Source organism: Homarus americanus, unplaced genomic scaffold (genome assembly GCF_018991925.1).
Source record: "Homarus americanus isolate GMGI-L3 unplaced genomic scaffold, GMGI_Hamer_2.0 scaffold54443, whole genome shotgun sequence".
In the NCBI taxonomy this organism is placed as follows: domain Eukaryota; kingdom Metazoa; phylum Arthropoda; class Malacostraca; order Decapoda; family Nephropidae; genus Homarus; species Homarus americanus.
This window is the reverse complement of record NW_024750852.1, coordinates 1,696,482-1,768,570: the sequence shown is the minus strand read 5'-3', so window position 1 is coordinate 1,768,570 and position 72,089 is coordinate 1,696,482. Positions and strand designations below refer to the sequence as shown.

The following is a 72,089-nucleotide window of genomic DNA, read 5'->3' as shown; positions in this document are numbered from 1 at the left end:
TGATACCGTATATGATATGATAAGTTAGCCTGTGCTAAGAACTTCAGCACAGACTACTGAAAGCACGTTGTAAGGTAATTTAGCCTATTGTAAGTTGGTGAGCTTCATTTGCTGAAGGAACTGCACAACTTTTCATTACTAATTGGTACATATTTTATGTTTCCATTGTTTACTGGCAGTAAATGGTAAATTTTTTCATGTCTGAAGCTAAAAGTTGCTCCTCGCCCTTCCCATCATGCACGGGTTCAACCTAACAAAACTATTACGCATGTATAGGATGACCCCCAATTTTTTGCCTAAAAATTTGGTCTTAAAAACTCAAACTACACACGAGTATATACGGTACTGTAAATGTAATCTTATATGATAAAGCCAAAACTACTATTTCTCTTGTTAAATATTAGAAACTGCAGAAACTAAAATTGTATACAATTAACAACTATAAAATCCATAAACAATGAATACTGTACAGAGTATTTTTGTAAATGATGTAAGGAACTATACAAAATTTATTGTAACAGTACAAAAAGTAAATTTCCATGAGGAGTGCAGGTAGACCCTGATATTCGAGGATATGATAGGTAGAAATTTGCAGTCACTAGTAATTTTTTGTGCTGTGCTTTATGAGTGAAAACCCTTAATTTACAGGTGGGGGGGAGGGGAATGTGTTTCTATACCCACTTTTAACTAAATTTTTAAATTTTCAATCAGTACAAGTACCCAGTACTCACTTTAGCATTAGAAGTGTAATGTGTCCAGCAGTGTTTGAAAGAGAACGGATTGACTCAAACAGTACGGTCCGGGCTGCAGAGGACTGACTGCTGTGCTGGGATATACAGGGTACTCTCTCTCTCTCTCAACACAGAGCACTATTAAAAAAACTTCAATTTTAACATTAAGTACTGTACTTCATGGAAAAGAGCATGATCTTTTAATTTTTTTAAAAGATAGCTAAATACCCTGGAGTAGTTAAAAAAAAAATGTAGGAGTTTCTCTTAACGCAGAATGATATCAAATACACGAAAATCAGCAATTGTACTTTAGAAATTTTAACAAGCAAAAATAGGCATTTATGGCATTTTGCCTGAACACCTAGGCATCAATTGCATATGTTAATCCTGTTTACTCTTTTAAAGCATAGAGTTTTGTACAGATTATTAATTTCTATTGCTGCCAGTTTTACCTCCTGGCAGAGCAAAACAAGGGTACTTTATTTGAAGATCTTCCATCAAGTGACATTTGTTATTCAGCCTTCAACATTCGACTTTTTCCTGCTCTACTGAGACAGCTTTCATCAAACTTAGCATTAACCCTAAAACTGAGATGTCCCTCATTCGAGGCCACTTATATGTCTGCAGCGTCCCTCATGTCAGAACAGCAATTTTTTAAACTGCGTGCCAATTTTAACCAGTGGTGGGCATGGTTCCGCTAACCGCTAATTAGCGAAGCTAACTTTCTCGTTAGCGGATTAGAATTTTCGCTAACTTTGGAAACCATTAGCAGACCAATTAGCTTCCGCTAAATTTAAGTCCGGTAACAAAATTTATACACGTGTGTTCCTGTCTGTTGTAAGAGTGTGACGCAGCGACGAGTGTCTCCAACAGCCAGTCAGGCACGCTTGGCTGACTGCGTGTTAGTACGTTTAAACGTGACAAAGCATGATTTGTCGACGGCGCACTGCAGCAGCTGAGCAGCATTGTGTAATTCCGCAGTTCTGAGTTCAGTTCACTTACGACGTTGTCACATTACAGACAGTCTAAGCAGTCTTACAGTGTCAGCAACTGCAGCGCAAGTTATCACTTATTGTTATGGAAGGTGAAGATGTTTTTGTTCCGCCTGACGAAGCTGGGCCAGGTGGGCCTGTTGACAGTGTTGAGGTGCCTGCAGTGGCTGTGAGTGAGGCCGCTGAGGCGGAGGCTGCTCAGGTTGAGGGCCAGGAGTCTCAGAGCCCGTGGCCCCACCTGGATGACTACTTTGTCCTTAAGTCAAGGGATAAGAAGAATGCCAACATCTTGTACTAAGACCAACAATAAGTTATATAAAAGTGCACTTCTATAATGTGTATGTGGTTGGTATTGCAAATTTACATGAATAATGCCGATAGGTTGTATGAGAATACAGTCGACCCTCGTTAAAACGGACTAATAGGGGGGGAAGGGTGTCCGTTCTAGCCGATTGTCCGGATTAACTGATTTAGGGGTTAACATTGCATAATAATGCATTATATAGCTATGTGTATGTTTATTTGAGTGCCCCGTCATAGGAGTCCGTTTTCTCTCACTTCAGGACACCTGAGTCGTCCGTTTTCTCTTAATCTTAGAGTTCACCAGAGACTTCGTTATTCCTTAGAAGTGACACAGAATTTGAAATTGCAACTGGGACAATCCCAGAACCAGAAATTTGATACGGACAGTTCAGATTTCGTCTGATTTATCTGAAATCCGGAATAAAGGGGTCCAAACTAACGAGGGTCGACTGTACAAATTAATTATTTGTGAAATTGTATACAGTGTACACCTTGATAAGTTGATTATCATCTGATCTTGACATGATGCTATTTGCTATCTAATATACTATAGGAATAGGCGCGCGCACATGTGTGTGTGTGTGTCTGTCTGTTCTGGGCAGCCGAAACGGCACAACCGTTTTTCATCAAACTTGGTGGAAAAATCGCAAAAAATTAGTAGAGTGGAACAAACCTGGTCCCATGTCGATGGTTTCTTTAGGAAGGCATTAATTAACCATTTTATTTACAATGGAAAACGATTCAAGTCTACGGACTTGGCGCACCCTCATTCGCTGTACGCTAGCCAAGCACGAGCATTCAAACTTTCACTGGGCACGAAGGTGCCCGCGATCACTTGTACAGTAATATAGTTTTTGGATTCGTTTAATACTTTGTCTTTTCGTACAGTAAATAAAGATTATAAAGTGTGTGTTGAAACTTGAATGTAAACTAATGTTTAATTTCATTTGTTCATTTAATTATTTGTGTACACATTGATCATCATCTGATCTTGACATGCTATACCTTTTTGGAAAGCTCTATGTCTAAGCTACAAGACAACATACGAAAATTTCAGCTCTCTAGGTCTGATTTTAAGGGTTTTAGAAGAAAAAAATAAATAAATAAATTCTTATAATAAAAGTTAGCGGTTAGCGTTAGCTTCCGCTAATTTTTTTTAGCTGTTTAGCGTTAGCAAAGTTAACTTTTTAGTTAGCAGATTAGTGGTTAGCGAAGCTAACTTTTTGTTTAGCTGTGCCCACCACTGATTTTAACATTCATAAAGCATGTCATGCCTTAGTAGACTCCCTTTTGCTTACCCACATCTTAGTAGGGCTCTCAGTTGCCTTTGTCATTACACCTTGATGGTGTTTTTGTAAATGATGAGTTTTTTGTTGAATTTCAACCGAGGGGTGAACAACATTCTGCACTATATCAAGGATTAGAGGAAGACTTTGTTGTATTGATCCTACACAGTACATGTTTCTAAGGTACCACTTGCTTATAACCATGAGCAGACTTTATTTGTATAATCATAAATTATTGCTTTGCAGAGGGTTATTTTGTGTGATCTGAGAAATAAGATTTGTTGCATCCACTTTTTAAGAAACCTGGTCTTGATACTGAAAATGTTATAGTCGTCCAGTCTCCAATCTCACTCTTATCAAAGATCATAGAGCATGCTATGCTGGATCAGTTACTTCCTCTGTTCGAGAGAAATGGAATGATTCCTCTACTCCAGTCAGCCTATAGGAAGCACCATTCAATTGAAACGATTTAGTACTATTAAGCACTTGCTCATGGTGTTGCCAACCAATTCTATGCCAATGATAAACCGCCATGAAAATAATAAATTTTGAAAATACTGAGGAGGTAATGAAATCCTTGATGTCTGATATGTATTAAGATTTGGATAGGTAGGAGTAAATTTAAAGCTGAATGATGGCAAAAATGACATTACTCTCATCTGAGGAAATAAGAGGAGTGAAAGCGGAAATAATTTTGGCTCTTTTAAACTGAATTTTGAAGAGCATATAGCTTCAGTAGTTAAAGAGTTACAACTTTCATATTTGAAATCTACTGTATATATTGTTAAACACCTGAATCTTGTGCAGGTGGAAGTCAAGCACAGTGAATAATTCTGTTTTATACACCAATACTAATTTTTGCAGAACTACATATGTACCATTTGTGTTCTGAATGGAAAAAATCTAAGTTTTCTCTTTTTAGTTAACAACATTTTACCTTCTGTAAAACCTTTCAAAGGCACAATAAGAACTGGTTTTCTCTGTCCATTTGGTAATTCTTGCAATGACACCCAAATCCCATGGTAAAGCAGTTCATGTGCAATTTTGGGTATCAATATTTACCCCATCTGTGTAACATCGATTTATTTGATATTCCCCCTTTTTCTAAAGAATAGTTATGCAACCTTTGATTCTCTTCCTCCACCACTGAACATTAACTCTCAATAAATGAATACCGTAAGTTCTACAATGCTTTTTAACCCCTATAACAAGTCTAAGCAAAACACTACTAATTATATTTTTTTTTATGAAAAACATTTTGTGTAAGATACAACTTCAACAATTTGTAGATGAAAATTTTTTTTTTATTGTCATGCACACAAGCAACAACAAAAAAAACTATACTGTACAAGTACTGTAAATAAATGAACTAAAAGTACATTCAGGTTCAATAATAATATCTAAGAGGGTGAACAAATGGAAAACTTGTCAAGATTGGGTATACTGTACTGTAATTTTGTATGCTACTTATTAACTTACGACTTCAAAAATCCTCGAAATTTGGACTTTGTTTTCAGACTTGACGCTGAGACACTATTTTCTGAAACTGATGACCTGTTAAATGGGGAAAATATTACTTTCTTATTATTTATATAATCCTGAATGGATTAGGGAATGGTTACTCAGCAAAAATCACATTAGAAACGTCTGTTAGTAAATGTGCTCTTAGTACCAACCAAATATGCAACAAGGACAACAACCTTGCTTAAGACATCACTGAGCAGATTATGAATGAATCTAGGACAGTGAGAGACTTTTGTGAAGGTTTATCTAATCAGTGCTTGGTAGCATGTTCAAGCACTAGGAGTGTTGACCGAGATTCCCAGTTCTTGATAACACATCACCAATCTATAAAGACACTCCATGGGTTATGAACACCACAAAGTTATAACTGAGGATATCAATATTGTATGCCTGCAGAAGTGTTTCATATCTAATGGTAAGCTCCCACTCAGTCTGCCCAATTATGTGTACTGTACAGTATTATGATCGTAGTTTTACTCACACATGTCTAATGTCTGTTAAGAAATTGGTACCACATGTACCTCTTGTACCAAAAAAGACTACCAAATTCCAATATCATAGGATCACTATCTACCTGGGCAACTCCATACTCAATGTGCTGAACACCTATGCTCCCTCAGATCAACTTCACTGCACAGATCTCCCAGACTTCGTATATACTGAACCCACTGTCCTAATTGGTGACCTGAACACTAGACACAAGAAATTAGGGGACCCCAACACCAATGACAGGAGACTTATCTCATTACTAAGAGCATATGAAGATGTTCAAATCATAATAATGAGCCAACGCATCTATTGCGGGGTTCTAGACAAGAGTATTGGTTTTAATCTATCATACACAACTCACTCTGATGTAGCCAGTGATCACAAACCAATCCAAGCAGGTACAGTGGTCCCTCGGTTAACGAACGCCTCGGTTAACAAAATTTTGGTTAATGAAATACCTTCCATAAGAATCTTCAATTCGGTTAACGAAAAAAAAATTGATCAACAAAATCCTTACGAAAATCACGTTTTGTTGTGAGCATCAGCTGATGGCCCAGTCTGCCAATTCAGTAATCTGTTCTAAGTTTAAATTCGTTTCCAATGGAGTAAATACACCCGTTTCAATAAATTTCATCTTTTTAATATTTTTGAATGTTTTATATTAAAATCAGTAGTCAATTTAACATTAAATATTGATAATATATGCACCAATTACTTAATATCCCATTGAAACAATGGATTCGGTTAACAAACGACCTTCTGGAACGAATGTGTTCGTTAACTGAGGGACCACTGTATACTGTATATGTAGCCAATGCCACTCCCACTGGTGGAAAACTTAAGACATATTGTCAGGTCATAAGCGCAATTGTGTGTGTTGACCTGAAACTTGTCACTGCAACAACTCACATAGTACAGTATTTCTGTATGAATTTAGCTGAAACCTGATAGACATCATCACTATCCAAGACATCATCACTATCAACTGAGTATATGCATGGGCTTTTCTGGGGTGACATGGTCAAGTTGAGATTCATGGCTGAACTGGCAGGTGTGTGGTGGGTTGTCTGAGTGATGTGCTTAAGTTTAGGTAGGTGGAAATCAGGGGTTTAATACCAGAAACTAAAAAGCCAATAAAATAATGATAAAACACTTTTAAGGACATTTGCAACCTATAATTACTATTCATGCAATTCATTAAAGTTCTTTGTAATTTTTATCTGAATTCTTGGGTTTGTAGTTTACACAGTTTATAAAAATTAAATGAAGTAATCTTACTTGCTAACGATTCTTTGGATATCGTCATCGTCAAAATCACCAAAAATAGAGTCACAACAGGAGCGCCCTTCCTTTGGTCCACAACAGTACTTTTGCTCAGGCGAGTCACCTGGCTGGGGACAAGTCATATACGTTGTTTGTCCCCAAACATTCTCTCTGCTGCAGGTCACTGCTAAGCCTGTAAGGCAGATCATTCATGATAAAGTTAAAATAAATTTCAAATCATATTTGTATATTTCTGACCAAATAGCATTATAAACGAAGGGTCATAGAAAAAGACTACTAAATGGTCTTCCTGCCATAAACAAATTAGAGTACAATAAAATTACTTGTTCTATACACATATGAAAGTACTATACATTATAAGCATTTGGTCACATATGAATGCATAAACATACATACTGGGTAAATACTGTAAGTGGTGCTGTTTGCAAAGCACTTATAAAACTCGGTCAATTGAGTAAAAAATGTAATCCAAAGATTAAAAAATACTAAGAACATAATTGTTCTGAAATCTGCAATTATTTCTGCAAAAAAGATCAGACATACAGGCTGTAAATAAAAGGAACTTGAAATACCATTATTTGCATAATTGGATAATATAAAAAAAAAAAAAAAAAAAACTAAGGTGAAACAAAAATGTAATTGACAAATACAAATCCTTAAGTCACCTGCTGATACACTAGACAGTGCCTTAACTATTTTGGCAAATTGACAAAATCATTTCTTTACTACTGTACTGTATCCCAAATGTCTGATTTTAGCATGAATGGATTATTAGCCGTTATATTGCACTGTATTCTCAAGTTTGGCACTTAACATTGCTCAGTGATTTTTTTTTTTAATTTGCCAAAGTACCATAGGCTATGAGGCCATGGTCTATGTCCGGTAACAGAAATGAAGTAAAAAAAGAAGGTAATAATATCAACATTCTGAAACATATTAAATCAAGTGCAGTTTGTTTACATGTGCTAGCTGACTAATGGCATACCAACTAGCAGCCATCCTGCCCATTTTCACATGTTGGTAGCCCTACCCAGTGAATTGAGATCTTACCCATCGTAGTGCCTGAAGCACATTCTTGAACAGCGCCTGCCACCGTGAGCTTGGGGTTCCTAATGACTGAGCACACTGTTGGGTATGTCAACTCTGAATACAGCCTAAGGACCTATGGCTTTGATGGCAGTGCTAGAATGGAACCATGCATTACCTAAACAGTCAGTCAAAGGGAGTCCATCAGAGGAATCTACTCGGCATGGAAGGATACACTAAGGGTGTACCTCCAACTCGGCCCATCTTAAATAACCAACTCGGCCCACCTTGCACACTTCAAACAAGAGCGGACTAGAGGTTCAGGAATGAGTTTGAGATATGTTTTATGTCTCTTTTGGTTAACTGAAATACAAAGAGTGTGAATGAGAGAATACCGAGGGTTCAATTGGTATGACGGACGAATTTTATGAGTTTATGTTAGTAGAACTTGATCAATGAACCATGATTCACATTCATAATGTGTGTGCTTCTCCAGGTGATTTCGAATAGGGTTTAAAATTACTGTATTGGTTCAAGCAATTTGCCTACAATTGATGTTAAAATGATTGGACAGTAGTGAGAGGATAGTGATCTATCTCCCTTCTTGAAAATAGGTACCCGGTATCACATTCGCTATCCTCCAGGATTTTGGCACTACACCCATTTTTAATGACATGTTAAAAAATTTGCTAAGGGCATACTAAGCTCTTCCTTACATTCCTTTAACCCTTAGGAACCGGGTGACGTTCCAGAACGTTCGCCTATTTTCCCGCCATTTATTCTTTTGTATTACTTTTTCATTTATTTATATTTTTTAATTTTTTTGGATTTTTGTTTCTCGATTCATCCCCAGGCGGGGAAGGGGGGTTACTGCCAGCAGCACCCTAACCCAGGGTTTAAGGGTTAATACTCTGGCAAATATCTCATCGGGACATGGTGACTTACAAGGCTTAAGTTTGTCTATTTGCTTACTAACATCGTTACAAGTCACTACTATCTCGCTTAATCTCTTTTCTTCACTATCTTGTTATATAGTCGGTGTCTGGATACCTGTCATCATGTTTAAATTTTCGGCGATGAAAACTGTTGAAAAATACCTGTTCAGATTATTACTCATTTCTCCGTCGTTATCAGTAAGCTCGCCGGTATTAGTCCAATCTTGTCTCGAGTTTTCGTTTGATATATTTGAAAGAATCCCTTGGGGGTTTAACTTTGCCTCCCATGCTACCTTCAGTTCATTACTATTCTTCTTTGCTTTTCTTATATCGGCCTTAACCCTACTGGCCAATACCTTATACAGTGGTCCCTCGGTTAACGAATTACCTTCCATAAGATTCTTCAATTCGGTTAACGAACAAAAATTTGATTAATGAAATCCTTACGAAAATCACGTTTTGTTGTGAGCATCAGTTGGGCAGCTGATGGCCCAGTCTGCCTGTAAACGCCTTAGTTAAGGACGTTCAGGTGACGGGCAAGTCGAAGGGAATGATTGAAACCAGTCTTTTGACGCATTCAATATTTATTGATGTGGTCAAAACCTGCAGACAACAAGGCGTTCATTAATATTACATGGTGATCTATCTGATACATAATTAGTTAGTCTCACACAATTTATCTTAATTATAATTGATTATTGAGCATAATGACATGATACAAAGTTCATAACTCTATTAATCTTAGCTACACTTCATTCCGCATTGTCTTATTGCTCCAGATAAGGCAGGAACGAGTGGGCATAATTAGTCCACAATATTTCAGTACTGAGGGGTATGTCATCAATTTGGCTGTACTTACAAGTGCGGGTCAATGCGAACCAGTATGGTGCTCCAAGGGAAGATAGTTCTGTGTAAATTGTTCCAGTACAAAACTCAGCCAGGATTGGGAGTTGTTGTTCACTGCTAGCAGAGTGTTGATCCTCACAGCATCACTTGAGGGGGCAGTGTCCTAGAGTCCAGGTGGCCACGCCGCCTTTTAAACCATACATTAGCAGAGTCATGATCTCTTCTCCGTAAACACCGCTCACCCCTTAATCTTTGTTCGGGTAAGGCAGCAAAAACGTCAGCACTGACACTAGTGTTGACGCCAGTAGCGATGAGAGTCCCGGTGGTAAAGAGTCCAGGTGGCCACGCCGCCGTAAACACTGCCCACCCCCTAATCTTTGTTTGGGTAAGGCAGCAAAACGTCAGCACTGACACTAGTGCTGACGCCAGCGGTGAAAACACTCCCGGCGGTAAACACCCCCCCCCCACATCTGTCGAGGTAAAGGTCGCGTGGTGGGGGGGGGGGGCTCACTCGAGAGGGCGATCTGTGTCATGAGATCCATGACACCCTCTCAGCGCTCACGCCAGTGGTGATGACACTCCCGGTGGTAAACACTGCCCCTCCAGTCGCTACATCTGGTGTGGTAACAGGCCGCGTGTGGGGTGGGGGAGGCACATGGTTGTTGACATCAACGATAAAGCCAGCGGCGATAACACTGCCAATTCAGTAATATGTTCCATGTTTACATTCTTTTCCAATGGAGTAAATATCAATAAAGTTGTGTTTTCTAATAGTTTTGCCTGTTTTATATTAAAATTATTAGTCATTTTAACATTTATTTAACATATTGATAATATATGCAGTACAGGGAACTAGTTAGTTGTGCACCCATCAGATGCGTGATTCGCTCACAAGGCATCAGTTGAGACTTTGAAACGGTGGAGAGCACCTATTTTGTTGGTGTCTTGAATATTTTTGCATTTTTCATTGAAATTATTGGTCATTCTGAACTTTAGTTATCATATTGATAACATATAGTGCAGTGCAGTGTTGATTTAAAGAAAATAATCTTGAATTACACATAGTGAACTTAAAATTTTATTGGTGAAATGACGCATCAAGCATGAGTCTCCTGAAAGGTGATAAATTCTCCTCCATCCCCACTTCCTTCTCTTCTCCCTTCTTCTCCACCCCCATTTCTAATTCCCATCATCATCAACCAGGAGCCTTCTACAAACACACCTCAAAGTAAGTGAACTTTACTGCAATTTTTTTTTACTTTGTATGTACTTTTCGGTGAGCTGGAACCAATTACCCAAAATCCCATTGAAACAATGGATTCGGTTAAAGACATTTTTGGTTAACGAACGACCTTCTGGAACGAATTGTGTTCATTAACCGAGGGACCAGTGTACAGTAATATCCCCGTTACCCGGAACAATCGGTGCAGAACACTTCCAGGAATGAGAGATTTTCACGAAACGAGACGACTCTTTCAAAGTCGGAAAAAACCCTTCATCCCGGAATTTCCCGGGTAACGGAAAAACAGTTCCCGGAAATTGCCCATTACATCATCTCTCGAACCCGGAAAAATAACCCTCATCCCTGGAATTTCCTGGGTAATGGAAAACTTTTCTTAGAATTTCCAGAAAATGTGCCTGATTTTCATCTCTCAAACCCGGAAAAAATCCCCAATCCAGGGAATTTTCCGGGTATAGGGGATATTGGGATTTTTTTTTCAGAATTTTCCGGAAAATGTGCCCCTCGGAATATCTTTCCCAAAGCTGGAATTTTATGGAAAATTCCGAAAGTAAACTAATAGCACACTTACACACATGCAAACAGTACAGTATACAGCTCCTCCCCAACTTACGACCACCCACACGTACTACCTGCCTCAGTCGTACCAAAATTGTCAAATTACGTATTTTCGAGTCCCAACGTCAGTACACAGACAAAATTTTTGTTTGTAATTCACTTTAAAATGGCTGGCAAGCTTAAAAGTGAGAGTCCTCGTCAGTGGCGTGTCGTGAGAAAATGCTAGGGTAAGCAAATGACGCTTTCTTACTTGTAAAGTCACGAGATCTAAAAGAATTCTTCAGTAGATCACATACAGTCTGTATGTGATCTACTAAAGAATTCTTTTAGATCTCGTGACTTTACAAGTAAGAAAGCGTCATTTGCTTACCCTAGCATTTTTCTCACGACACGCCACTGGTCCTCGTGATGCTGAGTAGAAAAAGAGACACCCATTTTAGATTTTTTATGTATTATTTAAGCATTTTCGACTTATGACCTGGATTTGGGTCCCTTACCCCGTTGTAAGTCGGGGAGGAGCTGTGTGTGTGTGTGTGTATATATATATATATATATATATATATATATATATATATATATATATATATATATATATATATATATATATATATATATATATATATATATATATATATATATATATATATATATACACATACAGTGGTAGCGGAAAGTTTGGGCGCAAAATTACAGGCGCCCAAACTTTCCGCTATTATCAAAACATACGATAAATACCAATTTCCGCCCAAACCTTTCGCTATATTTCAATGCTAGGGTTTGTACCACTATTTAGGCGAGACAATACGCACCACATGGCAACTCTGATTAGTCGCTTCAGTGAGCACGTGGGTGCAGTGTGTAAACTTCTCTCACACGGACTAGTCGTTTTTTTGCGTTTTGTTCTGTGTTTGTGCCTCAATATCTCTGTAATGGGAAGTGGTACAGAGCTGGGAAGAGACACAATTGTTGCTATTATAACCCTCTATAAGGAGGGTTATAAGTGTAAAGATATAGCCACTCGTGTGGGAATAGGAGTGCGCCAAGTTCAAAAGTGGATCAAGAAATTTAGAGACGGCGGAGGTGAGGATATTCCTACCCCCAAGCCTCGCTCTGGTAGGCCAAGGAAAACACAAAATCATACTTCCAAGGTTATAAAGAGGCAGTTGGATAAAAATCCAATACTCACAGCTCGAAAACTGAAGGAAAATAACCCTGCACTGCTCCAGGACGTGTCTGTAAGATGTATTACTGATCATTTACTCAAAGATTTACAATATGGCAGTTGTTGTGCTAAAGTTCTTCCCCTCTTAAGTGCAAAAAATGTACGGGATTGCATTGCTTTTAGTAAGAAATATAAGGATTGGACCCTAGAAGACTGGGAACAAGTCTTGTGGAGTGATGAGTCAACGTTTGTGGTGTCGTCTGGCTGCAGGTCCAAGCGTGTCAGGCGTCCCAAAGGATCGGACCCAAATGACCCCCGCTACACAGCTAAAGTTGTAAAGCATGCTCCAAGTGTTATGGTGTGGGGATGCTTTGCATTTGGTGGAGTTGGCAATTTAGTATTTTTTGAAAAAAATGAGTGTAAATCAGCACAGTTATTTCGAGTTATTGTGTGATAACCTGCCTGAAAGCTTTGAAAAGTGTAACGCTAGCTGGTTTATGCAAGATGGAGCTCCTGCTCACACAGCTCGATCTATTATCCAGTGGTTAGAGGACTGTGGTGTAGATTACTTCAAAAAGTGGCCTGGGAATTCACCAGACCTAAATCCCATAGAGCACGTGTGGCATATCATTAAAAAAGAGCTTCAGGATCGTGACGCTTCGACAGTAGCGAAGCTAAAAATAGAAATACAGGATATTTGGGATAATATCATTCCCCAACACGTAGAAAAACTGGCAAGATGCATCCCACAACGTTTGGAGAAGGTCATCAAGCTTAGAGGAAAATTGCTTGGCAAATAAGGTACGTCATGAGCCCTTTAAATGTCTATTTAAATGTCACAATTGTTTACATTCGTCTTGCACCCAAACTTTCCGCTACCACTGTATATATAGAGCTCCTCCCCGACTTACGACGGGGTTAGGGACCCAAATCCAGGTCGTAAGTCGAAAATGCTTAAATAATACATAGAAAATCTAAAATGGGTGTCTCTTTTTCTTCTCAGCACCACAAACCTCTCACTTTTAAGCTTGCCAGCCATTTTAAAGTGAATTACAAACGAAAATGTTGTCAATACACAGCGCAATCACTGACGTTGGGACTCAAATACATAATTTGACAAATTTTTGGTACATGTCCGGGTGTTCGTCAGTCAAGTAGGTCGTAAGTCGGGGAGTTGCTGTGTGTACATGACGGTAATGGATAATAGGGTCACAATCGAATTTAATTGATTTTAAGTAGTTTTCAGTCTTCGTCTGTGAGATGTTATCACGAAGGTGTAATGTTGAATCATGTCATCCAGTCGTGACCATTGAGGTATCGATTTTATCACAAAATTTTTTTTCAACCAATCACATTTGATTTTTCTCAAAGGAAGCAGCCTGGGTATGATTTTAATTTAATTGACCAGTTTCACAATGGCCGTGGTGGAGGTTGGTTGTCGTTTGTGCTCCTACAATTATTTTAAGTTTATTGCAGAGTTTTACGAGAAAGACGATTATTCTATCCAATTCTTACGTATCCCTGGTCCTTCCACTACTAACTAAGGTATTGTACTTTCGGACATGGCGCACCTCAAAGTTTTTAACTACTGAAACATTTAGGGTAGCTTAAGCTAAGCTTACCGGGGGTCCACCCCTGGCTAGGAGTTAGGTTAGGTTTTGTTAGGCCAGAGGACTCTTTCTCCCCCACCCAAATACCCTGATTTCCCAGGCTCTCCCCCATTATTGTTTGGAGGGGGAGGGGGGAATAGCAATTTCTGCCAAAAATAAAGGTCAGATTCGTTTAAAACACACCAAAATACACTGGAAAAACATATTGGTCAACCCCTAGGGATTCATGTTCTAAAGTATATATATATATATATATATATATATATATAACTACAAATGTTAGGTAGCGTTTATTTTAAAAATATCCGTTTTTAAACCTATTTCCACAAACTACAACAGTGTCCACTATAATAGAACAATGAAAAATCGGCGTTTTTAAAAATTGTTTTCAATAAATTTCGCCCGCGGGTTAGTCCTATATAATTACCGCAACAAAAAATACCCAATATTGAATTATGTCCTGTACTATAAATTGACCAATTCACTTAACCAATGGTTTTCAGGGACTTAACCCGATGAAAATAAATGAACATGATAACCTTATGTATGTTCAAGACGCAAGTCTACATGACCTCCGTATCCCGCTCTTAATCAGATACATCCTCTGAAACTTCATGGGAGGACTCCAGGTGGTCTGAAAGCCATCTTCTGGTCAAAACACACATCACGGTCAGCCCAGGGATTGATTACCATTTTTAAACTGTTTTTGTCTCATCTGTGTTTGGCTTTTAACAGCTTTCTTGGTGTGTCACTGGTTACCGTTGTTTGGATACCTGTAGTTTACTGTCTATATAACTGTTGAAACAAAGTGAATTTGTATGACCTTACTGTCTATGAATGCAGTTGCTCAAAACATGAATGCCGACGCTAATTAATACTCTTCCAATTTTTACTCTGTTCATTCAGATCTATTAGTTTTCATCGCAGAAGAACCTTCCCGTGATCCGTGACTCAACCCCTTCAGGAAATAACCCACAACCTTTTGTGTGTTGGCCTTGAGCCGCCACACCTTAACACCCACACTGCATTTTTGCAGTAAATAGCAATAATATAACTTCGGTTAACCACTGCACCCACAATATAAAACGTCAAACACAAGACTACACAAACTGAATGCAATAAAAAGTTAATAACACACATTATCAAGGACAAGTAAGCATTTCTAATACAAAAACAAACACTTCTAGAGTTTCTAATATAGCTGGATATTACTTTCCATTGTGCATGATGCTGCAAAGAATTGCAGTGGCGAGGATATTCCTTAAATGTCGATCCATCTTGTGCTATTACTTATTTTTCAGCCAACAAGTGACAGGAACAGTCAACAAGACCCACACTTATACAGGACTGTGGATGACTGGCCGCGCCTGTGCTGTGACCGCCGTCTGCTGCTCACCGACCTGTTCGTGTTACCACTCATGAAAAAACCCAGATTGCACCCTATATCTTTCCATATCAATACATTTTTTCAAGGTTTGTGAAAATGATACATGCAACATTAAAATATACAGTAATATTTTATTATAGATTCAGGATAGTAAAATACAACCGTCAAACAAAAGAATGAACAAAAGAAAATTGACCAACTCGATCGTTGGGAGACGAATCTAAAGTTCTATTTCTGAGTAAATCAATCACCATCTATCAATCTGTTATCTGAATGAATACATAAAACACTTCTTTTAAAGTAAAAGAGGGCAGAATGATTGCAAAAAAGTTTGCATCACAGTATTTTTATATCCACTGACTGAATCTGCTGCTTGTATAGTGTTTCTATCACTACACTGTATGTTTTCTTGTTTTAACCTCTGCTGGTTATTCTCGGTATATCTTTAGTGACATTATCCTTGTTTCACTTGTTTGTATACTAAGTACAATTTTGTCAATTTGTACTTGTGAAGGTTTTTCCGGTCCGTTCTGTTCTCGTACACTTCCAGTTGAACTGTTTACGTTACTCATTAGGGGTGAAATTGGCGATTCGTGGACACAGATTTGCCAAATCACTTGGCAACCTCAACCAGTCCGAGTAACGTCCTCACAAGGAGCACAACTCAAGGTTGAAGAAGGTAAGCTTTCTCGGAGTGGGAAATGTGAACTCTGGAATATCCTGGAGTGTTGTGATGGCAACGAGTGTGAGCTTGTAGTGGATTTCTCCCCTACAAACGCTGTTTGTCGCTGGATAGCCGACCCCGCGAATTCCACAGTGCATGCCTCGCGGTCTAGGTCAACCAGCGCCGCCTAACATAGCGGAGGTCAACTATTAAGCCACGCCTACCTCCGCTATATAAGACCTGACCTCGTGGTGACCTCTCTCTTCTTCTAGCTACAGCCGCACCAAGCAACACCACCTCCTCCGCCGCTCCCTGGCGGTCCTCGTTCCCGCCGGCGAGCATGGCGACCCACAAGCTGGTCCTCCTCTGAGCAACCTCACCAACTAGCTCTCTACATCACGCTTGTAACCACGCTGCCACTTCCCAGCACCAAGCTGCACTGTACATCCAATACAATATGTATACAGAGAGCACATTGTGAGTTTCCTTTCTCCATCCCGTCCTGAGTGTGAACCAAACATCACGTACCCCACAAACTCTTTCAAGACCAGACTTGACCAACATTGGAGCAAGTTAAGATTTCAGATTTGCCCCCGAGGGGGCTAGTTTATTGGGCACCCCCTTACATCCTGTGCAAGGTGAAGCGCAGAAGCGTTTACAGCGCCCAACAGGGAAGTATGAAAAGTTCATACTTGCCTTTATGACTCGTACATTAAGGGCGTAAAAGCCTGAAGGGTCATAGGTTTTGTCAAGTTACATAAAGTGAGAGAATGATGAGTGTGTGGGGGGAAAGTTCCCGGTACATTTTATCTGTTTATGGCAAAGAGTGGCAGGTCCCTAATAATGTCAAATGCCAGGCCTGTGACTAGGAGGAGGGATATCTGGTCTGGGAGGGAAGAGGTGTTGGTAACGGCTGGGGACCTATAGGAGGAGGTCATAGGGCAAGTGAGGATGTAGTGAGAGAGGGTGTGAGAGTCGGGTTGGCCACAAAGTTTACAAACAGTGCGGTGAGGCTCAGGGTTGCCAATGTACTCCCATAGGTACCTGTACCCTAGGCGCAGTCTCATGTATATAAGCTGTTGAGATCGAGTCAGGGATTGATATTCTTTGTAGTGGCGGTTGTCGTCACCGGTTACAGCGTCATAGTGGCATAGTGTGATGCTACCCCGTTGTTTCAGGTGTATCCAATTTTCTTTGAATGCCTCTCGTTGTGTGGCGTGTATGCGAGATTTGAGATGATTCAGGGAGAGGGCGAGAGTGGCTTCAATATCTTCTTCTTGTGTAGCTTCTTTGGCAAGCCGATCAACAGTGTCACAGGCAGTTATTCCTATATGTGACGGGATCCAAAGAAACTTGACACGGATGTCATCAGTTTGTTCTAGCCCGGCAACGGCGGCTAGGGTGTGTTGGGCGGCAGGGGAGGAGGGGGAGGGAAATTTGAGCCTCGCTAGCGCAGAAGTGCTGTCACCGATTATAAGGAGGTTCCGGCGTTCAGTGCGAGCATAGGTCGCCCCCTCATGAATGCCCGCGAGGATGGCTATGCTTTCAGCATCAGTGGAGGAGGCCCAGTCGTGGACCCTTATTTTCATGCAGGCCTGGCGCTCAGGAATCCATGCAGCTGCCCCAGCGCTGCCCAGCGTGGTAACAGACCCATCACAGTAGACGAGGATAGGAGGGTGGGAGGTCTTTAGAGAGGAAGCGACATCATTAATCTGCTCAAGGCAGTTAAGTTTGAGCATATACCTCAGTTGGGTGGATTTACGACCAGGGAAGGTGTGGACGACAACATCAACACACGGGGAGGTCCACGGCGGTAGAGGCGGATGAGTGTACTCGGGAGGGAGAGAGGTCGAGGGGGTGTAGAGGTGATAACGCAGGATGTCAGCAGCAGTGTGGACGGGCCAGAGTTGAGAGGGAGGGGGGAAAGTAATGGGGACAGGCCGGCGCAGGAGGGTGTTAAGATGTGAGTTCAGTGAGCGCGACAGGGGAGTCGGTTGCTCACTGCGAAGAAGTTTAACACCAAGGATGGCATTGAGAGCAGTAATTCGATCGCAGACGGGAAGCAGGATTAGTTCGCGCTGCATGACTTCTATTCTGGTGGTCATAGGGCAGCCGAGGATGAGTCTCATCGCTCTGTTTTGGATTTTCTCTATGCTTTGTTTCTCGCGCTGGGAGGCAACTACAAGGACAGGAGAGGCATAATCTATGACAGCTCTGACGATGGCAATGTACATGAGACGTAGGACCCTGACAGAGGCTCCTTTGAGGCCGTGAGTGAGGGACTGGAGGGGCCTCGTTCGTTGGCGGCACTGGAAGATGACGTGGGCGGCGACAGCGGAGGTCGTGGCTCTGGTAGTGGCTCGCACAGGTAGACCAAGGTACCTGTAGGTGCGTACTTGATCGATGTCTTGTCCTTGCAGAATCAGTGGTGTCTGACGCCGGAAGCGTGAGATGAACTTGGTTTTAGTGTGTGAGATGACTAGCCCGAGTGTTTGACAGGTCCGGGCGAACGTGGAGAGTATAGGTTGTTCATGTTGCACTGTAGTAATTTGGAGGAGAATATCATCAGCGTAGCTTATGATGTGACCGTCTAGGGCGCGCTCAGCAAAGATGACGTTGAGGCGGCAGATGGAGTTCATGAGAACATTGAAGAGTGTAGGGCTGAGTACACCTCCCTGAGGCGTGCCAAGATCAAGGTCCCTGATCTTAGAGTAGTGGCCCTGAAAACGGACACGGGCCTGTCGATGGGAGAGGTAGTCAGTGTGGTGTGATGAAATCCTAGACAAGGTTCTTCAAACTCCAATAGCACGAGCAGTAGATATATTCAATAAGTGTACAAGACTTGGCAGGATAACCAACCGGTACAGGAACAGGAGTCAGCACAAGGAACTCCTCGTCGTAGGCAGGCCGAAGCCGATCTGAGGGAAATTAGCTAGCTAGGCAAGGAGAGTTGCTAGACATTACTAGGACAATAAATGAGGTCTTCTAATTACTCGACTAGCGCGGTACAGACATAGTATATCGGGACATAGTAAGTGAACATAGGCATTAGACATAAGCATAGATATCAAACATGCTATAATAATATGTAGTAATACAGACATGTGAATAAATGGTACAATGAATGGTAACAGAGTCTTGGCGTCAGGCGTGTTCACATATCTTGGTATTTACATATCTATACAGTCAGCAATCCACGTGAGGAGTTTGCCCTTCACATCCATGTGAGTGAGGCCCTCAAGGATCACTTCACTGTTGGCTTTATCAAAAGCACCCTTGAAGTCGACGAAGAGGGAGGTTTTGGCGGAGGTGTTTGCCATGTAGTGAGCGATGCAGTGAGCAGTACTCTTTCCGGGGCGAAAACCATAGAGGTCAGGGTGCAGGTGGGCTTCAATTTTCCATTGGAGGCGGTGGTGTCATGATCGTGATAACGGCTAACCTGAAAACCTTAAGGATTCATATTACGCTCAAACGTCCACAAAACCTTCTGAGTCCCCCAGTGGAAACGTCCCCTGTTTTCTCTGTTTCCCCGCCTTTGTTTAGAGGGAACTTTGAATATAATCCACGGATTTAGTAGCAGACGCTGTATGTTGGGACCTGTTGCCATCCAACCCTTTGTAATCAATTTAATTTTGCTTTTGATAGCTGAGTCAGAGCATTGTTAGTGAAGATAATAGTAGGGAATGAAACTGAGATCATAGTCTCAGTTTCAGCGTCAGAGTGTACAGTAAATTAATTCATCGGAATAGAAGTAGGTGGGCTCCCTGGTCTGTTTTGAGTGAGGGCCCCTCGGGCATTTCTACCGTTAGTGAGTGCCCGTCCCTTCATCCATACAGGTATGCCATTCCACGCTGTGTTGTAATTCGCCCTTCTTTAAGTGATTTGACCCAATTAATAGTTGATTGTGCAAGTGTTACAGTAACGTAGTTGATATGCTCTGAGTGAAGTCATATTTACGTCTTTAACGTCCCCTGAAACGTGATGTTGTTGTCACCGTTAGTGAGTGCCCGTCCCTTCATCCATACAGGTCCCTAACGCAGCCTAGGCCGTGTCTGTAGAGTGGATGTTGTATCCACTATGTCTGGGGAGATGTCCGAGGTCCAGTAGGATCAGTTACCTTCGTGAGACCCGGCCGTCAGACACTTCAGACTACCTACAGCCCCCATAGCTGGCTCGTCTGGCCCTAACGCTCGGCCTGCGAGGTGACCCCGGATCACCAAACCACACACCACTACCAGCCCCCATCATTGGTGGATGAGTGTCTAACTCAGTAGGGCTATTTGTGTGGTGGAATTAATCCACTGGGATCTCCAGAGTTCGTCGGAAAGTACTCCATGGTGGCTGGACCCCATGGCTGTTGCTTGAGTATCACCCCTGACGACTGAGTGTTGTAGTGGCAGTTGCCCTGGTCTTTATGGTGCTAAGTGACTATAAGAGTTGTGTGTTATTGAGTATGTCCACCCAGTAGGGTTGGAAGTGTTATTGAGTATGTCCACCCAGTAGTGGTGTGAGTATGTTGAGCCTGAGGGCCTAGTACTAGATTTCGTCTGTTGGTACAAATAAATTCTTTCTCCTAATTTCATATTCATGTTTAAATAAATTTTGTATTTGTATAATTGTGTCTATTATTTACCTACAGTATTTAACGTTATTTCTTCCCTATTGCTTGATACTATCATTACATCTACCCACGAGCCTCCTCTCGTCACGCTACCAATGGTAATAAGTATGAGAGTAAAAGGAATTGTTACTGGCACACAGAGGCCCTCATAAATGGTGGCAGTAGTGGTCCTCATAAATGGTGGCAGCCCAGGCCCTCATAGTGGAATATCATGCGCTCCATCATCTTTGAGAAGCAAGTGATGAGGGATATTGGACGATATTCATCTTGCTTGCCTGGTTTAGGGACTGGGATGGTGGTGGCAGTCTTCCATAAGTGAGGCAGCTGACCAGTATCAAAAGAGAGGTTAAATAGACAGAGGAGGGGGTGGAGCAGGTTAAGAGAATCAGATAATTTCAGGAGTCAGTGCATGCCCAGTACTTGCCAACTGCATAACAGAGACGTGACCGACTGCCCAAATGGTTAACGAGCCGATCAGTGATGAAGAGGATAAGAGTAAAACTCATGTGATACGCCTTACTGCTGGACCAGCAGTAAGGAGGCATGCAGTACGGTATAGTATGGTTATGAGGGTGATAAAAGTTCTGTTTGATATTACGGCTCGATATTTTTTTCAAAGTTCGGTACGGTACAAAAGTACGATTAATTTTTCGTACTTTTATCGTACCATTTCCAACCAAGCCACTCCACTGAATTGTTGGTCACGAAAGACTAATACGAAAAGGGGAGGCTCATGGCATTAAAGGTGATATTCTAAAATGGATTAGGGCGTGGTTACAGGACAGGAAACAGCGAGTGAGCATTAACTGCAATATGGGATGTACGACGCCATTTACGATGACCTTGCCCTGGTCTTTTTTCAGGAATATCGCCTTTAACACATGCAATTCTGCACTTTTCAAAGCTTTGAAGGAGTCTCGAAACAAGTTTCCTGGTGGGAATTATTAGCTAGTGCTGTACTCAAAATATCGAAACTTCGAGATCTCTCCAGAGCTTCAAAAGGGAGGTATTCCTGAAACAAGATCAGGGCAAGAAGGTCATCGTAAATGGCGTCGTACACCCCATGACTATTCTTCCAATTGGCCCAAATCCGATTGGAGTTGTGGGGGTATGAGATATTGGTTCACACTCAGGATGGGATGGAGAAAGGAAACTCACAAAGTGCTCACTGTATAAATATTGTATTGGATGTACAATGCAGCTTGATGCTGGATAGGTAGCATGGTAATAAGCGCTGAGTAGAGAGAGCTGGGTGGTGAGGGTGCCCAGAGTGAGGGCACGCGGCTTGAGGGACGCCAAGGTCGCTGGCGGGAGCGGCAGCCGCAAGGCTGGCGCGGAGGAGGAGGTGTTGCTTGCAGGTGGCACTGTGCAAAAAGAGGAGTGGTCACAGCGGTGGTCAGGCCTTATGAGGCGGGGGTAGGCGTGGGTAGATAGCTGACCCCCGCTCCGTGGGCGGCGCTGGAGGCGTAGGCTGGGGAATTCGAGAAGGTTCGTTGCTTGTAGGGGAGGAATCCACTACAATACTCCCCTTCCCCTCCGGGCGCGGCAGGAGGCTGGAGGTTGGCAGAGTTGCGTGCCACATGTGAGGCAGAACGGGCGGTGAATGCCACATGTGGGACATAACGGCGAGGGCGTGGATGAGCCGGCCGCTCGGGGGGAGGGGGCAACTCTGTCTAGATACACGAGATCTGTGGGAGAAAAGAGGGAGAAGGTGTGTTGTGGAGGCGATGAATGTTGTGCTTCCCTCGCGACAGGTACAGAGTCGTCAGATGTGCCTGGTGGGGTGTGTGGGCCTGGGTCAGGAGCAGGGGCTGCGTCAGGAAGTGTGTCCATGACAGCAGGAGGGTGCATGACAGCAGCAGGGTCCACAACAGCAGCAGGGTGCAGGACAGTAGCAGGGGGTACCTGAGGGAGAAAAGAGGGGTGTGTGGGTCTGCACTCAGGCCCATGCGCCTGAGTGCGGACCCACACACCCCTCCTTTCTCCCTCAGGTACTTCCTGCTAATGTCCTGCACCCTGCTGCTGTCGTGGACCCAGCTGCTGTCACGAGCCCTCATCCGCTTCTGCTAACGCAGCCCCTGCTCCTGACCCAGGCCCACACACCCCAGCAGGTGCATTTGACGACTCTGTACCTGCCGTGAGGGAAGCACAACATTCATCGCCTCCACACACCCTTTTTCTCCCTCTCTACTCCCACAGATATTGTGTATCTAGACAGTTGTCTCCAGCGACCGGCTCATCCACGCCATCGCCGTTGTCTCACATGAGGCACGCACCGCCCGTTCTGCCTCGCATGTGCTATGCAACCCTGCAGACAACAAGTCTCCTACACCGCCTGGAGGGAAGGAGGGAGTATTGTAGTGGATATCTCCCCTACAAACGCTGTTTGTCGCTGCATAGCCGACCCCGCGAATTCCACAGTGTGTGCCTCGTGGTCTAGGTCAACCAGCGCCGCCCACGGAGCGGGGGTCAACTACTAAGCCACGCCAACCCCCGCTATTTAAGACCTGACCTCGTGGTGATCTCTCTTTTTCTACCTACACCAACCAGCCAGCAACACCTCCGCCTGCCTGGCGGTCCTCGCTCCCGCCAGCGAGCATGGCGACCCACAAGCTGTCCTCCTCTGCGCATCCTCACCAACCAGCTCTCTCTACATCACGCTTGTAACCATGCTGCCTTCCCAGCACCAAGCTGCATTGTACATCCAATACAACATGTATACAGAGAGCACATTGTGAGTTTCCTTTCTCCAACCCATCCTGAGAGCGAACACAAAAATCCCATAACCCCACAGGCTTGTAGTGGAATTCTCCCCTACAAACGCTGTTTGTCGCCGCCTAGCCGACCCCACCAATTCCCCAGTGTATGCCTCGTGGTCTAGGTCAACCAGCGCCGCCATACACCACGGAGCGGGGGTCAACTGCTAAGCCACGCCTACCCCCGCTATTTAAGACCTGACCTCGTGGTGATCTGTCTCTCTTCTCTACCTACAGCCGCAGCCAGCAACACCTCCTCTCGCTGCCTGGCGGCCCTCGCTCCTCCGCCTGCCTGGCGGTCCTCTCTCCCGCTGGCGAGCATGGCGACCCACAAGCTGTCCTTCTCTGAGCGTCCTCACCAACCAGCTCTCTCTACATCACGCTTGTAACCATGCTGCCTTCCCAGCACCAAGCTGCATTGTACATCCAATACAACATGTATATAGAGAGCACATTGTGAGTTTCCTTTCTCCATCCCATCCTGAGTGTGAACCAAACAATCTCATACCCCACAAATGGTGACTCCCGGAGATTCGCACTCACACAGGATGGAGGAGAAACTGATCACGCTCCCAGTCTTCAAGCAACATGGAAGACTGGCTTATCCACACAGAAGCAGCTTTCATCGGCTCTACAGCTACTGTCTCTACACCGCAGGTTAGACACCCTAGAGCAGCACTGTTTCTCCTAGCAGACACCAGCTCCTTTTCCTGCCCCCAAGCACCACGTCCTACCGACCCCAGCACACCCGTCCTGCCTCAGACGCCGACCCCGGCCCAGCAGTAACCCCTGCCGCCCCTGATGCGGCCTCTGTTCCTGAGTGCGGACCCACACACCCCTCTTTTCTCCCTCAGGTACTCCCTGCTAATGTCCTGCACCCTGCTGCTGTCGTGGACCCAGCTGCTGTCACGAGCCCTCATCCGTTTCTGCTGACGCAGCCCCTGCTCCTGACCCAGGCCCACACACCCCAGCAGGCGCATCTGACGACTCGGTACCTGCCGTGAGGGAAGCACAAAATTCATCGCCTCCACACACCCTTATTCTCCCTCTCTACTCCCACAGATATTGTGTATCTAGACAGTTGTCCCCAGCGACCGGCTCATCCACGCCATCGCCGTTGTCTCACATGAGGCACGCACCGCCCGTTCTGCCTCACATGTGCTATGCAACTCTGCAGACAACAAGTCTCCTACACAGCCTGGAGGGAAGGGGGAGTATTGTAGTGGAATTCTCCCCTACAAACGCTGTTTGTCGCCGCCTAGCCGACCCCACCAATTCCCCAGTGTATGCCTCGTGGTCTAGGTCAACCAGCGCCGCCATACACCACGGAGCGGGGGTCAACTGCTAAGCCACGCCTACTCCCGCTATTTAAGACCTGACCTCGTGGTGATCTGTCTCTCTTACTACCTACAGCCGCAGCCAGCAACACCTCCTCCTCCTCCGCCTGCCTGGCGGTCCTCTCTCCCGCTGGCGAGCATGGCGACCCACAAGCTGTCCTTCTCTGAGCGTCCTCACCAACCAGCTCTCTCTACATCACGCTTGTAACCATGCTGCCTTCCCAGCACCAAGCTGCATTGTACATCCAATACAACATGTATTTAGAGAGCACATTGTGAGTTTCCTTTCTCCATCCCATCCTGAGTGTGAACCAAACATCTCATACCCCACAGGCTACTCAGCGACAAGCGTTTGTAGGGGAGGAATCCACTACAATCCTCCCCATACTGGCCAGATATTTTGTAAATAACATTGATTCTGTGTTAAAGGAATATCCTTCCTTCCTTAGGCTTTAGTAAGCCCCTTTATAATATTTATACTGTATATACTTGTCACACTTGCCAGATGCTTCTGGTGTCATTGTACAGGGGTACCTAGTGACAGCACTAGGATCCCACTTCCTCTATCAAGGAATAAACAATTGAAATTGAATTGATTTTGAATACATACGCTTTGGTTTAGTGAGGGTTGATAATGAAAACATGTTAATGTTAGATGGATGTTGTTTATTTATCAAATGTATTCTGTTTACACTGGTGTTATAGAAGAGTCACCATTTGTGTATCCCCTAATAAGGCCTCAATCCTTTTATTTCATCCTGAATTTTAAGTCAAAACCTGTTTTCCAAAATCAAAGAGGAAAATTTAATCAATGCAATTTATAAAAGTTTTTGTCTAAAAAGTGTACAATAAAAAAGTTCCAAACATAGTAGTGATTAAAATTCGTGAGTTGAACGATAAATATCTCTGGAATGCATCCATATTGACACCATGTAACTGTTAACAAAATAACTTGAGACGTTATGTTTTTTTTTTACTTAAACGTATATATAAGAAAACGAAAGAAAAAATACGTGTGATTATTTGAATTTATTCTGTACATTATAAAAAAAAACCTATTAGAGAAAATCCTGATTTCGCGAGGCCCCATACAGTGCTGAGTCATTGTGTTGTAGGAGTAGTCATTCACCGGCTGGGTCTTCACTACGTCAAGCAGGGAGTTCTGAAGGTGTTTACCGAGTTATATTTTATGGCATTCTCCCGTGGATGTATATATGGCAATATTAGTTCTGCTTTATTTGTCTGTATTTGTAAGTGATATATACAAATTTGATTACTATTGAGAATTAAGACAAGGCACACAGGGTGATCTGGCATATTGGGAGGTGTTGCTGTCTTAGACTTAGTTATGTATATAAATTGTGTTATTTATATGGGTAACAGGTAATAGTTTGAGAGGGTCGCGCCCAAAATACCCATAATTTGAATTTTCCCAGAGAAGGGAAGTATTTTACGTAGGAAATCATGGGAGGCAGGTGTCAATTTATAGAGGACCTAATTTTATATTGGAATTTGTTTTTATTGCTAATCATAAGTTCAGACGGTATTTGTTAACTTTAGTCCTATAATTCTTTATGATAAATCTGGCAACATGTGTGAAATATATAGAAAATTCCAAGACAATTTTCTTTATGATATTTCCGTCGTTAGGTAAGCATGCATATTTTAGTGATGAAAAATGGTTTTCCTATGTTTTTGCTGTGTTTTGAATGAATTTGACCTTCAAAACGGCAAATCACTCGTTTTTTAATTTCCCCCCACCCCAAACCCCCGGTTCCCATAGATCCCCCATTATTGTTGGTGGGAGAGGGGGGGTCATAACTTAAAATTGTTTGATTTGCGACACTTTTGAAAGTCAAATTCATTCAAAACACAGCAAAGTACATAGGAAAAATATATTTTGAGTCGCTAGAAGATTATAGGGTAATTTTTCGTTAAACACCAATCACCTTTTTACAATTTTTTTTGTTACACTGGCAGTGACTTCACCCACCTTGCTAAGGAACACAGTGTTATTGGGGGGTCCAGTTAAGTAGGACACGGCCTGTTAGGTTAGGTTAGTACGTAGACTTAGTTTATTTTAAATGTTTTTTCCCATGAAAAATGTTTTTTTTTTTGCTAGTTTTCTTGGTATTTTCCATGATTCTGGCATTTATTTTTGGTGAAAATCACTCGTTTTTAGCCCCCCAACCCCACACCCAAAACCCCCAACGTGGCCACCTACATATTGTTGGGGTGGAAGAGGGGTGGGAATAATGATTTGCCCCATAGATAAATGTCAATCGTCTAAAACTGCAAGAAAACTAGCAAAAAAAAAAAATTTACATGTGAAAAATTACCGATTATAGGACTAAAAGTAACATTTACCGTTCAGATACAAACAAGACGGTAAAATTGTAGTTTTGGTCATGTTCCTATTTGGAAATATTGTAGGTCGGAATTGTTGAAAACCTTCGGAAAAAACATAATTTCAACTCGACCTAAATTTAAAATCATAAAATTCGCTGCATGACCGAAATGATAATAATACCAACAAGATGATTTGGTATTTTAGTTTCGGTCATCTGAGGAATCTTAGGAATTTAACCCCTACCAGAAAGGAGGGGCCTGTGAGGCTGAAGCCCCTCTCAGTCAGATTATACCGTATATAGTTCCTGGTTTCTGTGGCTAGGTTAGGTTTGGTACTCTTTACTCATAACTGAGAAATTGGGAATTAAAACTCAGAAAACTAGTAGAAAAATTCTAAGCAGTATTTTATGTCATAAGTTCAGACAAAAACGAAAAAAAAATTTGACGTTTTTCTTGTATTTTACCTAAAACCAAGGTATCGTGAGAAGAAAAAAAACTAAGCTTTTGTTGTATTTCTTGCCACCAACCAAATTTCGTTTTTTTTTTTTAAGATTCATTTTAGTTACACCACGGAACTGTATATTTCCATTTATATACGTTAATATTCGTCTTTCACCCATTCCTCTTATTGTTTTTAACTACCTTAAATATGTTATTTTTTTTAAATTATGAGTCAATATTTAAGAGTAATGTTTCTTGTGCAAAATCTTAGGTTTTATATATTTACTCTCAAACATTAGGTATCTGCCATCGTCGGTGTATGTTGTCATCTGCGCTGTTTGTTTACGACTAACCCGTTCGGTTTGAGCGTACTCTCACATCCACAAAAAATAAAAAATTACACCAAGACACTTCAAGAATACAGTGATCCCTCGGTTAACAAATGCCTCGGTCAACGAAATTTCGGTTAGCGAATTACCTTCCATAAGAATCTTCAATTCGGTTCACGAATTCCTTACGAATTCTTCTCAACATGTTTTCGCTTGCTCACCAGCTGGAATATTAGTCCGCCAATTCATTAATCAGTTCTAGGGCTTAAATTCGTTCCCATTTGAGTAAATATCAAGAAGGTTGTACTATTCAATAATTTTAAAAGTTTTATTTTAAAATTTTTAGTTATTTTAACAATTATTGAACATAATTGAAGTACAGAAAACTAGTAACGAAATTTTCGGTTAACGAACGACCTTCTGGAACGAATTGTGTTCGTTAACCGAGGGACCACTGTATAAAAATAAGTACTTTCTGTTTAATATGGGAGGAGGGGTGTCCACCCTATGGCGAGGAAGATAGATCAGGCTAGGTAGATTTTTTTCTGAAAAAAATGCTCATTTCCAATGGAAATGAAGGTCGGATTCATTTGTAACAATACAAAATACACTAAGAAAACTATTTTTGTTAATAGTTTCTGTGATGTAACCAAAAAAGAATCTTTACCGGTTTTTCTTTGCAAACAGTAGTTTAGACAATGGAAGAATTGACGGTCGGAATTTTTTCATAAGATGGCAGGTCAATGGGCAAAGAAACTGCTTTAATTCAGTACGGTAATGATAATTTTAAATAAATTAGGCCAAAAGGTGGAAAAAAAAAGTTAGTTACTAAAAAATCACATGACTGCGAAAAGCTCTGTGATTGGTTGTGACGTCACTGAGTAGTGCTAGTCGCAGAGCGGGAGCCTTGAGGCAGCCAGCTGTGATATACGAGGTCTGTTCGCAAAGAAAACAAACTTTTTAAATAGCGCGCCAACGAGCCGGTGCAGCATGCTCGTGATGGGAACGCTGTGTAGCGGTGACCTTGACCTTTAGTTTAACACTAGCCGCATTACGCCATGTCAATTAGTCATCTAGCTACACACGCTAGAGTGAACGTGTGTTTAGTGCACTTAGCGATTTGTTGCAAGTTGAACAATGAAGGATCTTGAAGAGCAACGTGTTTGCGTGAAATTCTGTTTCAGATTGGGAAAAACTTTTAAGGAGACTTATCAAATGTTGCAACAGGCTTATGGGGAGGATTGTTTGAGCCGTATGCAATGTCACGTGTGGTACCAGCGTTTCAAAAGGGGAAGAACATCCACCGAAGACGATCCCAAGTGTGGATGTCAGAGTCGCTCAAATGTACAGGTGATGTTGACTGTCTTTTTTGATTGGAAGGGCGTCGTTCATCATGAGTTTGTTTCACGTGGTCAGACAGTCAAAAAAGAGTTTTACTTGGAGGTCCATAAGCGTTTGAGGCAGTGCGAAGGAAGAGGCCTGAGTCGTGGACAAACAAGACCTGGATGCTGCACCATGACAATGCGCTTGCTCACGCGTCGCTCATTATCCGTTGGCGAAGCACGAGACGACTGTCGTCCCCCCAGCTGCCCTACTCTCCGGATTTAGCCCCTGCGGACTTTTTTTTTTTTGTTCCCAAAGTTGAAATCCACCCTGAAAGGTCGCCGATTTCAGACGATAGAAAAGATAGAAGAAAATTCGCTACGAGACCTGCGTACCATCCCTCAAAACACGTTCCAGGACACGTTCCAGAACTGGAAAAAACGTTGGGAGCAGTGTATCAACAGTGGAGGGGAGTACTTTGAAGGAGACAAGTCTGATTAAGTTGTAAGTAAAGCAATAAATTAGTTTTTTTAAAAAGTTTGGTTTCTTTTTGGACAGACCTCGTATGTGTTGTTACCAGCAGAAATATAGGACTTGTGTCATGGTTTTGGGTGTATCGGTGGTAGTAGTAGATTATATTATATAAAGATAATAATATGTCGTATTTCTTATTTCTTACCGTAGAGTTCGATACCTTCACACTGATTACTTACAGGAGATTATGATGTATCTACATAGAAGTTCACTCCACCACTCGACATTCCATGATTTATACTTGATAAGTGATGATTTAATGAATTCCATTAATTTCCAACATCTGTCTCGGTTATTGGTTATACCTTGTCATAACCAATCAGTCACTACTTTTAGTAATAAGATAGGATCACAGATACGGGCAGATAATTGCACTTACATTTATTTGTCAAGCTTCCATACAATGATTTACAATTTGCATGGGTATATGATTCACTTACGTTCACTCTGTAATAAAATTAATCTTCTAAAAGAGAATTTTCAACTTGGGAACACATGTGATTACTCTACTATGGGTATGACTTCACAGAGCCTTAATTCTTCATGTGATACATTTATTGTCAGCCTGGATTGCCTTTGTTGCAACCAGGCTTCCGCACAAGAACTTCTTTCCACGGCCATAACAACAAAAAGTACTCTTGGGTTACCACACATAGTCTCGCGTCACTGACAGTCACTGTAGACGGGTGTCGTGCAGGAGAACTCTGTAAGCGTGAATTAATTAACCATTTACTGTAGGTTTGATAGGCCAGCCTGGATTGCTTTTGTCGCAACCAGGCACCCACACGTGATATTTCCACGGGGATAACAAACCTAGGTTAACACGCTTAGTCTCGTGTCGACGACGGTTCACAGGACTGAGTGGCGGTGGAGGACTCTGTGTGGTGTGGTGTCCCGCCCCCTTTCAGGAGGGAGAGGATGGAGACGACGTCTTAACTAACCCGTGGCTCGGGATACTACTTAAAATGAGGTTTTTGGGTGTGAAATGATGAACAGTACAATACTGTTTCACTGCCCACCCCCTAAAGGCTGGCTAACATACACTAATTGAAAAATATATGTCCCAGTTATGCCTCGCCGGGTGTCTTATCTCTAGTGAAACAAACTTTGGCGTTGGTTGCGTGGGTAAGCCTAATGCAACCCATGACAACTTGTGACCATACACAATGTTGATATACACGGGCATACCTTATTTTTAGGTTAAAATATATTACTGCTCAAGTATCATCGTGTGTATTTTTACTTGCTGGGTGCAAAAATGATGTAAAGGACCGATAACTTCAACATGGAAGTTTCATCACTGTTCTCTGTTTCATGTCTGGAGAATGTAAGTTTTCATCACTGATGTCTATATTTAATGTTATGGAAGGACTTGGGACGACCATGGCCAGATGACAGATGTACAGCTCCTCCTCGACTTACGACCTACTCGACTTTAGTCCACCCGCACTTATGACCTGCCTCAGTCGTACCAAAATTTGGTCAAATTAACGTATTTTCGAGTCCCAAAGTCAGTACACAGACAAAATTTTCATCTGTAATTCACTTTAAAATGGCTGGCAAGCTTAAAAGTGAGTGTTTTGTGGTGCTGAGAAGAAAAAGAGACCCCATTTTCGATTTTCTATGTATGATTTAAGCATTTCCGACTTACGACCATTTCGACTTACGACCTGGATGTCGGTCCCTAACCCCGTCATAAGTCGGGGAGTAGCTGTAATTTAACGTGCTTCATAGCTGGATGGCTGAGTTCTTGATAATACTCTATCATAATGGCATCTACTTTTGGTGAATTTCTTTCATTTGCCATGATGAACCCTGGAAGTAGTTGTCCAACCTTCTCAGCTGATTGGCTCAGTAAATAAATATTATTTGATAATTAATTGCTTTATTGACTATATATAAATATTACTAAGCACATTAAGTAATTCAATCGATATTAGCTGACCATACTACAAATTTCATAGCATAACATTCCAAACAATATTGGTATTATTTTGGTTTTTGGTCATATGGGGAACCTTGAGATTCTAACTGTGGGATTAAGTACTTTAAACAATAAGACAAATTATCGCTACGAGATTTCTGTCAAAACATTTTTAATCGCATAAGAAAATACAGGTCATATGTTAGGTTAGGGTATAGGGAGTTATAAGGTTAGATTAACATACATCGGTAAGGGGGGTGGGGGCGGGGGGAACTCAAAACTAATGATTTCCAATAGAAATGAAGGTATAAATCGTTCATAATACATCGCAAACCACCAGGAAAAAAAAGTCTGCATGTCTAAGCACAGGGATGACCAAAACTTAAAATTTACCCAATACAGTGGGGTATGCTATAACGAATCTAATTGGTTCTAGAACCTTGTTCGTTATAGCATTCGTTCGTTATAGGATTAATCCGTTCCAGGCCCCCCAAATACAACCACTTAACACTGAAAAATATAATATAAAATTGTAAAAATTGTAAAAAAGTGCATAAATATGCATCTAAACCCCTGAAATAAAGAATATCGTTAATACTTGTAGTACAGAAACAATAAATTAGTAAAAAAAAAAAAAAAAATTTTTTTTAATAATGTTCGTTGTAGGAGTTTCGTTCGTTATAGCATTCTCAATTTTATAGGTAAAACCGTTCGTTATAGGAATATTCGTAGTAGGATCCGTTCGTTAAAGCATACCCCACTGTATCTGTATAGCCTATCTTGAATCTAAGCTTCCAAATACTTATGGTACTTCAGGTAAAGTTTTACCCATTAATTAATATAAATGATAATATATCCCAGTGGTTCATTCGTGAATCATCAAAACAATAACAGCACTATGTTGTCATGTTTACCTAGCATCAGGCATTCTCAAAACAAAGTCCAGACAATGCCATTACTTCTCAATTGACTCGTATCTCCATCCATGCATCTTCTGCAGGGTAGGTGGTGATGTCATTGCAAATGGCGGCCCTGTTACTGGAGAAATAAACTTATCTTAACTATTATATAGACTGTATCACTCTACGAACATGGCAGAGTGTATTTCTTGTGTTTACCCAGAACTGTCAACTTGTTCATTTTAAGACTTTTCTTCCATGACATTTCCCTCGCAAACGACCTAGAACCGAGATATGTAATATGTTCGAGATTCGGGGGGGGGGGGTAGCGCAGAGCCCCCCCTGGTTAGGAAGTTAGGTAGGTTTGGTTGGTTAGGATAATTTAATTAGAAATAGGTGGTTGATAGCACTATCCAAACCTACCTAACTTCCTAATCGTATGTGACACATTGATGTTTATTGGTACAGCAGCCAAATGCACATACTTGGTGGGCGAACTATACTGTACGTACAATGATAGTTACTAAGATGACCTTCTTTCTAACTAAGCCTAGCTTAACCTAACCATTAATGACAGTCTGTCAATGTGGCTGCTGTACCTACAGTATATCCAGTGTGAATTTTTGTGTACGGCTGCCGTACCTATACTGTACTGTATCCACTACGAAATAAATAAAAGGCTGTGGATATTTGTCTGGTTGTCAGTTAAGTAGGTTTTTTTGGTAATGTGTATGAAAACCGCACTATCACCAGAAGGAGTACATATAGTTTGATTTTGTTCATTTTTCCGTTGTAGCTGATCTCAAGGCAGGGAAAGTGAGAAAAATGTAGATCAGTAAATTTGGAACTTAAATTAATGTTACTGGCATGCTTCATGACCATAACAGATCTACGTACTGTAGCCATAAAACCCATTATCACTTGGCTGACCAGAAATTGCCTATTACATACATCATCTCTCAAACCCAGAGAGATAGGGCATATCGAGCTATGAAACTATCTCCTCCTATTACCCACACCTCTTTCACCGCTGTCCTGACTAATTCTTCCTCTAGTAAATCCTTTTGGTCCTTAACTAAAAACATCTGTAACAACTTCTGCACTCCTTCTTTTCCTCCCCTCTTCTGACCCGATAACTCTATAGCCAACTCTCCCCCTGACAAAGCCAACCTCTTTGGCACCTTATTCTCCTCTAATTCCACCTTAGGCGATTCCCACTCTATCCCTCCTACCCATGCACCTCCTACTGAACCTATGTACTTTCCTATAATCTCCACTCGCAGGGTTGCCGGTGTGTTATCCAGGTTGGATGCGAGTAAGGCGCATGGACCGTACGGAATACCCCCTCGTGTTTTGAGGGAGGTGTGCTTGCTCGCCTCTTCCTCAAAACCCAAACTTTTCCTTCTTCTTGGAAGCATGCCTTGGTTCAGCCCATCCCGAAGAAGGGTGACCATTCTAATCCCTCTAACTATCGCCTCCTTGCCCTAACTTCATTCCTCTCTATGATTTTCAAAACTATCTTGAACTCCCATTTTCTCCGTCACCTTGAATGCTTTTCTCTTTTGTCGGATTACCAGTATGGCTTTCGCCAGGCGAGATCTACAGGTGATCTGCTCTCCTATTGCACCCATCTTTGGTCACCCTCTCTTAGGGATTATGGGGAAACTTTTGTCGTGGCCCTCGACATCTCCAAAGTATTTGACAGGGTATGGCACAAGTCTTTGCTATCTAAACTTCCCTCTTTTGGTTTCTCTCCCCCACTTTGTTTTCTCATCTCTAGCTTCCTTGAGAACCGATCCATGGCAGTTGTTGTCGAGGGATCGATCTTTCGCTCTTTCTCTACCAGTAGTGGTGTCCCACAGGGTTCTGTTCTTTCACCTACTCTCTTCCTTCTTTTTATCAATGATTTACTTCACACTACAACTAATTCTATCCATTTTTACGCTGATGATTCTACTCTTCACTCTACTTCAAATTTTCCCCTTCCTCCTAACTCGCAAACTAGATCGGTTTCTAGAACTGAAATCTTTACTTCTATCAATGCGGATCTGTGCAGCATCTCTGAATGGGGAGGTAGAAACTTGGTTAAGTTTAATAGTAATAAAACTCAATATTTACCAATTACTTTGTAAATTAGACGATCTCCCACCAATAACATTTCAGGACGCTATCATCCTGCCAAATTCTGAAATAAATTTGTTAGGCCTCACCATTTCCTCCAATATGTCCTGGAAATCACACATCCTTAGTATAGCTAAAGCTTCCTCCCAAAAGTTGGGAATGCTGTACAGATGCCATAGCTATTTCACTCCTGAGCAGTTGCTCCAAGTATATAAGGGATTCATTCGTCCTAACTTGGAAATACTGCTCACATATCTGGGGTGGCTCTTCTTCTGTCCAACTATTAGATAGGGTGGAATCAAAGGCATTTCGTCTTATTTACTCTCCTCCTTTAGTCGACAATCTCTCTTCCCTTTCTCTTCGCCGCAATGTTGCTTCACTCTCTCTCTTTTACAGGTACTGTACTTTAACGAGCAAAGTTCGGTGGATTTGGCATCCTGTGTACCGCCGGCAAGGCCGTGGGCTCGTAACACACGTCTTGCCCGTGGTGCCCACCGTTTCTCTGTGGATGTCGGTCACATGAAAATAGCCTGTTATAGTACCTCCTTCTTTCCTCACACAGCCAAACTGTGGAATGTTCTGCCTTCTTCTGTGTTTCCATAATTATACAATCTGTCTCACTTTAAAAAGCTGGTTTTCCGGCATCTTCGTGGTGTAGACTAACACAATATAACCCTTTTGTTCTCCATTTTCAATTTCTTTCTGTTCTTTTTTTTTCGCCTCCAGGCCTCGTTGTGGGTCGTTTGACTTGTGCCCGGGTGGGCTAATTCCCGTAAAAAAAAAAAAAAATAATAAAAAAAACATAGGCTATGACAGTTTTCTTATGGTTTAATTACCTGGTATGTTGCTTATACTGTACTGTATATACTATAACAAACTCAAGTAAAAATTAACCTCAAGAAAGCAACAACACAGAAGCAAATCAACTTGATAATTACATACCCTAAATATTAGAACATGGCATATGTATTAAGGCTTTTTACAATATTTTATAAGATATACCCTGTACTCAGTAATCTTGTTAGTGATAAATGTTTTTGCTCCCACAGGAATTACAGAATATCAAAGGATGAATAAATGTGTGTTCACACATTTTTTTTGTACAAAAACAGCTCTCTTATATAAAGCTTCACAGTTCCATATCGGTGTTTGGGGGGGAAATTGCCCTTTGAATTTTTTTAATTCACCAGCAAGATCAAATCTGCTGTGCTCAAAAAACTGTTGGAAGCCTGATGAGTTGATGAATACTCCCTTTACATCACTTCACATACCCCTCAGAACTTTCTGCAGGTTAGTTGTACATAACTACATGGTTCAGAAAATAATGCCCTCTTAAGTTTCTCTTTAGTATAGATGGCAATTTACTCCTGCAGGGTATTTCTTTAATTTTGTATTGGATTTTGTAATTCAGACAAAATTCACCTTAGAGTTAAATTGTTCTAGTTTTTATTTAACCCCTTCCCTTATTATCCCGAGTATACGAGGGGTGCTATGCTATTCGAATATTACTAACCCGAAAAAACTCGTATGAGTTTGCGAGCCCGTTTTCTATGAATCTCGAGTAATTAGTAGCGAATAGTTCTCATTTCCCGCAATAGATGCCAGCACAATCTTTGTTTAAAGAGCAGACAAAAATATTTCCTAGCGGCTGAGAGGCCGTTTTATTCAACCCCCCATTATGACTAGTAATGATGAATATAACAGTGATGATTATGAAGACATGGAGGAATCGGCAAGTGATACAAGTGATGAAGACATTTCTTCTGAAGAGTAGGAAACGACCGATGAAAAAAGTCTACCCGACGGCAGGGGTTGGAAGATGGTGAATGAATTGACGCCTGTCATCTCTCCTTCCCCACCGCCATTTGATTTTACTGCAAATAATGGTATCATTTATTCTTTTGATAAAGAGGAAAGTATTTTACAGTATTTTGAGTTTCATAGATGATTATATTGTAGATATTATAGTTGTAGAGACTAACAGAAATGCACAAAATAAATTGAGAGAAGCATTGGCAAGAAATAAAAGCAAGTGGCGGTCAACAACTAGAAATGAAATTAAGAGTTTTCTTGGCCATTACAATCTTGCAGAGTATTGTAAAAAAATACCTGATTTACAACTCTATTGGTAAAAAACTATCCTTATTTTTGAGAACTATATTTGTACATGTATAAAGTAAAAAAAAATAATTCATTTCAATTACTGTACCAATTATTCTTATGATTTTCTTAATAACTTCATATTTCCAAGAATACTCGAGATAATAATTATGGTGTATTACAATGTAATAACTCCTAAAAAATAAATGTATCTTGAAATATTTTGTATATCCGTTTGTCCTTATATACACAATAGAAAACTGGCATAAAAAATATATATTTTTTATACATACTGTACACTGGGAAAAAAATAGGTAAGGGAAGGGGTTAATGGCTGCTTGAGGATTCGTAGTTACTGTACTTCATTTAATCAGTTCAAGAGAGTAGCCTGTAACATTAATTTTAATTTATTAAATTCCTAAGGAAAAAATAGTTTTGCACTTTAATCTTAAAATATACTGAAAAGATGTGGATTTACTTTGATAAATGAGCCATTATTGTTTTGAACTGAAAGAAGATGGCCATTCTGAGGGAAGGAGGCCAGTGGCCTCTGTAGGATCCCTCCATACATTAGATTTATTTTGAACCTGAAGCATTTTGGATATATTTTAAAGTTTGGTGAGAACTTGTTACTGTAATTAGCCTTCAATAGGAGGCTTTGGAATATGATCCTAGGATAAAACGATCATAGAAAAAGAGACTTAGTCTACACCATTGTTAATCATTGACCCTCTTCACTGCAGAACTTTAAGCTTTAGTCATTAGAATTTTCCATTAATATTTTGGTGATTAACTTCCTCCATTCCTTCATATATTAAAGGTCAAAAGTAGTACAGTAGTGTATAGACTTTTAATGAAGTCTGTTTGTTCGTGTATCAATGAACACGTTATTTTAATGTACTGTATGTAGATGTTTCAACAGCCAGGCCCTTATAAGCATCATTCAGTCCTAATTTTTGCACTAGATAATATTTGTAAGAATTAGGTTATGTAATTCTTTGATATTGTGGCTGTCTTATACTAAATAAAATGCAACTCTCAATGGTCATAGTCATTATAGGCAATTGGAAAGAAAGCTATTTTGTGTGCCAAACATGTTCAGTATAATTACGTACACCAAGTGATTTTTTAAATTTTAGTTGTATAAGGTCTATTTTGGGAACAAATACACTGGTATATATTATAAAGTTGTACTGTGGTAGTTGTTCATGTAGACTTGCAGTAATTATAATGGAACCTTAGTACTGTACAGAGTTATTCAACGCTGTTTATAATATAAATTGGTGTTGATATTTACGAACGCTTCATTACAATATAATTACCAACGTGTCAGTGACTTCACATTTATTTGTCCTTTAGCTATATGTATACAGTATGTCTGTGTTACATGTTGCTGTTCTCTGTATTTTTTTTTTTTACGGGGATTAGCACACCCGGCCACAGGTCACAATTTGAAGTTTTAATGTTAATGTACAGTTAAATAGGAAAATAAATGGTTTGTTTTTAAGTACTGTATTGCATACACTCCTTTTACCTTAGAGAGTATTATAGCACTCGGGGCATGTCTCTGTGGGAATGGTAATCGAGTCCCTTTTTTTCTATATGACCAAGTCCTTTTCAACCACAGGATTTTTTCAGAAACCTAACCCCCGTGGTTGGAGAAGACTGTACTATACAGTATATAAAATGTTAGATACATTAGCTCAAGTTTCCATAGTTTAATGGATTATTTATTTGTGTATTTGATTTGACCTTGTGTGCATTTTTATCTAATTCTGACCATCTGTTTTCCTTACCTGCAGGTCATCCAGCATGGGTTCTCAACATGAACTACCTTTAGACACACCTATACTGTACCTGAAGAGTGAAGAAGCATTTGCTGGCCTCACAGCCCGTGAGCGGCGCTATGCACATCATTTGTCCAGAGCATCATGGTGGGGTGGTCTTATAGTGTTGTGCCAGACCTCTCCTGAGAGCCCTACAATATTCAATTTATTGACTCGACTTTTTCGGTCACAGCCTATTGATACCCTAAAAGAAGTGGCTGTAGGAAGAACAGGTTTCACAGATGATGAGTTTAAATCCCTCATCATCTATTATTCTGGTCTTGTGTACAATATGGGGAACTATTTAGGTTTTGGTGACAGAAAGTTTATACCTAGTGTAAGTCGGGAGAAATTGGAAGCTCTGATAAAGGCCTCTAAGGCTTATCTTGAGGCACCAGATGTGATTGATGGTTATGTAAACCAAGCTTTGGGTGCGATGTACAATTTGGATGAGAATAAAAGGTTTCTTGGAATGCCCACTAGTGGTGTCACAATGTATTTCTCACCAAATTGTACACAAGAGGATGCAGATCTAGCTAAGGAGTACATGGCATCAAAGAATATTGAAGCCTGGAATAACCGCTTGCTAAAGTATGAAGAAAATGGTCAAACTATATATGACATACGTTTAGCGTCTATTGAGGAGGGACATGCTGATGGAATCACTGTTGATATTGATGAATTTCAGGGTCACAAGTTCCGTGTGAGTAGAGGGGACTACTCTTTCTTTCTGAAGAAAATGACTGAAGAACTCCAGTTGGCCAAAGATTATACTGCTAATGATGGTGAAATTCAGATGCTTGACAAATACATTGAGAGTTTTACCAAGGGATCAGTGCAGGCTCACAAAGAAGGATCTACTTTTTGGGTGAAAAACAAATCTCCAGCAGTAGAAACCTACATGGGCTTTATCGAGGTGTACAGGGACCCAGTAAACCAACGGGCAGAATTTGAATCATTTGTTGCAGTTGTAAACAGAGAACAGTCTCGTAAGTTTGATACTCTCGTAGCACGAGCTGAGAAGGAGTTCTTACCTCTCCTACCATGGGGTAAAGATTTTGAAGAAGATGTATTTATGAGACCTGATTTTTCTTCTTTAGATATTTTAACTTTTGCATCTTCTGGACTCCCTATAGGCATTAATATCCCAAATTACAAAGATGTCAAAGAAGAACAAGGCTTTAAAAATGTGAGCTTGACAAATGTCATGGCTGCCCGTACTGGTATAAAAGGGGGTCCTTTCCTGTCTGAGGACGATCACACTTTGCGTGAAAAGCATGGGGCTTTGGGCCTTGAAATCCAAGTTGGCCTACATGAACTGTTGGGACATGGTTGTGGCAAATTCCTTCGTCGCAAAGATGATGGATCTCTTAACTTTGATCCTACAAAAATAAAAAATCCATTCACAGGGGGTGAAGCATTGTTTTATGAAAAGGGGGAAAATTATAATTCATGTTTCACAAACCTTGCTAGTGCCTATGAAGAATGTAGAGCAGAGACTGTAGCATTGTATTTGGGACTTGTTAATGATATTTTGGATGTATTTGGAGTTGCAGCGGAGGACCGTGAGGATCTGAAGTATGTTTCATGGTTAGACATGATGTATGCAGGTCTTAGAGGCTTAGAAATGTATCAACCAAGCCAAGGCAAGTGGGGTCAGGCTCATTCCCAGGCACGATATGTAATTTTAAGAGTAGCGCTGGAAGCTGGTGAAGGGTTAGTTAATATCACCGAGTCAGCTGGCAGTGATGGCCTTCCTGATTTACTTCTTACTCTTGACAAGACCAAAATTCATACGGTTGGCCACCAGGCTATGGGTGAGTTTTTGCGAAAGCTTCAGATTTATCGTTCAATGGGCGATTCAGAATCAGGCCGATCCATGTTTGAAAAATATTCAGAAGTGCCATCAGATGGACCATTCCCATTTAGCAAGTGGCATGAGATAGTAGTGAGGAAACGAAGACCTCGCATGGTTTTAGCCATGCCTAACACCCGTGTGGTAGGAGAGGATGTTGAATTAGTGTCATATCCCGAGACAGTTGACTGTGTAGTAAAGTCCTGGGTTGATCGATTCTCCTCGGAGGAGTGTGAGGCTTTGGAGTCTGCTTTGTCAACCTTTGTTAGAGGCTGTACTAAATAATTTGGCCCGTACAACTTGCTATACAGTATCATTTCTTTTCCTATTACTAATATAAAATAATTGTAGCTGTTCATTAACTGGTTATTTAGAATGTTCATGCAATTCGGTGTTGTGTAGTAATTGGTATTTAACACGAAATTTTGTATTTTTGTATACCTACTGCAGTTTTACTTTGGAGGGTGTTGAAATTCCATGTTCCTATATAATTTTAGATTTTTTCACATGTACTGTAATTCTTTTTTTCTCATCTAGATGTACCAACAATATTTAGATGGGACATAATAATGATTAAGGTAACTTGTGTTTTTGATGACCATTTAATAAATTTGTATGAAAACAAATAAAATCTTTCTTTACCCCATGACTAAATGAAGGAGCCAAGAATTATGAAAGTGGGCCACTCAACAAGAAAGGGTGGCATTTCCAGATGTAGCTGGTAGTAGAGTATCAGTAGTAAAGAAATAATTAGTACTGAAAATCTTGTTCTTTTATATTAGTGGAAGGTACAGTATAAGTTTTTCATTACAAAACTCATTTATCCTTTTCATTCTATGGGCTATTGTCCCTGAGAATGAGTGGGACACTTTATTTTTATTTTGTAATACTGTATCTAGATGACAAGAGTACCAAATGATGCTTTAGTTTTAATTTATCATTAGTGGAAAGTAGATTGATTACCTTGGGGAGTTGTGACCCTGCCTTACTAGATGTTTTCACCCTGTGCATTGGCATTAGGAAGATGTATTTTCTGGGCTGGTGCCCTGGGTTTGCTGTGGTGAGGGGATATCCCATTCTAGTTTTACCCAACAGTTGTCATCAGTTAATTACAACTAGCCCACACACTCTTGGGAAATAGCTACAAGACAATAATGATGGGATTCTGATATTTGTGTTTATCATACAAACTACTATAATTTGGTCTCGACTGACCTTTATGCACCCCATGATCCTTTGTTCACCCATTGATCCTCCTCGTTTGTCACTTGAGCCTTCTTGTTTACCACTTAATCCTTCCTGTATACCATTGTTCGTTCTTGTGCACCCCTTGATTCGTCTTGCGCACTCCATGATCTTCCTTGTGCACCGCCTGATCTTCCTTATACACTCCACAATCCCCTCTGTGCACCTTATGATCCTTTTTGTGCACTCCATTATCCTCTTCATGCACCCTATGATCTTCCTTGTGCACTCCATGATCCACTTAGTGCACCACATGATCTTCTGTACCTCTTGATCCTCTGTGTATCCCATTATCTATTATGTATATTTTTTGTTCAATGACTGGAACCTGTGTGAATACTGACTTAATAGATATTATGGTATTGATGCAGTTTTATGCCGATTATCGCCTGGGGCACCCCTATTCCACCCAGCTATGAATAGGTAGTACCTAAGTTTACAGCAAAGGCAGTAAGGATGGTCGAAAGCATTATTACTACTGTACTAATAAAATACAATAGTTTTATATTATTATTATTACACACCTGGGTAAGGGGTTTGAATTAGCAATTTATCACACAGGTCAATAATACCATGTGCAGTAATTCAACACGTTCTGATTCCTGAAAGGCTGGCATATTCATTTAGGGCTCTAAGAGACCACAAGTAAAAAAAAGTATAAGTAAATAGAGTGAGTACGTATCATCATATTACAGCCATTTGAGTGGTCGCAAAGATGGATGAGTCGGCTGTTTATACATGACCACGCATAAAGTGTTCCCGAGTCATCACTAAACGTTGCTGATAGTGGATGTGTGAGAACACAGTAAAGTATATAAAGTATTTCCCAACAAAGCTAAATTTTTGTCCATACTGTATTTAAATTCAGGGGTCCAGTGTTGACATGGTACAGTACTGAATTTAGGCCCATGAACACCAAGGAGTAGACTCCCTTGCACGTGACGTCATGCATCACACGATTTGTGACGGGCAATCGTGTTAGCTGGTACCGTAATTATTTTTTTTCAGTTTTAAACTGTTCTAACCATTCAAAAAGAGCAAAACTAGAAATTTCTAATATAAATCAGCTGTTAGTATTCATTTTGTTGGAAAAATCTGAGAAATGAATCTTAGAAACGACGAGAAAAGTGACTGGCCAAAATTCGAAGAGAAGACCTTGTAGCGTAGTGTATGTGGCAGCTGTGGCCAGTTGTCAAATTTCTCTTTGTTAGGCTCACATACATACGTACATGTAGGAGATCTCGCACTAGGAGGTGAGAAGGGAAACTCACAATGTACGATGCAGTGCTAGGGAATTGCTGTGTGGTGAGGAGCTTGTTGAGAGGAGGTTTTGTCTGTTTGAGAGCCCCTTCGAATCGAATCGATGGGTGTGTAGTGGATACTCTCCCCTACAATTGCCGACTGATCACCTGCTGTTCACTTACCAGCCAAGCAGCGAAGAGTTCAGCAAACCAGGCCTCTCGCGCGAACTGCACGGTGATTGGCGCCGCACATTTCACACCTCACTTCCCTGATCCTGACCAACCGTATAAATACGAGTAGGCCTGGCTGCAGAGCTCATTCTAGTCTACTCTCCAGAACCCGCAAGACCTCCCAACAAGCTCCTCACCAATCAGCTCCCTCAGCAAGCTCCTCACTCAACAAGACCTTTGAGCAAGCTTCTCACCACACGGCAACTCCTCAGCACTGCACTGTACATACAATATATATACAGAAAACGCATTGTGAGTTTCTTTTCTTACATCCATCCTGAGTGTGAGATATCTTGCATGTATGTATGTATGTATGTGAGCCCATACAAAGAGAAATAGACAAAGAGATCTTGAGAATTGGCCACATACAATACGCTACAATTGGTGACCCCTGGAGCTGTGAACACCATGCTCTCTGCTGCTATACCCCTGGAGCTGTGAACATCACGCTTTCTGCTGCCGTAACCCTGGAGCTGTGAACATCACGCTTTCTGCTGCCATACCCCTGGAGCTGTGAACATTACGCTTTCTACTGCCGTACCCCTGGAGCTGTGAGGACCGCCCTGTCTGTTGCCATTGTGGGCCAACTGACCTGACTGGACCACCCACCACTACAGCGCCGACAACATGTCACGACCGTTAGGTTTATCGCACATTAGTTTGTTCTCCCCACTGGTGGTGTGAGTGACCTCACATCACAGCTGGAGAGCAGCTATAGCGCGATATTCCAGACGTGGTTTGAGCTCTTTGCCTACTTCTACTATTTTTTCTTTTGTTTTTTGCTCTGGCCTAAGGACCTGCACCCTCAAAAGTGTGTTCATCCTGCAGTCCCCCCTGCAACTGTTCACCTCCCTCCCAGGAGATTGTGAATCACGGAAGGGGGTCGGAGCAAGCACCCATCCCTCATCCTTACCTAACAGGTGTGACGCACTCTCGCAACAATGGACGACAAACAGATTTCTCTACCAACCTTCAACCACAACATCGAGGACTGGTTAATTCATGTGGAGGCAGCCCTCACCGGCTCAGCAGCTAAGGACGAGGAAAAGTACGTCGCCCGGCTCTGTTCCTTGCCCACGGAAGTCGCCACGCAAGTCTCAGAGACCATTACCAACCCTCCAGCTGACAACAAATTCGCTGCCCTGCGGGATGCTCTGAAGATGCGATTCCAGCGGCCCCACACCAGTCTCCTGCAAAACCTAACCTGTCTCTCCCTCAGCAACTCAACGCCTGCATGTCTCTGGGACGAGATGTGTAGACTGAACTCCCGGCACACGGACAGGCTTCCCGACACTGTCCTGCGCCAGCTTCACGCACAGAAGCTCCCCACACAAGTTCGCCTCGCCCTGTCCACAGTGGACTACTCTACGACACCGGCTACCTACGTAACCTCGGCAGACAGAATATTCTATGAGTACACTGCTGCGCGCCTCGCCGCCGAGAATAACCCAATGGCCACACCATTACTTACCTCCGATCTTGTCAACCGGATCAACGCTCCTCAGTCGAGCAACACCTCACAAGACATCAGGGATCTGCTGCAGTCTCTACACTGCAGGATGGACACCCTTGAGCATCTCTGCTCCTCCACGCCTGCTGGTGGGCCTGTTCCAGCCCCACGCACTGCGTCCTACAAACCCCGACGTCTTCGTCCTGCCCCGGACACCGCCGCCAGCTCCCAGCACAGTGGACCTACCCTCTGCTGGTACCACCAACGCCTTGGTGCCAATGCTAGACATTGTGAGCCCCCCCTGCAACTACTCGGGAAACAGCGTCAACGGGGATTGGTAGATGCCACAGCCTCCGTCACTTCAGGCGTCTCACTGCTGCATATCACCTACCACATCTCCAGCAGGAAATTTCTTGTTGACACGGGTATCAGTCAGCATCATCCCTCCCTCACCGCAAGACACATCAAAGCAACCCTCTTATGACCTGTTTGCTGCCAACGATAGCCCCATTGCCTCCTACGGCGTACACATCCTCGCCTTAGACCTCGGTCTTCCCAAGACTCTGCGCTGGTCATTCGTGGTTGCAGACGTCTCTCAACCCATCCTTGGCTTCGACTTCCTCACCTTCTACAAGCTCGTCGTCGACCCAACTCACCTCTGCCTCATCCATGAGCCTACAGCACGTACTATCTGGGGTACATGTGCTGCAGACACCGACACTATCACCTGCCTCTCGCCGTCCAACGAGTTTTCCCCCTTTCTCGAGAAGTTCAAGGAACTTTTCTCACCCCGAGTCTCTCCACCACCACCTACGTCGGGAATTTTCCACCACATCGAGACCAAAGGACCTACAGTCTTCTCACGCCCTCGCCGCCTATGCCTTGAGCTCCTGAATGCAGCCAAGGCGGAATTCAACAGACTACTGCAAGACGGCATCATTCGTCCTTCAAAGAGTCCCTGGGCATCGCCTCTTCACATGGTTCTTAAGCCATCATCTGGCAATTGGAGGGTGTGTGGCGACTACAGAGCTCTGAACCTCGTCCCTAAACCTGACAGGTACCCTATTCCGCATGCCCAGGACTTCCACCACAAACTTCATGGCAAGACAATCTTCTCGAAGATCGCCTTGGAGCGTGCCTTTCACCAGATCCCTGAAGCACCTGCAGATACCCAGAAGACAGCCATCACCACTCCGTTCAGACTCTTCGAGTATACTTTCATGAGCTTTGGCCTACGCAATGCAGCACAGACTTTCCAGAGGTACATGGACCATATGCTTCGCGACCTTGATTTTGTCACCGTCTATATAGACGCATCCTCGTTGCATCTTTGACGCCGGCCGAGCATCATCACCACCTATAACTCCTCCTCCAATGCCTGCAGAACAACAACATGAAACTTCACCCTGCTAAGTGCATCTTCGGAGCCCCATCCATCGATTTCTTCGGTCACAGAGTCTCGCCTAGCGGCATCCAACCCCTACCACAGAAGATAACTGCCATCAGGGAGTTCCCCAAACCTGAAACGGCGAAGAAACTCCGAGAATTCCTGGGTTTAGTCAACTACTACCACCGCTTCATTGCCAATGCTGCCACCGTCCTAGTTCCCCTCTACGACCTTCTCAAGGGACTCCCAAAGAAGTCTTACAAGCCTCTCGTGTGGACTCAAGAGGCTGTTACGGCATTCACCGCTATCAAACAGCACATCACACGCCTTACCCTCCTAGCCCACCCCGCTCCTAACGCCTGGACCACTCTCACAACAGACGCTTCTTCTACTGCAGTGGGCGCTGTCTTACAGCAGGAGATCAACGGAATTCTCATGCCCGTTGCATTCTTCTCACAACGGCTTCAACCACCCCACCTCAAGTACAGCGCCTTCGATAGAGAACTCCTGGCCGTATACATGGCTGTCAAGCATTTCCAGCACTTCCCCGAGGCCCGTCATTTCACCATCTTCACTGATCACAAGCCCATCGTCCACGCCTTTTCAGCCTCCCAGTCACATACACCTCGTGTCCTACGCCACTTGGAATACATCTCGGAGTTCTCCAGCGACGTCCAACACATTAAAGGCAGCCACAACGAGATCGCCGACGCCCTCTCTCGTATATCCAACATTCTTCCCTAATCTCCACCCATTGATTACGGGCAGCTCGCCACGGCTCAAGAGAATCACGAAGACCTGGCAGCATACAAGACATCTCCCTCAGGCCTCCCACTCCAAGAACTCCCAATTCCCGGCACGAACATCAAATTGTGGTGTGACGTATCCTGTGGGCAGCCTAGACCGTTCGTGCCTCACGTCCACCGCTGCGCTGTTTTCGACCGCATCCATGGTCTCAGCCACCCTGGTGTGCGGGCCTCCCAGTGCCTCATGCAACGTGTCGTCTGGCCCGGCATCAAGACTGATACTAAGAAACGGGCTGCCCAGTGCCTGGCCTGTCAGTCATCCAAAATACATCGTCACACACAGATCCCCTTAGAAACCTTCCCTATACCCAAAGGACGTTTTCAAGTAGTGCACCTCGACATAGTGGGACCTCTTCCATCATCCTGCGGTAGCACCTACATCTTCACCTGCATCGACCATTTCACCAGGTGGACAGAAGCTATTCCCATGCCCAATGCTACAGCAGAGTCTGCCGTCCACGCCTCTATGTCCAGTTTGGGTTTCCCGCTTTGGCCCCCCCCACCGTTATCACCGATCGAGGAGCCCAGTTTGAGTCACAAATCTGGCACAGCCTCCTACAGTTCCTCGGCACGTCTAGGCAACGCACTACCGCATACCACCCTCAATCCAACGGCATGGTAGAGCGGTTTCACCGGCAGCTGAAGGACGCACTCAAGGCACAGCACGACCCTTACAGCTGGACGGCAGCTGGACGGATGCGCTACCCTAAATGCTCCTCGGCATCCGTGCTTCACACATGGAGGATATGGACTGTAGTCCTGCAGATCTCACCCTAGGCGAGCCCCTTCGCCTACCCGGGGATTTTTCACTCCCTCCTGACCTCCACCAAACCACTCCTGCCGTTCGTCACGACTTACTCCAAAAGCTACAACAAGCAGTTTCTGCATTCAGAGCTACTGCTTCACGCCAGCCTCCTCAGCGCCCTGAACACATCCCTCCTGCACTACTAACAGCCGAGTATGTTTTCGTCAGGCATGATGCTCACTGCAATCCACTACAACGTCCCTACGATGGACCCTTCCAGATTGTTATCCGTTCAGCGAAGTTCCTGACGATTATCCAGAATGGCAGACACGACACCGTCAGCATAGACTGAATCAAACCTTACCCGTTGGGTCCCCAGCCCAGCAGCACCACCAACAAACTACGTCTGCACCAGTTTACCCGCAGTTACCACTGGCAGCAACACCACGCCCACGACATTTCTGGGCACCCTCTTTTCACCCTGGACCCTGCTGCTGTTGTAGAACCTGCTCCTATCATAGACCCTCCTCCTGTCATAGAACCTGCACCTGTCATGGACCCTCCTCCTGTTGCAGATCCCTCCTCCCGTCATAGAACCTGTTCCTGTCATGGACTCTCCTCCTGACGTCGCCCCTGACCCAGTCATCCCAGCCAGCGACCATGAGGACGCTGCCCCTGCAGCGACAGAAGCACAACAACCATTGCCTGTACAACCTCCTCTAATCCAAAACTCTCCTTCTCCCCCTGATTCTCCCACAGGTTCTGTGTCACTAGACGGAGTTGTCATCTGCAGCGGCCGAGTCGTATGTACACCTGCCCGGTATGTATCATGTGTGGGACGCAACCCGGCCAACATCCAGTCTCCCGCTGCGCTGGGAGGGGAGGGGGAGTATTGTAGTGGATCCTCTCCCCTACAATTCCCAACTGAGCTCTGGTCGCGCGCCTACCAGCCAATCAGTGTACAGCCAGCTATGCTGAGAGACTAGGTCTATGCAGTGGACGTAGGGGCACGATCGCCGACTTAGTCTCGACCTTCAACTTCCAGCTCAGGATCAGAGAGTTTCACACCTTACGCTTCCTCTCCCTTGATTGGCTCTCGTGCTACGAGCGCCTCAAATCCCGAGGTTTCTAAATCACATAAATACGGGTCCGGCTGGCTGGGGAGGTCACAGCCAGCCTTCGCTGTGAACGGACCTCTCCTCAGACCCCTCACCGCCAAAGCAGCCAGCATTCTTTCTACTGTTGACGACCGGACTACAACTCGACCCCTCTGTCTACCACTGGACTTCCCAGAAATCCTGTTTGGGGCAACGCCCCTTGGGGGCCTCCGCCTTTGGAAATGACCACGACTGCCACCGGACTACCTCACGAACGTTCAGGACTGTCAACCCTAGTTAGCCCTCCCCACGGGTAGAGTGAGTGACCCACACTCCTGCTGGAGGGCAGCTACTGATTGGCAGTACTGACGTGGTTTGAGGTCTTTCTCTCTTACTGAAATCCTTCCTTACTTACCCTGGCCGAGGCACCTGCTTATATTTAAGTATTCGTGCTAGAGCCCCTCCAGTGGAGCACACAGTAGGTGGGATTGTGTGTGTCCGTTGGAGGTCGGGGGAACACAGGCCAATCCGGCAGTGGAAAAACAGTGATAGTGCAGTTACACCACTGTCCGGGGGTCGCCTATAGGCACACTAAGAAGGGTCTTGAATAACCTTCTTTATCACCCACAATTTATACATGCTAGGAAGACACAAACAAATAAACCATGGCTACCAAGGTTAGACTCAAGATCATTACAAGAGAACAGCCCCTTCACGTTCTCAGATAACTGAAACAGCGTATGGTACACTCAATGTACCCTTCACAAGGATTTTCTCATCGAACGATGGATACACTGCAATATGCAGGGACTACAGGGACGCAGATACCATTCTGAGCCCTGAGGGAATGCACGCCTTTGGAGACATAGGACTCCAGGTCATCGTGCCACCAGAGGTTAAAGCAAAAAGATCAGTATTTGTACGTGGACTTTACTACGAATTTGGAAAGCACACAGCACAAGAAATAAAAGAAGAACTAGAAATAAAAAACAACTGGTTAAAAGTCGAAGACGTAGTAAAAATAAAGCAATACACACATTGCTTAAAGCTGAGATTCACTGATACTTCAATGGCAGACAAGGCCCTGGAATCTGGAATCTTAGGGTTCAACATGTCAGTACTCCCTAAACAACTAGAAAGGGAGAAATACGTTAATATTCTCACCTGCTTTATCTGCTATGCACATGAATCTCATGCAACAAAAGATTGTCCTCAAAAGGAACTTAAAATATGCTTTGAATGCGCAGAAAAAGGCCATACTTTCCGGGACTACAAGGATCAAGCCAAAGCATGTATAAACTGTAAAAATCGGAAGGAGCCAGGATATAAGACCCACAGAACCCTAGCAGTGGCCTGTCCATACAAAAAGAAAATAATAAATGAAAAAGTAGCAAAGGAATAACAACAACAAGAACAGAAGGAGAATACAACATATGCTGCTATTGCAAAGAAAGTAGTTGAAGAAACAACACAACCACAGAATACCACCAAAATTGTACTGAGCGAAATACGAGATTACAGAGTGCTCATCTGCCTATTATATTCTCATATAATGAATATAGGGAACCCAGGCACGTTCGAAATGGAAATGAACAAAATGCTTGGAAGAAACAATCTCCCAACAATGAGTTTCCCAGCCAACCCAGCTTCTGGGTCTGTGCCACAAGCGTCCCGCTTAACCAACCCAGATGCACCACAGGAGACAGACAACGCAGAAGAAATAGGAGCAGCAGAGCAAACACCAGCCGCAACAGTACACGAAACAAACGAAGCTGACAAGGCAAAGTCACAAATTATTGAAAAATCCACCCAAAGTACAGTAGAGAGGCAGGACCTTCAAAATAACATCCAAAGAGAGACAGGAGCCATAAGGAAAAAAGTCACAACAGCAACCACGGATACCCAGGGCGAGGAAACGCTTGTAGTGTACTGTTTGTGGCCAGTTGTCAATTCTCTTTAGTTGTCTATTATCTCTTTGTATGGGCACACAAACGTACGTACATGTAGATACCTTCACTCAGGAATGAGGTTGGATAGAAACTCACGATGTGCTTCCTGTATATATTGTTGTACAGTGCAGTACTTAGGAGTGACTAGGTGAGGAGCTGAGAGAGATGTTGCTGGTCCAGTAGCTGAGTGTAGGATGATCTCCCTGGGCAGGCGTAGCCGTATTTATACAAATTACCAGGATCAGGATCTGGGCTGCGCGTAGCGAGCGGACCAATCACAGCGGCTCAAGCGTAAGGTGTGAAACGCTCTGATCCTGAACTGGAGGTTGATGGTCGAGACTAGGTCGGCGATCGTACCCCTACGTCCTCTGCATAGACCTAGTCTCTCGGCGTAGCTGGCTGTACGCTGATTGGCTGGTCGGAGTGCGGCCGGAGCTCAGTTGGGAGTTGTAGGGGAGAGTAGCCACTACAATACTCCCCCTCCCCTCCCGGCGCGGCGGGAGGCTGGATGTTGTCCGGGTTGTGTCCCACACATAACACATACCGGGCAGGTGTATGTACGACTCGGCCGCTACGTGTAACAACTCCCTCCAGTGACACAAAACCTGTGGGAGAATTAGGAGGAGAAAGAGGGTTTGGGATTAGAGGAGGTTGTACAAGCAGTGGTTGTTGTGCTCCTGCTGCTGCAGGGGCTGCGTCAGGAGGAGGGTCCATGGCAGGAGCAGGTTCTACGATAGGTGCAGGTTGTATGTCAGGAGGAGGGTCCATGGCAGGAGCAGGTTCTATGTTAGGAGGGAGGTCTAATGCAGGTTCAGGTTCTATGACAGGAGGAGGGTCTATGATAGGTACAGGTTCTATGATAGGTGCAGGTTCTATGTCAGGAGGAGGGTCCATGGCAGGAGCAGGTTCTATGATATGAGGAAGGTCTATGCCAGGAGCAGGTTCTACAGCAGGAACAGGGTTTACTTGAGGGTGAAAAGAGGGTGCCCAGAAATGTCGTGGGCGTGGTGTTGCTGCCGGTGGTAACTGCGGGTAGACTGGTGCAGGCGTAGTTTGTTGATGGTGCTGCTGGACTGGGGGCCCAAAGGGTAAGGTGGCCGGTTTGACTCGGTCTATGCTGACGGTGTCATGTCTGCCATTCCGGATAATCGTCAGGAACTTTGCTGAACGGGTAACCACCTGGAAGGGTCCATCGTAGGGACGTTGTAATGGGTTGCGATGAGCATCACGCCTGACGAAAACATACTCGGCTGTGAGTAGTGCAGGAGGGATGTATTCAGGGCGCCGAGGAGGCTGGCGTGGAGTAGTAGCTCTGAATGCAGAAACTGCTTGTCGTAGTTTTTGGAGTAAGTCGTGACGAGCGGCTGGAGTGGTTTGGTGAGGGTTAGGAGGGAGTGAGAAATCCCCAGGTAGCCGAAGGGGCTCGCCTAGTGTAAGATCTGCTGGGCTACAGTCCATATCCTCCTTGTGTGACGCACGGATGCCGAGGAGCACTAAGGGAAGCGCATCAGTCCAGCTGTAAGGGTCGTGCTGTGCCTTGAGTGCGTCCTTTAGCTGCCGGTGAAAACGCTCTACCATGCCGTTGGCTTGAGGGTGGTATGCTGTAGTGCGTTGTCTAGACGTGCCGAGGAACTGTAGGAGGTGCTGCCAGAGTTGTGACTCAAACTGGACTCCTCGGTCAGTGATTACGGTTGCGGGGGGGCCGAAACGGGAAACCCAACCGGACATGAAGGCGCGGGCAGTAGTCTCTGCTGTAGCATTGGGCATGGGAATTGCTTCTGTCCACCTGGTGAAACGGTCGATGCAGGTGAAGATGTAGGTGCTGCCGTAGGATGATGGAAGAGGTCCCACGATGTCGAGGTGTACTACTTGAAAACGTCCTTTGGGAATAGGGAAAGTATGTAAGGGGGCCCGTATGTGACGATGTACTTTGGAGGATTGGCAGGCCAAGCACTGGGCAGCCCATTTCTTAGTATCGGACTTGATGCCGGGCCAGACGACACGTTGAGTGAGGAGGCGCTGGGAGGCCCGCCCACCCGGGTGGCTGAGACCATGGATGCGGTCGAACACCGCGCGGCGGTGGACATGAGGCACGAACGGTCTAGGATGCCCACAGGATATGTCGCACCACAATTTTGTCTTTGTGCCAGGAACAGGGAGTTCTTGGAGTGTGAGGCTTGAGGGGGATGACTTGTATTTTGCCAGATCTTCGTCCTTCTCTTGAGCCGCGGCTAGCTGCCCATAGTCAATGGGTGGAGATGAGGGAAGAATGTTGGATACGCAACGAGAGAGGGCGTCGGCGATCTCGTTGTGGCTGCCTCTAATGTGTTGGACGTCACTGGAGAACTCTGAGATGTAAGCCAAGTGGCGCAGGACACGAGGTGTATGTGACTGGGAAGCTGAAGCGAAGGCGTGGACGAGGGGCTTGTGATCAGTGAAGATGGTGAACTGACGGGCCTCGAGGAAGTGCTGGAAATGTTTGACAGCCAGGTATATGGCCAGGAGTTCTCGATCAAAGGCGCTGTACTTGAGGTGTGGTGGTTGAAGCCGTTGTGAGAAGAAAGCAACGGGCATGAGAATTCCGTTGATCTCCTGCTGTAAGACGGCGCCCACTGCAGTAGAAGAAGCGTCTGTTGTGAGAGTGGTCCGGGCGTTAGGTGCGGGGTGGGCCAGGAGGGTGAGGCGTGTAATGTGCTGTTTGACAGTTGTGAATGCCGTGGCAGCCTCTTGAGTCCACACGAGAGGCTTGTGAGACTTCTTTGGGCGTCCCTTGAGAAGGTCGTGTAGGGGGGCTAGGACGGTGGCAGCTTTGTCAATGAAGCGGTGGTAGTAGTTGACTAAACCCAGGAATTCTCTGAGTTTCTTCACCGTTTCAGGTTTGGGGAACTCCCTAATCGCGGTTATCTTCTGTGGTAGGGGTTGTATGCCACTGGGCGAGACTCTGTGACCGAGGAAATCGATGGCCGAGGTTCCAAAGACGCACTTAGCAGGATGAACTTTCATGTTGTTGTTCTGCAGGCGTTGGAGAAGGAGTTGTAGGTGGTGGTGGTGCTCGGCAGGCGTCGAAGATGCAACGAGGATGTCGTCAATGTAGACAGTGACAAAGTCGAGGTCGCGAAGCATATGGTCCATGTACCTCTGGAAAGTCTGTGCTGCATTGCGTAAGCCAAAACTCATGAAAGTGTACTCAAAGAGTCCAAACGGGGTGGTGATGGCTGTCTTCTGGGTATCTGCCGGTGCTACTGGGATCTGGTGGAAGGCACGCTCCAAGTCGATCTTCGAGAAGATAGTCTTGCCATGAAGTTTGTGGTGAAAGTCCTGGACATGCGGAATAGGGTACCTGTCAGGTTTGGTGACGAAATTCAGGGCTCTGTAGTCGCCACACACCCTCCACTCGCCGGGCGTTTGCTTAGGAACCATGTGAAGAGGCGATGCCCAGGGACTCCTTGAAGGGCGAATGATGCCATCTTGCAGTAGTTTGTTGAATTCTACTTTGGCTGTGCACAGGAGCTCAGGGCGCAGGCGGCGAGGGCGTGAAAAGACTGGTGGTCCTTTGGTTTCGATGTGGTGGAAAATTCCCGACGTAGGTGGTGGGGGTAGGGAGACTCGGGGTGAGAAAAGCTCCTTGAATTCGTTGAGTAGGGAGGAGAACTCGTTGGAAGGCGCAAGACAGGTGATAGTGTCGGTGTGTCTGGCACGAGAACCCTGGATCTTGCGTGCTGTAGGCTCATGGATGAGGCATAGATGACTTGGTTTGACGCCGAGCTTGTGGAAGGTGAGGAAGTCGAAACCAAGGATGGGTTGAGACACGTCTGCTATCACGAATAACCAACTCAGAGTCTTGGGCAGGCCGAGGTCTAAAGCGAGGGTGAGTACGCCGTAGGAGGCGATGGGGGTACCGTTGGCAGCGAACAGGTCATAAGAAGGTTGCTTTGACTTGTCTTGTAGTGAGGGAGGGATGAGGCTTACCGATGAACCTGTGTCGATGAGGAACTTCTTGCCAGAGGTGCGGTCGGTGACGTACAGTAATGAGACGCCTGAAGGGACGGGGGCTGAGGCGTCTACCAGCCTCCGGTGTTGCCGTTTCCCGAATAGGTGCAATAGGGCTCACAGTTTCGAGCATTGCGGCCGAAAGTCTGGTGATACCAGCAGAGGGTATGGTTGTTGTGCTGGGGGCTGGCTGCTGTGTGTCGGAAGTTGTAGGGTGTGATGCGTGAGTCAGGAACTGGCACAGCAGCGGGTAAGGAGGAGCAGAACTGCTCAATGGTGTCCATCCTGCGGTTCAAGGTTTGTAACAGGTCCTTGATATCTTGTGAGGTATTGCTCGGCTGAGGTGTGTTGACCCGGCTTGCAAGTTCGGTGGGAGGTACTGGTGTGACCGAGGCAGCAAGGGGTGCAGAAGTGCACTGGTTGAAAATTCTGTCTGCCGCAGTTGCATATAGCTCAGGTGTCGTAGAGTAATCTACTGCGGACAGGATGTTGCTTACTTCTGTGGGTAGCTTTTGTGCGTGAAGCTGGCGCAGGATAGAGTCAGGAAGTCTGTCTGTGTACCGGGAGTTCACCCTGCACATCTCTTCCCAGAGATGTCCCGGAGTTGAGTTTCCCAGGGAGATGGAAGATAGGTTCTGCAGGATATCGGAGCGGGTCCGTTGGTAATGTGTTCTTAAGGCATTCCGCAGAGTGGCGAATTTGTTGTTCTCTGGAGGGTTGGAGATGATCTGTGAGACTTGTGTGGCGACTTCAGTGGGCAAGGAGCAGAGCAGGGCGCCGTACTTCTGCTCGTCTGTAGCTGTAGAGCCGATGAGAGCTGCTTCGACATGAACTAACCAGTCCTCTACGTTGTGGTTGAAGGTTGGTAGAGAGATCCGTCCGTCCATTCTTGCGGGAGAATATCGCACCTGTTAGGGAAGGATGAGGGATGGGTGCTTGTTCCGACCCCCTTCCGTCTTCACAATCTCCTGGGAGGGAGGTGAACACTTACGGGGGGGACCTCGGGACGAATACACTTTTTTAGGGTGCAGGTCCTTTGGCCAGAACTAAAAAAACAAAAGAAAAATAGGAGAATAGGCAAAAGAGCTCAAACCACGCTTGGAATATCGCACAATAGTTGCTCTCCAACTGTGATGTGGGTCACTCACAACGCCAGTGGGGAGAACAGACTAATGCGTTATAAACCTTACGATCGTGAGATGGTGTCGTTGTGGAGTAGTGGGTGGTGCAGGGAGGCGGTTGGCCTAGGCTGGCAGCAGGCAGGACGATCTTCTCAGCTCAAGTAGTAAGGCAGCAGAAAGGAGTGTGGTGTTCACGGCTCCGGGGGTCACCAATGTAGTGTACTGTTTGTGGCCAGTTGTCAATTCTCTTTAGTTGTCTATTATCTCTTTGTATGGGCACACAAACGTACGTACATGTAGATACCTTCACTCAGGAATGAGGTTGGATAGAAACTCACGATGTGCTTCCTGTATATATTGTTGTACAGTGCAGTACTTAGGAGTGACTAGGTGAGGAGCTGAGAGAGATGTTGCTGGTCCAGTAGCTGAGTGTAGGATGATCTCCCTGGGCAGGCGTAGCCGTATTTATACAATTTACCAGGATCAGGATCTGGGCTGCGCGTAGCGAGCGGACCAATCACAGCGGCTCAAGCGTAAGGTGTGAAACGCTCTGATCCTGAACTGGAGGTTGATGGTCGAGACTAGGTCGGCGATCGTACCCCTACGTCCTCTGCATAGACCTAGTCTCTCGGCGTAGCTGGCTGTACGCTGATTGGCTGGTCGGAGTGCGGCCGGAGCTCAGTTGGGAGTTGTAGGGGAGAGTAGCCACTACACGCTCCTGACTTTAGAATATGCAGACGACTGTGATATACAGATTCACTGGTGTGACAAAATATTTATCCCTAGTGAATGCAAAACGATGCCAGACATTATACAAGCCATAACGAAACAAGAACTAAAATGGACCTACTCTAACGAAAAATACTCTGAAGCACTAGTGGAAGTTTACCTGATAAACCAAAGAATTAAAATAAGGAGACACAACTTCAAAAAAGAAGAACAATGGAAATTCCAAAGAATCCGTAACGGACTGGATCCGGACAAGAGATCGCCACCCGCGCAACAAACAAGAAACAAAAAATCAAAACACAATGAATAACGACAAACATAGAAGACTTACGATCATACAACACAAAGTCCGCAACTGGGAAACAAATAAAAACAACCTTGCAAACACATACCTCAGCATTGATCCGGACATAATTTTAATAAATAGTCACGGCAATTCAAATTCCAAGAAAATAAAAATATTTGGATATACAGCCTACCAAAGAAATAAAACAGAAGAACTAAATGATGGCGTGGCCATTGCTGTAAAACACAGACTCAAACATCAAATCATCGACGATTTCCAGGATGAATTCTTGGGAACCAAAATAACTACCACACTTGGAGAAATAGCAATAGCCACAGATATATTTACCGCCAAGAAGGAACTACCTGCCGGCCCCAGACTTGATAAAACTATTGAACTACAACTGCCCAACATATATAATAGGAGGTCTGAACCCAAGACATCCAATATTCGGCCACGGAAACAGGAACAGGGTGGGCACTGCACTACATACCATAATGAACACAGGGAAGCTGATCCACCTAGGACCACACTTTACCACATTCATTGGCAATAACAAAACAACAACCCCAGACAAAGTCTTCACCAATAACAAGACATTCCTGAATTACCATATAAAACAAGGACCACTAACTACCAGTGACCACATTCCAATGATAATAAAACTATCTACAAGCCAATCCAAGTACCAACAACCCCACGTTTCCAAATGCAAAAAGCAGACTGGGAAGGCTACAGGAAGCAACTAGAACAAGTTAAGATCCCAGATCTCCAAGGCAAAATACTAGAAGATATAGACAACGAAACAGATACCCTTATACTTAACATCAAAAAGGCAATAGAGAACAACATACCAATCACAACATATCGAACGCTACCACACATCAGGACATCTCATGAATTGCGAATGCTCCAAGTACAATACAATAACATAATGATGTACATACAAAACTATCCACCAACAACAGAGCTTATTAGAAACTTAAGGCAAATACAACAAAAGTTAAGAGATGAAAGCCTGATAGCACACCAACAGATATGGAACGAACTAATAAACAACCTGGATACCACAAGAAATGACAAGAACTTCTGGCAGAACGTAAACAAAATTCTAAAAACGAAAAACCCCAACAAAAGTACATAAAAGACCAAAACGGGAAAAAACTCTTTGAAGAAAAAGAGATAGAATCCGCATACAGGAGAGAATGGAAAAAAAGTATTTCAAATATCAGAAGAAGAAAATGAGCAATTTGATGAGGAACACGAAAATCACATCTGCAGAGAAGTGGCTGAAATGATACATAGGATAACCCCATACCATTGTGAGGGCGAGTGTTTTCCCAACAACACCTCTCTCATCTTATTTACTTCTCTTATCTTAGTTCTTACTCTTACTCAGTTGTCACCTATTCTTTTGGTTGCATGGACATTCTTTTGGTAGCATGGTCAAGGGTCTAGGCACATGGGCATGGTAATTCTGGTATCAAGTCACTTGGACGGAAATAAAGGTAAAATACTGTGGGAGAAATGAATACACCAAAAGTACTCTAAAAACAAATTTATTAATATGAAATCAAAGGGAAAATATATATATTATTAATCATATAACTACCAGACTTTCGGTCTCCAGTTGATGTGAGTTATAATTTTTGGTGCCATGTTAAGATGTTGCATAGTGTTGTATTGTACCATTGATCAATTCAGGTTGTAGTAGTACAGGAGAGTAGTTGTGTTAAGTGGTTCGTATTTGTCTTTGGTCGAGAGGTAGCATTTTTAGGTCAAAATGGATGAGTCAGTAGAACAGGGAAGTACCATAGTTGGGGACACATTGGCAGAAAGATTGGAACGGGCTGTGCAGATCGTCAAGAGACAATACTCAGAGCTAGAAGAATTACAGAGACAGGTTAAGGAACTAAAACGAGAACTCCAGCATGTAAAGGACCAAGACACTGATCTAGAGTATGGTGTAGGTAAGGACACAACCCCAACTGACCCACAGGCAGAAAGTGCCCACTCTGTACCACAATCAGGGAACGATACCACACACCCAGGTAGCCTTAGAGTTTATCCAGGGGTTCATTCCAAACTAACGGACAGTGCCAAGAGGGATGATAGGGAAGCAGCTGTGTTCAAACTTAGTTATGTTAGAACGTTATCATTGGAAAAACTAACAGGGTCGGATTCTGAGAGCAATATTAGAACTTTTTGTAGACAGGTAGAGTGGTTACTTAAGCAGGATGACCATCGGGTAGAAGCGGCTGAGAAAGTAAAGAGGTATGTAAGTAGAGACATGTTTGTTCAGCTGAATGAGCCCCTTCTTCCACCCTATGATTCTTCCTTGGACTCAGGTTCAGACGAAACAGATGAGGAAAGTGATGACGGAAATGTGGAAGGTCAACCTGCAAGTAGATTCCCTGTGAGGCAGAGGAGACCAGTAGTTAGAATGGATTTGTAGGAAATATAGTTCCAGAATGTTGCTTCAATTGAATATTTTTGGCTTTCCAGTTTGTTAGGTTGATTTGTTGAATTATAAAGTTTTTGGTTGGGGAGACAGTTGCTCAGATGGTTTGTCGGGATGCTTTTTGAAGATCAGCTGTTAGTAGTGGTATCTATATTGTCTGAAAATGTTTTTTTTTTTGGGGTTGTTGACTTCGTCAGTCGTACTGAAATGACCCCAACATTATAAATCCCAGTTCTTACGAACTGAAGTCCGGAAATTTAGTTGCTGCCTATGTTGTCGAAAGGAGAAATCTCAGTTTTATGTGTGTCAGAACGTTTGTGGGTTGTTGACTTCGTCAGTCGTACAGAAGTCACCCCAACATTGTAAATCCCAGTTCTTACGAACTGAAGTCCGGAAATCCAGTTGCTGCCTATGTTGTCGAAAGGAAAAATCTCAGTTTATGTGTGTCGGAAGTTTTTTTTTTGGGTTGTTGACTCACTCCAGGTGAGGGAGTCACCCCGACTTTGAAATCCCAGTTCTTACGAACTGAAGTCCGGAAATCCAGTTGCTGCCTATGTTGTCGAAGGGAGAAATCTCAGTTTTTATGTGTCGGAAGTTTTTTGGGTTGTTGACTCGCTCCGGGTGAGGGAGTCACCCCGACCTTGAAATACCAGTTCTTCTGAACTGTGAGATAGAAAATACGTGTCTTGTGTTATGAGCCCCAATGTGTACGTCTAGAACCACGGTTTTGTGTTGAAAAGGTGAATTATTATTGAAACGAAGTAGTAATCTGAGGAAGTGTCTGATGTAACTAATTCCCCATTCATAGACAAGAATTTAAATTCCTTAGGATATGTAATTTCATGCAGAGAACTTTTGTTGTAGATGTAATGTCAAAGAGTCACTGTTTATGTGCTGGTGCCAAAAGTATGTTGAGGTAATACGCTGATGAACTGTTAGGGGCATGTTCCCTATACTATATTGTACTGAAATAAGAATTGATAAGTTGTTGCATGTATAGGTAACGGAGACTCGAGTATGAAAAGTTTGTCTCCTTATAATTTTCTTTTTAATGATATATTGTGTACCGAAGTAGCAGGATTGTAAACGGTTGTCCGATGTATATGGTAGCGGAGACGCTCGTGGGAAACGTTTAAGTCTCCTTATGTTTTGTTTGATGTATTAAGGTACTGTAATCACGAACTGTTAGGATGTTGTAAAATGTATGTACACTACAGCGTTAGTGCTTTTGCATATTATTCCGCATAATATGAATCTTTGGGAGGGGAAGGCTATGTACTGCTCACATCATTGTCATTCCTAAAAACCCCATTTAATTCATATTACGCTATATAACATTCAAATCCACCGCGCTTGTAGAATCTCAGAAAACGGGAAACATTGTTAAAGGATAACTCACCTACTCAATGTTACTAGACCATGTGTTGTATTGTACCCAGGTACAGTTATATAATGTTAATTGTATGTATTCATAGCATTAAGGAGAACTCAGGGTATCCATAAGATGAATGTTAAAGTCCAGTTGAGCCGGACTAGTGTACTGTAGGACTAAGTGTGGATCAGGGTTTGAAGGTCATACTATTTACGTCTGTGAACGTGTAGCGAACATAACTTCCACAGATATCATATGAAAATACATGAGAACAATGATCTGGAAAAAGGATAAAGGTATCAGAACTATGTGAAGTGTTGGAAGTGATCTAGAAACTATGCTTCAAAAAGAATATCTTGTATACCCACGCCATGAAAATACGATGCTAGGCTTTGTTTGGGTTGGCGCCTAGGCCGCCCCGGGTGTGCCGCGTTGACATTATAACCCAATGAATTTACCCAGGAACTAGCAAACCAGACCCTTACCTTAGTGTGTAATTTAGGATTAAGGTATGTATTTATAAAGCATGAGGTCACAATAGATAGGAAAATGGAGATGTGAGAACCATAGGAATCCAAAGTGAAAATTGAAGATTGGAAACTGTAGGCCTAAACAGAGAGGAGGGTGGGAGTCGGGACTTCACCCTCAGTGATGCCTCGAGTTCTCCCAACACAGGTCCGTGTCCTTTATCATGCTTTATTCAGCCCTAAAAAGGACTTATCTAGCAGTTTTTACATCTTAAAACCTTGCCTGATGTCATAAAGTGAAGTCATAGTGTACTAATGTGTGGTGACGAAAGCCCCTCCGGCAGTATTCTTAGTGATGCCTCGACTTCTCCCAACACAGGACGACGCATTCTGAGCGCCTACCGGGCGTCAGCCATGACCACACTGTGAAGGCCACACCACAGTGGTCATGCACTTCCACTGTGAACCTGTGGATCCCCAGCACACCACCCCAAATGAGTAGAACAAATAAGGAAACGCTTGAGAAACTCCGCGGTTGTCACTTGGAGCGACCTATAATACCAGGCGTAGAAATAGTACTGGTATGTCTCTTGGTGTAGCCCTCGTCTCTACCCACCGAGGGCGGTGTGCGAACGAGGTGCCTGTTAGGTATACCTAGAAATTACAAGGAGTCCCATACCTGCAGGTGTGGAGGGTAACGGGTGTGTTGAGAAGGTGCTACTATGTATGATGACCTAAGGTGCTATATTCCATACAGGTGGAGCAGTCCGAAGTGTCAAATGATATTGTAAGCAGGGTAACCAAACTCATCGTTGTTCTTCTGAGGAAGGCCAGCTCAACTGTATTTTTTTTTGTTACCATATAGTTTATAAAGAGTAAATTAGTTAAAACATGTTATGGTTTCACCCTTCTTTCCCCTTATCGATCTGGTCAATGACAAACCTAACCCAATGCCTAGTCCACTCTGCACGCTACCTAACGAGTTACATACTGTCCAGAGGGGGTCTGGTGGCAGTGACCCTTAGAAATTAAGATGAGAGTTAAGTATTTCCCCTCAGAATTAGTGACCCCAGTCTGGCAGTATAGGCTCAACTCCTGGGCTTATTGCAGACTCAGTACTTTCTTCTTTACTTATTTTCTGATTAATTATTTTGTTATTTCTTTACTCAACAGTAATTACTCAGATCTTACACTCTTAATGCACCCAACCTTACTGGTGTTACATTACATGGCATAACAGGACCAGTTCCTTGGCCCTACTCACAATACATAGTACACGGCACTCCCTGTAGATTACTTTACTCAACATCCTCGTTAACAATTAAATCAGCAGATACAGAGGTCCACTACCCAACATGGGATAATTATTTCCAACTAATTATCCCTAACATACATCTTACAACACTCTCTGTTGACATATACTTCCAGGGTGCATCCCAGGGTAGAACACTGAGATTCAAGACCGTTGTTGTGGTCGGTAGTAGCCAGACACATGGCGAGTTTGGGGTCTGGCCCAACGAGGCAGTGGAGCACATTAATCAGGCCGCATCGGTGCCATCATCGCATATATGGTCCCTGCTGGGTATCTACTACATCCGGGGCAGTTGTTGAGCGATGCAAGAATCACAATGGGATCTGGAACAAACGTTGGGGCGACGTTGGGGCGGCGTCAGGGGACGCTCTCCCTGCCTCAGCCCTGGGTATATATATCCCTGAGTTGCCAGTGATCGCCACTCACGCAATGACAGAGATTACAAACAAACTAACTGTTACTCATTCAAAGATGACCCTCAGTTGACAAAGGTCTGGCGAATTACTTGAGTTGATTTACACAGACTAATTCAAGATTGAGCTTCCCAGGAGAAAATGGAATAAACAACGCATTGATAACTGTCTTGGGACACTGGGAGGGAAACACAAGTGTAGCGTCTATGGGAAAAAACACGTCTTCTTCTCAGGGGTTGCTAACCCACGCATGTTTTGCGGTCGTGGAGTTTAATAAGAATCATTAGTTAAATAGATCAGCAGTCAACGTGACCATGACACCATGTGGTGGACAAAACCAGGCTCAACACGATAGAACCAATTACAGAAGGAAAACTGCTACACTACATCAGACACACTAAAGAAAAAGCACCAGGATTTACAAAAATCACAAGAAATATGATCCTATACCTACCCAACAACTGCACACAAGGCATCCTTGAAATATTTAAACTCAGCTTTGGCAAGTGGATACTTCATTGATGCATTCAAAAACGCAAAACTCATATTCATACCGAAACCAGCCAAAGACCACACTCAAGTAATTAACTACAGACCGATTTCCCTACTCGAAGTTATAGGAAAACTATTTGAAAAGGCAAGAAACAGAGAATCAGAAAACACAGGAGCGAAAACGGACTACTAAACCCCAGACAACATGGATTCACTGAAAAAAAGGGAACACATACTGCACTAGCCATAATCACGGAAACGTTAGCCAACAAGAAAGCAGAAAAAAACCAAGTCAACATTGTATTAAGAGACGTTAAGAAAGCGTTCGATAAAGTATGGCACCTAGGATTAAAATTTAAACTGATCCAAATAAATCTTCCAGACCCACTAGAAAAAATCGTCTGTGACTTCCTAGACGATCGCACGGCACAAATACAAATTGACAGCTATATAGGACCACCCATAGAACTGAAAAGTGGAGTACCCCAAGGCAGTGTTCTTTCACCCACGATGTACAATATCTACACAGCAGACCTACCAGAACCATCTCCCTACAGTGAATACATAAGTTTTGCAGACGATATCACACAAATCATCACATACCCCGGCAAATCAACACCAATAATGGCACAACATACTGCCAACGCAATAGAGAACATCAACCAGTACGAAAAAAAGTGGAAGATACAAGCCAACACCAACAAATTCAAAATAATACCAAATCGCTAAAAGGAAAAAAAGACCCCATTATAGTAGACAACAAAGTAATTCCATATGCCATGGAAGGCACTGTCCTAGGGCTGAAGATAACAACAAAAGGCTACAAAACATTCATCACCGAAAAACTTGCAAAAACCAGAAACATGGTAATTAAATTAAAACGCTTCAGAAGCCTGTCAGCAAAAAACAAGTTAAAGTTATATAGAGCCTTTGTCCAATCCCGATTAGTATATCCACCAATTCCCCTACATGCAATAAAACAAACAAACATAAAGAAAATGCAGACAATTCAAAACTTAGCCCTAAGGGATGTATACATCAGATATCCTGACATAGTCACCAACCGTCAACTACACCAACGAGCGCAAATAGAACCCCTAAACGTTTACCTACACCAACACTCAAAAAGAATATGGGCAAAGTTAGAAGAAATAGAGGCAGGACCAATCATAGAATGGATGGAAGAGACAGAAGAAGGAAGAAGAGAACACTCGTGGTTCCCTCGCAGTAAGAGAAGAGCCCGAGAACCCACACCAACTCCACTCTATTGAAAGATGCAACGTTACCCCAGTGACAACCTTGGCAGCCCTACCACTTACAAGATTAGATCATAAAAAGACGGGATGTACTTAGCAGAAACACAAGTACCTGCCCTAGACTCCCCGCCATTGGCTAGGAAACAAGACACGAAAATGTAAGGCATAAAATTGCAATATTTTGCTAAACATACAAACACCTGACATACAGTAAATATAACACCTAAGACGAAAATTAGCTGAAACACAAACATGAGAAAACAGAAGCACTTGGGTTGAGCCCCAAGACCTAGCATTCTACTACTATTTTCCAATTTCCTCGCTTTTCTTCTAGCACTATCCACCAACCCCAAGTCCCTCCAAATTCCACCACTATTCTTCAAGTCCAGTTCCCGCACCACCAATCTACGCACCAGCATCAAGATCTCTTCATTTTACTTCACCCATCGGATCGGATCGACCTCTCTCACCATGAACGGTTACGAGTTTGATAACGTGGCGCGGATACGTCCGGATACGCCGACCTGCCCCAAGAAATTAAACCTCCTAGTTCTCAAGAAGTTCTTTGAAACTAATGGGATCATGGGGGTCACCAAGGTGGAACGACTGAAGCTCCATGGTGACATCAAGATCACCTTCGCCGAGAAGGGTATGCCCGTACAGCTCGCGGAGATCCCAGACATCAACGGCATTCCAATAAAAATGATTGCTTACAAGTGGGACAACCTGAAGCTGGGAGTAATCTCCCACGCCGAAATTGCCCACGTGGACCAAGCAGAGCTGAGTGAGCTCCTCAAGGGACAACTCCAAGTTGTCAAGAAGCTGTCCGACACCACTGCCCTCATCGGACACCATGCAAGGAGGCTCAACTGACATGGGTAACTGTGCCAGTCAAGCCCTACTGCAGACCGAAACGCTGCTACAAATGCCAGCACTATGGTCACACAGTCAACAAGTGTGAGGCGCAGGAGGACACCCGCTCCCTGTGCGGCAGCCCCGGACACCGCTACACTGTCTGCCCCAACACAGTGAAAAAATGCGCTGCATGTGGCGGCCCACATTCCTCCGCCGATCGGACCTGCCCCAAATGGAAGGAGGAATGCAGGATAGCCAAGGCTCGACTCGACAAGAAACTGAGCTACAAAGAGGCCCTCCTTGCTGTACGCTCCCAAGACAAGAAAAAACCAGAAGAAAAGAAAAATCAAGAAAAGAAAACTCAAGAAAAGACACACGCCACAATGAATCAAGACCACCACCGGAGTTGTGCCATACTTGTGGTGTAACGGGCCGAGTTTCCTCTTTTCAATAATTTACCATCCAGCTATTCTTTTCAATGAGTATCCGGTTTTATATACTTATCCTTCTTCAATTCTTTACATATATATCCTTATTCTTCTATATTCTTATATAAGTAGCTTGTATGCTTCTCTGCTTATATTTTCCAAGTCAATGTTCTTTCTTTTCATTTCCTTTCATATATTATAATCTCTTCCATATATTTTGTTCTAGTTATATTCTAAACCATGGATTAACCTGGGAAACCATGTCTTTGTTATTACCACACTTATTATACTTACAACGGTAGCCTGCCACCACCCAGGATTTTTCTAGAATATAACATCTCTTAGTTAACTGTTAGGTAGCGAGCTTCTAGGCACGTGAGTTAGCTCTTCCTTACATTCCTTTAATACTCTGGCAAATATCTCATCGGGACCAGGTGACTTATTAGGCTTTAGTTTGTCTATTTGCTTACTAACATCGTTACTAGTCACTACTATCTCACTTAATTTGTTTTCTTCGCTATCTCTGAATAGAGTCGGTGCCTCAGGTATCATGTTTAAATTTTCGGTGGTGAAAACTGTTGAAAAATATTTATTCAAATTATTGCACATTTCTCCGTCATTATCAGTGAGCTCGTCGGAGTCTGACAGTATTGGTCCAATCTTTTCTCGTGTTTTAGTTTGATACATTTGGTAGAATCCTTTGGGGTTTGTCTTCGCCTCCCTTGCTATCCTTACCTCATTATTCCTCTTTGCTTTCCTTATCTCGGTTTTAACCCTACTCGCCAATACCCTATAATAGTCCGGAGGTGAATTTCGCCACGATTTATCCTTCTACCTATAGCCTTCCTTTGGCCAATGATGTTCTTTAAATAATTATTTATCCATTTAGGGTCATTGTTGTCTGATCTGAGTTTTTTGTATGGTATGTTCTGCCTTTGTGCATTAAGTAACTCACTATTTAAATTGTCGTGGAATCCGGCAATCTCAGATCTCGTTATCAGGTCGGTGTCATCTGTCAGGTTCACGGCCAAGCGCGACACCCCTTCTCTCAGCTGCCTCTTTAAACTGTCAAAGTTTGCCCTTCTGAAATCTGGTACTTTAGTGGAATTTTCCTTATGTCTGCCCTGAAAATCTAACTGGAATCTGTAATGAGACGAATCTCACAAGAAGAGAATTACATACAAAGGTAGGAAGTATAGAGAGTAGGAATGTAAAGATAGGAAACTTGGTAGCGTGGCCTGGATGTTATTTGCACAGCGTCACTACGCTTATCTTATCTCGTATGTCAATACACATATATCACTTCTTAAAGGGACAACTTGTTAAACACCTCTTGATACAACTATTTATTACTTCACTCAATGACATGGACACATTAATATCACTATTATATCGGGGTACTAACACATTATGCTTTACGTTACTTGACACTGACTATCGGACACACCTGAATGAATACACTTCCCACAGTAGGTAACTCACCCTAGGACGTTCTGACAAGACTCACGTGTACCCTGACGTAGGCCCAGTGAGTGCTGGCTGGGCTGCCTCCTATGGGAGAGTCTGCTTAGCTGGCGATGCCGTGGTCTGGTCGGGAGGTCTCCCTCCCGACCTGAGGAGGGGACGTGCGTGACTCTGCTTAGTGAACCGAGTGACGACCCGAACGGGAGGGGGATGACAGCAACCAGAATGAGAATCAGTATGACCAGAATCAGAATGATAATGATAATCGAATCGAATGCCCGTGATGATGATGATTATACGGAGAGAAGAGAGCAGTGGCTCTGAGAGTGGGTGAAGGGTATAGTACAAGGTAAAGTTTAGAAGTGGGAAGTAGAGGAGAAGGTTAACAGCAGGTGGGCTATCCACCTTGCGGAGACGGGTTTTTTTGTCTTCCGTAACTGTGCTGCGTTAGAGGTTCTTGGGGTTAGGGAAGGCCGGTCTCAGCCAAGCTAAGCTAGGTTGTTCTAAGTTGTCCTGAGGGCATATTTTGTTAGGGGGGGGGGGGTCTCTCCAGGTCCTTGTGGCACTGGAGGGATGATCCCCATCTTTTAGTTATTTTTATTGTTATTTTTTATTGTTATTTTGTTGTTATTTTGTATATAGAGGCTCTGGTTCTTCGTTATCATTTTTCCTGCTTCTAGGCCACCATCCGTGCGATGTGTTGTTGTTTTCCTCAATTAGTTGGTTTAGTATGGGATCCTGTTCTTGCTCGATTTTTTCCCATATTACATTTGCTTGGGTGTGTATTCTGATGTTGAGTGGGTCTATGCCGTGTTCTGTGTGTATGTCCTGTACTGTTTGTGTGTATGGTGGTAGGTGTTTTGCCGCTCTTCTGAGGGCTATATTTTGCACTGCTTGATATTTGAGTTGATTGGTTCTTGAGATTGTGTTCAGAGGTATCGGGGGGTATTCTAAGTGTGGTCTGATCAGTGCTTTGTATAGGTGCAATTGCGTGTTGGTTTCCAATTGGCGGAATCTTTTGAGCTTAGTAAGTTGTGATCTTGCCATAGCTAATCTTTCGTTAATGTGGGGTGTTATTCCGCATCTGGATATCTTGAGTCCTAATGTTTTTCCCTTGGCAGCATATGGTATTTGTTGGTTGTTAACAATAATAGGGCATGGTTTTGTTTTTGCGATGTGAATTATTTGGAGTTTTTGTACATTGGTTTTTATCTTCCATTTACGTTCATAGTCGTTTATTACCTCTATTTCTCTGCATGTTCTAATAGCCATCATTTGTTTGGACTTTCCCGGGTACCTGACTATCTGTGTTACATCGTCTGCGTAAGCTATGTATTCTGATTGACGTGGTTGCGGCATATCTGCCGTGTATACAGTGTATAACGTCGGCGATATATTACTGCCTTGGGGAACTCCGCTATGAAGGATGAAGGTTTGTCCTAGATGGTTGTCTATTATTAATTTGGCCTGTCTGTTATCTAAGAAATTACATAATAGTGCTGTGATATTGGTAGGCATGTCCAATTTGATTATTTTTAATTTCAGTCCTTCATGCCAGACTTTGTCAAATGCTTTTGAAACATCTCTCAGAATTATGTTGCATTGGACGGGACTGTAGGGCCTTTATATGGGGTCGGCCCAGCCGGCTTCTGACCTCTAACAATTAACACTAAACTGGTTTGATCTGAATAGTTGTGTGCAGGTGTGGTCCTGGCCAGGTGTCTTGGCTAGGTGCGGTTGTAGGTCACCGGCTCACGTCATTAGCGGGCGAGGTCAAGTCCCTTGGGTCGACCTGAGGTGTGTCAACCCGGAATGTGGTGGTACCACGAGGTCTGTGGTGTACTTGTTGTTATATGTGACATAATTCTGGGCTGTAAGCTTTGGTCTGACAATCAATCATTACAAATCGAATTTCTTTGTGATCGCTGTTTGCAAGTTCGTTCCCTACCTCGACATTGCTAATGAGGTTTTCTCTGTTCGACAGAACTAAATCGAGTATATTATTACCCCATGTGGGTTCGGTTATATGTTGACTTAGGAAACAGTCCTGGATCGTCTCGAGAAAATCCTCTGATTCTGAGTTACCCGTAAGGTCAGTCCAATCTATTTGGCCAAGGTTAAAGTCGCCTACTATACAGACTTTGTTGTGTATGGAAGCCCTGCGCATTTCATCCCAGATAAGTCGCTCATTGACGCTATCAAGATTGGGGGGGTCTATATATTACTCCTGTGATTAATTTTTCCCGACCGTCACTTAATTCTATCCAAATTGTTTCTGTATTCCTCTCAGTTTTTATTTCAGCACTATGGACACACTGTCAACAAGTATGAGGCGCAGGAGGACACCTGCTCCCTGTGCGGCAACCCCGGACACCGCTACACGGTCTCCTCAACACAGTAAAAAAATGCGCTGCCTGTGGCGGCCCACACTCCTCTGCCGATCGGACCTGCCCCAAATGGAAGGAGGAATGCAGGATAGCCAAGGCTCGACTCGACAAGAAACTGAGCTACAAAGAGGCCCTCCTTGCTGTACGCTCCCAAGACAAGAAAAAACCAGCAGAAAAGAAAACCCAAGAAAAGAAAACACAAGAAAAGACACCCGCCACACAGAATAAAAAACACCACGAGGCCCGTGGAGCTGAAGCCCACGTGGTCAACCTCACTGTCTCCGACTTCTTCCACACCTATGAGGACTTAAGACACGAGGAAGACGAACAACAAGACCCAAACACGAACGAATGGACACTCCAAGAGAGCAAGAAGAGGAGGAGAGTTAGAAGAAAATCTACATCAAGCTAAGAAGAATACCAAGACATTTCCTCCACACAAGAAAACAACACACACAATCTAGCCGACCAAGCACTGAGAATCCCTGGCCCAACCCAACACGCACCTGACGCTTGACCTGACGCTAGCCTGATTCTGTCCTGTCGCCTCCTGGCGAGTTGCTGCTGCCTCCAACTTATACTCCCTCAAGCAAGCGGTGTTTAGCCACTGCACCTATTCTCTCCTCCTAAAATTCACTTCAATCCTCCCTTTATTCTTCCCTTGAACCTCCTTCCCCCATGTCACTAGTATTTTTCGATTCGATTCGTGACCTGCCTCTTTTCAACCTCCACTAACCAGCCAGCAACACCTCCTCCTCCGCCTGCCTGGCGGTCCTAGCTCCCGCCGGCGAGCATGACGACCCACAAGTTGGTCCTCCTCTGAGCACCCTCACCAACCAGCTCTCTCTACATCACGCTTGTAACCACGCTGCCACTTCCCAGCACCAAGCTGCATTGTACATCCAATACAACATGTATACAGAGAGCACATTGTGAGTTTCCTTTCTCCATCCCATCCTGAGTGTGAACAAAACAACCCATCCCCACAGTAGTAACTCTCGACAGGAGCTGCCATGCACAGGCCAACCGGCCTATTGCAGACTCCTTATTTTCTTATGTTCTTATCCAAAAAGATTTGGCCGAGAGATGGCGCGATTGTTGGCCGTGAAGCTTGTCGTACATCTGGCAACCCTGGTCACCACCCGCCAGTTGACAGCAGGACGCGAGTGAGTGTGAACGGTAATTGCGGACTTGAAAGTGAGTTATTAAAAATTAACACATGATACTTTGGCATCCGTAGTGATTACTGAGTCTCAAGATTATGGAATTAGTGTTATATTGGTCCGGATTCACCAAAGTTTGTGCGATGAATATTTCAGTGAGCTGAAAATGGCAATGCACTTCACAAGCTGACTTATGCTAAAACACACAAATGATATTAATATTGTACTGACACTATGGGCCATATTCACAGTCGTTACACCACCCGGTTGTCGGGTTTGCTATCAGGATCGTTGGAACAATATTCATCAGGAGAGCGTACCCGACATAGGCAGTTCCAATGGATATAAAAACTTTTCACCCAAATTTTGATATATTGAGAGGGGATGTATTCAAAACTGATAGAAAATGAGTTTGTTGGTGTTTACGTTTCCATTGTGGATCTACATGAAATATATATATTGCTGTTGGAATTATTAACAGATTTTTTTCTGGTGATGGTGAGTACAGGTGGCTCCATGATGAGTCTGTCACGGGGTGTGATGCGAGTGATGGTGCTGGTGACGGTGATGCTGGTGACGTACATATTGTACCTTGGCCACCACAAACTCGACCATTTCTTGCCTGAGGAACGTCATGAAGGGTGATGTATTACATTTGTAAAGATTCATTATTATTATTATTATTAGTAGTAGTAGTAGATAGTAGTACATAGTAGTAGTAGTATATTGCCGGATGATTTGTTGTCTCTATCATTAAGTTTGTATCTTGGTGTTGTAAACGTTAATTTGAGTAAGTAAGAAGTTTTTAAAATGTGCTGATCAGTAACAGTTCTATCATCTTATAAAATTTTAATTGCTGGTGAAAATTGTACTTTGTAACATAGAATGTGCGCTTACTGTAAGTCCTTTTTGTCGTGGCTTAGCAATACGTATTATCGAAGATAATGTGTTATCAGAGTCAGAATGTAAATAACTTTAAAGGTTATGCAAAACATGCTTTATTTTAACATGAAAGTTTTAATTTTTAGAAAAAAAATATCGACATTTTAGATTAACGGTGAGAGTTTTAGATGTAATATATTATATCACTAAACATGTGCAGAACTTTATTTAAAAATTAAACTTATTTTTTATTACTTGTATTTGCCCACCCAAGCATAAGTCACTGACGGGCCGGGCGAAAAGATAAGGTAGTGTTAACGGCAGTTATGAGGTGTCACCACTTACCTGAAATTCCTCAGATATTCTACTGTCAACTGTTCCTCGTTTCTCAAATAAAACTTACGAATA

General features: G+C 43.5%; 3 protein-coding genes across 12 annotated transcripts in view; 2 read left to right on the top strand and 1 right to left on the bottom strand.

The window, feature by feature from the left end:
- LOC121854280 (B3 domain-containing transcription factor ABI3-like) overlaps positions 1–15,407 on the bottom strand; it is a 52,227-nt gene extending 36,820 nt beyond the window's left edge. For 3 of the 8 annotated variants that reach the window (XR_006086524.1, XM_042348838.1, XM_042348841.1), the window contains exons 1-2: positions 15,203–15,407; positions 6,604–6,781 (exon numbers count right to left, since the gene is read on the bottom strand). Coding sequence is in view for 7 of the 8 variants with exons in the window: in XM_042348838.1 (XP_042204772.1) it covers positions 6,604–6,781; positions 15,203–15,263 (239 nt within the window). In the remaining variant the exon portion in view is untranslated. Of the gene's footprint in view, positions 1–4,791; positions 4,867–6,603; positions 6,782–14,814; positions 14,943–15,202 lie in introns of those variants that run through there. The other 5 variants (XM_042348837.1, XM_042348845.1, XM_042348843.1 and 2 more) reach the window with 4 other exon arrangements.
- Positions 15,408–25,818: 10,411 nt separating this feature from the next.
- On the top strand, positions 25,819–41,078 carry LOC121854248 (dipeptidyl peptidase 3-like). 3 transcript variants are annotated; one of them, XM_042348780.1, is made up of 3 exons: positions 25,877–25,919; positions 35,721–35,961; positions 38,574–41,078. In XM_042348780.1, the coding sequence occupies exons 2-3, from the start codon at positions 35,741–35,743 to the stop codon at positions 40,735–40,737; spliced, it is 2,385 nt and encodes a 794-aa protein (XP_042204714.1). In that variant the 5' UTR covers positions 25,877–25,919; positions 35,721–35,740; the 3' UTR covers positions 40,738–41,078. The 3 variants fall into 3 exon arrangements, with proteins under 3 accessions (XP_042204715.1, XP_042204714.1, XP_042204716.1); XM_042348781.1 differs by lacking the exon at positions 35,721–35,961 and having other exon boundaries at positions 25,819–25,919; XM_042348782.1 differs by lacking the exons at positions 25,877–25,919; positions 35,721–35,961 and adding an exon at positions 25,978–26,001.
- A 17,434-nt stretch (positions 41,079–58,512) lies between these two features.
- Positions 58,513–72,089, top strand: part of LOC121854411 (alpha-(1,3)-fucosyltransferase C-like) — a 44,048-nt gene continuing 30,471 nt past the window's right edge. Inside the window, exons 1-3 of the mRNA XM_042349082.1 lie at positions 58,513–58,995; positions 70,710–70,833; positions 71,308–71,440. Of these exons, the coding sequence (XP_042205016.1) occupies positions 58,513–58,995; positions 70,710–70,833; positions 71,308–71,440 (740 nt within the window). The remainder of the gene's footprint in view (positions 58,996–70,709; positions 70,834–71,307; positions 71,441–72,089) is intronic.

Bases quoted from the DNA above. Each gene is read 5' to 3' on its own strand.
- LOC121854248 (XM_042348780.1), top strand. From the start codon at position 35,741: ATGAATAAATGTGTGTTCACACATTTTTTTTGTACAAAAACAGCTCTC. The intron at 35,962-38,573 runs GTTAGTTGTACA...CCTTACCTGCAG, and splicing joins CCCCTCAGAACTTTCTGCAG to GTCATCCAGCATGGGTTCTC.